The 60,948-nt window shown below is 49.1% G+C and overlaps 2 protein-coding genes across 2 annotated transcripts; both read right to left on the bottom strand.

The window, feature by feature from the left end:
* Positions 1-17,811: 17,811 nt before the first annotated feature.
* snrpg (small nuclear ribonucleoprotein polypeptide G) lies at positions 17,812-26,033 on the bottom strand. The gene is made up of 4 exons (XM_080217076.1): positions 25,891-26,033; positions 22,268-22,290; positions 20,665-20,789; positions 17,812-18,024 (listed from the first exon to the last, which is right to left on the bottom strand). Exons 1-4 carry the CDS (start codon positions 25,920-25,922, stop codon positions 17,974-17,976), a joined length of 231 nt encoding a protein of 76 aa, XP_080073202.1. The 5' UTR covers positions 25,923-26,033; the 3' UTR covers positions 17,812-17,973.
* Positions 26,034-31,236: 5,203 nt separating this feature from the next.
* LOC145361324 (prenylcysteine oxidase 1-like) lies at positions 31,237-39,926 on the bottom strand. The gene is made up of 6 exons (XM_080216983.1): positions 39,825-39,926; positions 38,447-38,653; positions 36,464-36,638; positions 35,555-35,766; positions 34,132-34,284; positions 31,237-32,165 (listed from the first exon to the last, which is right to left on the bottom strand). The coding sequence occupies exons 1-6, from the start codon at positions 39,904-39,906 to the stop codon at positions 31,498-31,500; spliced, it is 1,497 nt and encodes a 498-aa protein (XP_080073109.1). The 5' UTR covers positions 39,907-39,926; the 3' UTR covers positions 31,237-31,497.
* Between the last annotated feature and the right edge of the window lie 21,022 nt (positions 39,927-60,948).

The following is a 60,948-nucleotide window of genomic DNA, read 5'->3' as shown; positions in this document are numbered from 1 at the left end:
ACTCCAGACATTGGAACACGAAATCCAGACTGACTACTCCCAGTACATCACCCAGGCAGTGCCGCACACTCTTCCAATTGCAGTTCTTTTTTATTAGTGTCACAAGAGCTGACACAGTGACACAGTGTTTCACAGCGCCTGGGACGTTCGATTCCCGGCTTGGGTCACTGTCTGTGTGGTGTTTGCACATTCTCCCTATGTCTGCGTGGGTTTCCTCCAGGTGCTCCGGATTCCTCCCACAGTCCAAAGACTTGCAGCTAAGATGCATTGGCCATGCTAAAATTCTCCCTCAGACACCACAGTGTGTCAATGAGGGGAAGTTCACAGCAACTTCATTGCAGAGTTAATGCAAGCCTACTAAAGCTAAGTTTAAGTCCGTTTATTATTGTCACAAGTAGACTTACATTCACACTGCAATTAAGTTACTGGGAAAATCCCCTAGTTGCCACACTCTGGCACCTGTTCAGGTACACTGAGGGAGAATTTAGCACGGCTAATACACCTAACTGGCACGTCTTTCAAACTTATAAACCAAGACCCCATCTCCTCTGTCAGGTAAAAGCCCCCAGACCACAGTGTGGGGAGTGGGGACGGGGAGCAGGGAGGGAGGGCACTGTCAGTAGCTGTCATTGGTGAGAAGTGTTTTGGGGGTGTCCTTTGCTGAATTTGGATATATAACACACAGCAGAAGGCAGACACTCTCGTACTCTGACACTGATGGTGCATAGTGTAGCTGACATTGCAACACCAGTCTCGAATCACAGGGTTCATTCTCAGTAAGGACATGGCTGTATTTTATACCGAGGGCCCAGTATATAGAATAACAGATTCCCATTGAATCTCACCTATCACCTCGAATCCATTATCCCCCGACGGTACTCAGTAATAACAGAGCATCAATCTCTCTGAGGCAGCTGGATTTATCACACTGCACATTAATGCTGTTAACATTAGTTACGGATGGTCTAATCAAATGCACATCCATCTGTACATTATTCTCCAGGAGTGAATAATCCTTCAGAAAGCAGGCACTGAGGGGAATACGCTGCCATCAGTAACTCTTTCAGCACCATGATCGGACTGGGAAGATTCTGTCTGCTCTCACCGATCCAGTTTCCCCGTCTATGAGTTGTGGTTTTTGCCGGAACGAGGATTCAATAAGCTGTCGGCATTCCATCTCCAGAGTGGGAAACAGCGAGGTACGCTCTCGTGTGTCACACCATCCGGTGACTGGAGCTAAACATGGAGACAGTGCCCTGATGCTCCAAATCCAATCCTGGGGATTGATAATGGGACAAGAATGTCCACTCTAGACCCATGGTCTCCACTGTCAATCAACCAGCCGTTTATATCATTCTGCACTGTTCAATGCCAGTCACTGACATGTAATCACACACTGTTTATAAAACACACCACTTCAATAGGGAAGGAACTCTGTCACGCCAATCTTTAGACGAGAAAAACATCGAAACTAGGAGGAGGAGGAGGCCATTTGGCCCTTTGAGCCTGCTCCACCATTCATTACGATCATGGCTGATCATCCAACTCAATAGCCTATCATGCCTTCCATATCCTTTGATCCCATTCGCCCCAAGTGCTATGTCTGATTGCTTCCGGAAAACATTCAATGTTCCGGCCCCAGCTGCTTTCTGTGGTCGTGAATTCCACAGGCTCACCACTCTCTGGCAAAAGAAATACTTTCTGGTTGTATCACAGCTTGGTATAGCTCCTGCTCTGCCCAAGACCACGCAAACCAGCCTCCCATCCAGTGACTCTGTCTACACTTCCCACTGCCTTGGGAAAGCAGCCAGCAAAATCAAGGACCCCACACTCCCCAAACATACTCTCTTCTGCCTTCTTCTGTCAGGAACAGACAAAGCATACTTTTCATAGAGAAGGAAAAGAGAGAGTGCAGATTGTAATGTTACAGTCACAGCTCGGGTGCAGAGAAAGATCAACTGAATGCGAGGTAGGTCCATTCAAAAGTCTGACAGCAGCAGGGAAGAAGCTGTTCTTGAATCAGTTGGTACGTGATCTCAGACTTTTGTATCTTTTTCCTGATGGAAGAAGGTAGAAGAGAGAATGTCCGGGGTGCGTGGGGTCCTTAATTATGCCGAGGCAGCGGGAAGTGTAGACAGAGTCAATGGATGGGAGGCTGGTTTGTGTGATGGATTGGGCTACATTCACGACCTTTTGTAGTTCCTTGCGGTCTTGGGCAGAGCAGGAGCCCATACCAAGCTGTGATACAACCAGTAAGAATGCTTTCTATGGTGCATCTGTAAAAGTTGGTGAGAGTCATGCAGCAAGATCTGGACGACGTCCAGACTTGGGCTGACAAGTGGCAAGTGATATTTTGACAGTAACTTCATTGCACAGTTAAATGTAAGCCTATTTGTGACACTAGCTTAAACTTTAAACTTAAACTGAACATCTGTGCCACACAATGCCAGGCAGTGACCATCTCCAACAAGAGAGAATCTAATCACAGCTCCCCGACATTCAATTGCATGACTATCACTGAATCCCCCCCAACAGTCAACACCCTTGATGTTACCAGTGACCAGAAACTGAATTGAAATAGTCAGATAGATACTGTGGCTACAAGATCAGATCAGAGGCTGGGAACCCTGTGACGAGTAACTCATCTCCTGACTCCCCAAAGCCTGTACACAATCTACAAGACACAAGTCAGGAGTGTGATGGAATACTCCCCATTTGCCTGGATGGGTGCAGCTCCAACAACACTCAAGAAGCTCAACACCATCCAGGACAAAACAGCCCCACTTGATTGGCACCACATCCACAAACAGCCACTCCCTCCAACACGAACCCAGAGTGGAAGCCTTATGTACTATCTACAAGATGCACTGCAGCAATTCACCAAAGATCCTTCGACAGCACCTTACAAACACACGACCACTTCCATCCAGAAGGACAAGGGCAGCAGATAAATGGGAACACCACCACCTGCAAGTTCCCCTCCAAGACACTCACCATCCTGACTTGGAAATATATCGGCGTTCGTTTGCAGTTGCTGGGTCAAAATCCTGGAATTTCCTCCCTCACGGTATCCTGGGTCAACCCCCAGGGCATGGACTGCAGCGATTCAAAGAGACAGCTCACCCCCACCTTCAGTGAGGGAGGGCTAATGAATGCTGGCCTCACCAGCGATGCCTACCTCCTGTAAAATTAATTTTAAAAAACCACCGGTCGCAAGGCAGGGCCCAGTTTCGTACTGTGGGTGCATGGCACCCAGTAATTTGGTTAACACTGTCTAAACATCACTGTTTAAGGCTCTCACACCAACAGTCAAACCCCAATGCCAGTAAAATTCATTCAATCGCAAGGCATTCCCTTGAATTATGATTCTCCTGCATCTTTTAACTTGTTCACTCTCTACCACCAGCTGTGAACAATACGTGAAAGATGGACTCTCACTGGTAGTGACTTCAGCAACTCAGGGCCCGGGACTCTGACAAAATGCTCCTCGATAATAGATTTCATTAAATACATGAGAATATATGAGAATTTAATGAGACTCCATTATCTGCTCAGTTATGTTCCATCAGCTAGAACTGCTTCCTAATCTATCAGCTGTACAGTGGGTGAAAATATTCTTGCAAATTGTTTCTTAGCTGTGAAGAACTCTTTAAACCTGTCCGTTGCTTGACACAAACCATGGTCCTGCAGTCCCAGAGCAGCATGGTGACACAGTGGTTCGCACAGCGCCAGGGACCCGGGTTCGATTCCAGCCTCGGGTCACTGTCTGTGTGGAGTCTGCACATTCTCCCTGTGTTTACATGGGTTTTCTCCAGGTGCTCCAGTTTCCTCCCATACTCCCAAAGGTATGTGAGTTAGGTTGAATGGCCGTGTTAAGTTAACCCCAGTGTCAGGGGGATGAGCAAGGTAAATATGTGGGGTAATGGGGATAGGGAGGAGACTCAGTGGGCCAAATGGCCTCCTTCTGTAGGGATTCTATGGATTCTCTCGCTGTTGGTGAATTTACTCATTAGCCATGGCCAGTTCCCAGGACATGGATAAATGCTGTCTTCAGAGAGATGGGCAATTGACACAAAGGTGTGTCAATGTCCAGGAACTCAATCAACAATTTACAAATGGAGCAAGGAACTGTCATTAAGAAGCTGTGTTTGATATCTATGCTGCAAACTCCCATTGCCAGCGGACAGACTGCACACACACTCAAGGCAGACATAAGAACATAAGAAGAACGTCAGAAATAGGAGCAGGTGTGGGCCATCTAGCCCTTCGAGCCTGCCCCACCATTCAATAAGGTCATGGCTGATCTGAAGTGGATCAGTTCCACTTTCCTGCTTTCTCCCCATACCCCTTAATTCCCTTAGACATGTAGAACTCACGGTGCATACGAGCAAAAATCAGCAATTTCAGCCCTTTGTGTCTGCTCCATCATTCCAACAGATCAAAGCTGATCTCTCCCTGATCTCAAATCCACCTCCCCACCTGTTTCCCTCTTTCTATGAGAAATATATCTATCTCCCTCCTGAAACTATTCAATGATTCAGACTCCACTGTGATCTGGGGCAGCGAGTTCCACAAATTCACCACCTTCTGCGAGAAGTAGCCCCTCCTCATATCAGCTTTAAATCTACCGCCTCTCAACCTATACCTGTGACTCTTGTTTGAGATTGCCCCATAAGAGGAAACACTTGATCGAAATTTACTTTATCAATCCCTTTTAAAATTTTATATTCCTCAATCAGATCCCCTCTCACCCTTCGAAACTCCAGCAAGTGCAAGGCCAAACTGTTTAATCTCTCCTCATACGTCAACCCTTTCATCCCATGAATCAATCTGGTGAACTTCTTTTGAACTGCCTCCAATGTCACACCATCCTTCCTCAAATCAGGAGACCAAAACTGGACACAGTATTCCACATGTGGTCTCACCAACAGCCGAGACAATTAAAGCCTATACAGCCTATACAATTACAACAACATTTCTCTACTTTTATACTCCAGTCCCTTTGCAATAAATGCCACCATTCCATTTGTTCAGTTGACCATAAGACACAGGAGCAGAATTAGGCCACTCGGTCCATCGTGTCTGCTCTGCCATTCAACCGTGGCTGATATTTTTCTCATCCCCATTCTCCTGCCTTTTCCCCATAACCCCTGATCCCCTTAATAATCAAGAATCTATCCATCTCTGTCTTAAAGACACTCAATGAGCCGGCCTCCACAGCCTTCTGCGGCAAAGAGTTCCACAGATTCACCGGCAAAGAGTTCCACAGATTCACCACTCTCTGGCTGAAGGAATTCCTCCTCATCTCTGTTTTAAAGGATGGTCCCTTCAGCCTGAGGTTGTGCCTCTGGTTCTATTTAAGACAGAGACAGACAGGTTCTTGATGAATAAGGGGATCAGGGCTTATGGGGAAAAGGCAGGAGAATGGGGATGAGAAAAATATCAGCCATGATTGAATGGCAGAGCAGGCTCGATGGGCCGAGTGGCCTAATTCTGCTCCTCTGTCTTATGGTCTGCACTTTTTTAAGACAGAGCACTGTGCTCATAAACAATTCGGAGATCTGCTCCTTTGCTACACTGCCAGAGCGTGATGGAAAGGCACATTAGTCTCTTAGTGTCCTCACTGTCACAGGAATTGGAACGAGCTGCCCAGTTTGTAGCCGGGGGCAGCAGAGGAGGGGATTAATGATGTGCCTACTTACAGACAACTGTCACTTGGCAGAGTTGGTGTTTGGATAGAAACCGAACAAACTCCAGGCACAGCCTTGTGTCCATGTTCCTGTAAATAGAAAGATTAAAATCAGAAGGACTGAAATCGCGGCATCATTGTAATACGCCTTCAGTGCAGGCTGGCGATAAGACAACCCCCAAATCAATTTGAGGACACACACCAACTTTTGATCACCATGTGACACCAGCCACAGAAAGACAAATCAGAGGCTAACATTCAGCAGCCCCTGACATTGGCTGTGGAGTGGACTGTCTCAAACTGGGAACTGTCAGAGCCTGTCCCAGTTTTCACAGAGATAATTCAGGGACCAGAAAGACTTTGCACACCAGGATCAGACAAGGCACCAGTCTGAACTTCAGCCCTCACAACTCAGATCAAATTATCAACCTATTGGGTGGCACAGTGGTTAGCACTGCTGCCTCTCAGTGCCAGGGACCCAGGTTCGATTCCCGGCCTTGGGTCACTGTTTATGTGGAGTCTGCACACTCTCCCCGTGTCTGTGTGGGTTTCCTCTGGGTGCTGTGGTTTCCTCCCACAGTCTGAAAGATGTGCTGATGAGGACGCATTGACCCGAACAGGAGCTTGGCGACTAGGGGAATTTCACCGTAACTTCATTGCAGTGTTAATGTAAGCCTGACTTGTGACTAATAAATAAACTTTACCTTGTTAGACTATTGTGCATATTTCTGAAAGAAGAATTGTGTTATGGTTCAGGTTAGGAATTTCAAGTTGTTTTATGGAGCCCATCTGGATCATAAGTTTTACCTCTTGAATTTGGCTCAGGTGGGCATGAAAATTTCACTGCAGGTCTGATTCAAATGACCCACTAGGGAGCTTTTATTAAAGAAAAGTTTATTTAAGAATATAACTAACATGTGTCATAAGAAAATTAGCAAGAACTTGTATCAATTACAAACAAGAAACAAAACAACGACCATGACCCTCAACAATGTTTTTGAAATGTGTTCCAATCAAACAAAAAAAACCCTTGCCATAGACAAAACTCTTCAAGCAAGTTCAATACAGTCAACACATAAGGCCAATGAAAGACCCCAAGTGGCCAATTCCTAACTGGGTAAGAAGTCGCACAACACCAGGTTAAAGTCCAACAGGTTTATTTATAAGCAAATGCCACTAGCTTTCGGAACTGGCTGTACCTTCGTCAGGTCCCACCCACCTGACAAAGGAACAGCATTCCGAAAGCTTGTGGTGTTTGCTATAAATAAACCTGTTGGATTTTAACCTGGTGTTGTGTGACTTCTTACTGTGTCTACCCCAGTCCAACGCCGGCATCTCCACATCGTGATTACGAACTGGCACAGCTTGACCAGGTCAGAGTTCAAGCAGACCAATGACCTGGCACGATAGGACCTGATCCTATCGGAGGCAAGGTGCCCCAGACAGCTACCGCTTCCAATTTGAGGACATTCCCCTGAATGTTTTAAACCCTGAATGTTATCAAAGAGGTGACACTAGGGATCGCTCACCCTGGTTACAAGGCCAATGTGAAAGCGAGTTGAAGTTAAAGTGTCTTTATTAGCCACAAGTCAGCTTACATTGACACTGTAATGAAATTACTGCAAAAATCCCCAGGTTGCCACACTCCGGTACCTGTCCGGGAACACTGAAGTTCCACTGATTGACACGAGGAATCAAGCTTTCTGAAAGCAAAAAAGCTGCCTTTTGTGGCGATGCCTCATCTTTCATTCCCTCCCCCTGCAGTATAAATATCCCCCACTTTCTATGCCTTTCAGTTTTGACAAAGGGTCACCTGGACTTGAAATGTCAGCTCTTTTCTCTCCTTACCGATGCTGCCAGACCCGCTGAGATTTTCCAGCGTTTTCTCGTTTGGTTTCAGATTCCAGCATCCGCAGTCATGTTGCTTTTATTTAATCAAGCGTTGTACGGGGGAGGCCTGTCGGGGTTTAGGAAAAGGAAAAGAAACTCCCTTCAGAATATTGACTGTTCAACAGCAAACCTCACACTGAAAACAAGGTTTTCAGGAACAGGGGAAAATCCTAAAAACCCTCCAAGGTTGCTCAAGGCTTTGTCTGTATTTCACAAAAGATCACAGTTGCTGCGGTAATTGAATCCATGGTCTCTGAACAAAGAGGTGATGTCCTTATTGCTGGACAAGGAAACCCATCTGCAAATCTCTTATTAACACAACATGGGGCCAAGCAGCAGCTGATCCATAAACTCAGTGTTAGCTCCAGCATGGGAATCAGGTTACTGCTGGAATGGCACCTTTGCAGCCTCTTGCCGAAGTACCTCCAGCTCAGTGTGTGGAGGTGCCGAGCAGCAGCGGACAGGTTTTCCCAGTCAGGAATCTGTCCCTTCAGCGAGTGTGAGCAATGTGACGAGTGATCCCTTATCAAGCTCAGCCCAACTCCTCAACTCAGATGCGCCAGAGAGACCAAAGCTTCCCGCTAAAATATTCGGCCGCAACCTCTCATGAGTTGGATTACCAAATCAGGGGCAGGAGGAGGCCACTCGTAAACCTCAAGCCTGTTCAGTCATTCAATAGGATCATGGGTGATCTGTGTCCTGTCCACCCCAGACAATCTTTCACCCTCTTGCTCACCAAGAATCTATCCAATCAGCCTTCAAAACATTCAAAGCCTCTGCTTCCACTGCCCTCTGAGGAAAAGACTACCAGAGACTCACCACCCTCTGAGAACAAAACTAAATGCGGAAGGTCCTGGGAGGCGGGGAGGGTACAGTCAGGGGTGGGGAGGAGTAAGGTCGGGAGGGGCACAGTCAGTGGGGGGCGACACGGGCACAGTCAGTGGGGGGGACATGGGCACAGTCAGTGGGGGGGACACGGGCACAGTCAGTGGGGGGGACACGGTCGGTGGGAGGGGGGGACACGGTCGGTTGCGGAGGGGGGGACACGGTCGGTGGGGGGGGTGGGTACGGACGGGGGGGGGGTGGGTACAGACGGGGGAGGGGGTGGGTACGGACGGGGGGGTGGGTACGGACGGGGGGGTGGGTACGGACGGGGGGGTGGGTACGGACGAGGGGGGTGGGTACGGAGGGGGGGGTGGGTACGGACGGGGGGGTGGGTACGGAGGGGGGGTGGGTACGGAGGGGGGGGTGGGTACGGGGGGGGTATGTTCGGGGGGGGTACGGAGGGGGTGGGTACAGACAGAGGGGGTATGGTCGGGGGGGGTACGCGATACGGTCGGGGGGGGGTGGTACGGTCGAGGAGTAAGGATTTGGTGGGGCTGCGACTGGGTGGGATCTGACAAGGATTGGATGTTGGGATGGGGTCTGTTTGGTGAGCTCTGGTCCAGTGTCAGGGTGAGTCGGTGCCACAGTTACCTAGGAACTACAAGTGGCTGCGATGTTTCTAACATTGCATTATCTGGGGAACTACTGCAGGAACCCAGTCCGAACTATCTGAACTCTGTGATTTAAATCACAGTTTGGAATGGTCCCCTGTTCAGGGTAATTACCCAGAGGAAGTTTCCCAGGAAGTTGCCATACAGTTCTTACCTGGGAACCTGCCGGAGGTGTTTGTGTGTGTGTGTGTGTGTTCCCCAAGGTATGGGAAGGGGGAGTTCCTCAGGGCATCTGTGGAGGCGGGGGAGGGTGCGGTGCACAGATTTATTACCCTGAGAGTCAATGACAGGATGTGGAACTACCAGCGTTGGACTGGGGTAAACACAGTAAGCGGCCTCACAACACTAGGTTATAGTCCAACAGGTTTATCTGGTAGCACGAGCTTTCAGAGTGTTGCCCCTTCACCTGATGAACGAGTGACGCTCCGAAAGCTCGTGCTGCCAAATAAACCTTTAACCTGGTGTTCTGAGACTTCTTACTGGGTCAATGACAGCTCAGGGAGTTTAGCTGCAGTTCCCTGGACTGTCACGGTCTGACACTGACACCTAGTGGGATATTTTATAACAGTCTGCTACTTCCAGATTCTCTCCAGTCTGCTCACACTTGACTGAGAAAAGGCAGCTCGCTCCCTGAGGGATCGCTCCCTACCAGTGCTAAGATCTCTCATTGTGTGACTTGCTGAGTTCCCCTGTCAGTAATCAGCCTACTCCACCCTATATATTCACCCTCAACCTCAGTAATATTTTGTCACATTATTAGCGGAGATCAGGTTTCAGTCCAGCCTGAGATAACACCTACCCATATCTGTGGGACCTTCTCCCAGCCTGCTGCTCAGTCCAGGGCCTGCAAGCTCAGTCCAGATTTCTGACAGGGCTCCATCTCAATCGATCCATTCTTACCTGTGATGTCCTTTTTCACACCTCTTCCATGCAAATTCCTTTCTCGTTCACCCATCTCCAGACTCTGAGTTTGCTGGCCTCACTGGCTAAGGGCCAGCAGCCGAAGAGGGAATTGAAAGCAAATGGAAGGGAGATTGGTCACAGCTTGTGGCTGAGGTTACGAAGGGTAAACTCTGGGGTTCTCCCACTGCCCTGTGCCCACAGTCTAGACATTCCTCTCTCTCTGATTATTCAAACTGATCTATTCCTCCAATTGCAGTGTGCTGGGAGAACTTCAATTAAGTGTTCCCAGCCTTTAACGAGGCTGACTTTGCAAAGCAGTCTTGTTGCTGGCTGCCCTATCATTCTATGAACTGCAGCTGTCTTTGTTATTTGTTGAGTAGCTGTGGCCCCGCTCTTCCCTCACTGTGGTTCATGATGTTCATGCCCCTTGTGGTGTCTGGTCAGCTACTCTCTCACCTCACTGTGATCTGGAAATGTTGCTCCAATCTCCAGCTGTGTTCAGGCCAACAAGCCAGTTTCCGACCTGCAACTACACCACTTCATAACACAGTCCTCACTCACTCATCCCGATTGGACCCTGAAATCCCAGCAAAGATCTCTCGGACGTCCCGCTCCGTGCACCTGGAAGCACCCACCATCACCAAACACAAACCACAAGCCAGGTGACTGTGCAGCCTGAATGGATGGCCCGATCAGCGAGACACAGGGGTGTGTGTGTGAAAGTGGATCACAGCCTTGCTGGAATGGGTCAGGTTGGAAAGGGTTAATGGCTATCTTCATTGGACAATGATGTTAATAATGATGTTAATAATGATGTCAACAATGATCTCAGGGTCTGGTGACTAAGAGAGTAAGGCACAGAATAAATAGGGTTTGCTAAGTGACTTTGAATAGTTGGTAATAGTCTTTATACAAATAGTTTCAAGAAAGCCAACTATCTCAAGCTGCTTATAGAGCCAGCAAAAGCTGACCAAAAACACAGACGCCAACATCAGAATGAGGAACAGGGGAAGGCCCCTTCGGCTGTTCCAACATTCAGTAAGATCTGATTGTAACCACCCATCAACCCCCTTTTCATTCCCTTGCTTAACAAGAATCGATCTGACTCACCCTTAAAAATCCTCAAAGTCTCTGCTTCCACTGCCTCTGAGGAAGAGAGTTCCAGCGACTCACCACCCTCTGAGCACGTAATTCTCCTCATCTTAGTTTTAAATGGGTGACCCCTCTATTTCTAGATTCTCCCAAAAAAGGAAACATCCTAAATTCAGGTGGATACAAGCCTAGCCTGTCCAACCTTCTCTCAGAAGACATCCTGTCCCTTCCTGGTATTAGCCTGGTAAACCTTCCCTCAACTGCTGCTAATGCATTTATATATTTCCTGAAAGTGACCAATACTGTACACAATATTCCAGATGTGATTTCATCAATGTCCTGGAGAACCATAAGACGTAGGAGCAGAATTAGACCACTCAGCCCATCGAGTTCACTCCGCCATTGATATTTTTCTCATCCCCTTTCTCCTGCCTTTTCTCCATAACTCCAATCCCCTTATTAATCGAGAATCTATCGATGACCTGGCCTCCACAGCTTTCTGCTGCAAAGATTCATCACTCTCTGGCTGAAGAAATTCTTCCCCATCTCTGTTTTAAAAGATTATCCCTTTAGCCTGAGGTTGTGCCTTCTGGTTCTAGTTTTTCCTACTCGTGGAAACATCCTCTCCATGTCCACTCTATCCAGGCCTCACAGTGTCCTGTAAGTTTCAATAAGATCCCTCTCATCCTTCTAAACTCCAACGAGTACAGACCCAGAGGCCTCAACCGTTCCTCAGATGATAAGCTCTTCGTTCCAGGGATCATTCTTGTGAACCTCCTCTGCACCCTTTCTAAGGCCAGAACAGCCTTCTTAGATTTGGGGCCCAAAACTATACAACTGAAGTGTAATCTCCTTACTTCAGTATTTAATTCTTCTCACAATGAACAATAACATCCTATCAGCTTTCCTGATGACTTACTGTACCAACAATTAGCTGATTTAACTGACTTGGTGAGTTTATGGAACTGCAGCAGGGTGACTCATCCGTTTTGCTCTACTATCAGAAGGTGGGAACTGATAGAATCATATCATAGAATCCCTACAGTGAAGAAGGAGGCCATTCAGCCCATCAAGTCTACACCCACCACAATCCCACCCAGTCCCTATTCCTGTAGCCCCATGCATTTACCCAAGCCAATCGCCCTGACACAAAGGGGGACAACTTAGCACAGCCAATCCACCTAACCTGCACATCTGTCAGACTGAGAGGGGAAACTGGAGAAAACACAGACACGGAGAGAATGTGCAGACCCCACACAATGACCGATCCTGGGATTCAAACCTGCATCCCTGTCAGCAGTGCTAACCATTGTGCCACCCATAATTACTCATTACTTCATGTAGCAGTCCTATTCTCAGCCTTCCACCATGTAATCTTGATCTGAAGTTGAGGTCAGCAAAGTGTATCTCCACAATCCCTCTTGATCAGACCACTGGGCATCAATCTCTCTGTCCCCCCTTACCCATTTGATCAAGTTTACGGTTACCTGGTCTGTGCACTCTTCCCAGCATTTTGCTTTTGACTCAGATTTTCAGCATCTGCGATATTTTGCTTTCCAATCTCCTCAGGCCAGGACTTTGATACTTGGGCTTTGAGACGTTCAGTCATCATCTTGCAGAGGATAGCTTTGTTCCATTGACTCCTCAGCTAAACACATGCACCAAACCTCTGAACCCACGATCCCTGTTGTAGTGAATAGGCCCATTATTGCAAAAAACACACCATTATAAGCAGTGTTCAATCATAATCCCGCAGATATTGGGTGGCGGACTGTTATTGTCACTGGACTAGCAATCCAGAGAGCCAGGATCATGCACAGGGGACCCGGGTTCGAATTCCACCCTGGCGAAATCTGAATTCAGCGAAGAGTGGCGAATTAAAAGTCGTGGTCCACTCGGATTACTTTGGGTGCGGCCTACACGTAACTCGAGACCCACAGCAATGCTCTCCCAGTAAACCACTCAATTACAGGGTAATAAAGTCTGGCCCACAACCCAGCAATGAATAAAATAACAATCTACCTGCTGGTTGTCTTCCTTTATGGTACACAACTGCTCATTGCAAGAGTGGCCATCAAACAGTCAGTGAGACAGGAGAGATAAAATTCTCAATGCCTGAAGGAGAATGCAGGGCAGAAGCTGGTGAGGTGAACTGTCCCACCAGAAACACGGACCGGTGTGAATAAATTGGAGTTCGACAAGGGCATCAGGAAGTGAATAACTCTGCCATGACACACTGGTAAGATGTGGAGATGCTGGCATTAGACTCAGGTAAAAGCAGTAAGTCTCACAACACCAGGTTAAACTACTTTCTGTGTTTACCCCAGTGCAACACTGGCATTTCTACATCATGACTACCGTCAACACCACAAACTGCCGGATCTAAGTGGAAAGCATCTCCAAGAAGATTGCGCATATCGACAGACAAAGATGCACGTTAACCTGGTGTTGTGAGACTTAGATCTGTGAGAACCATCTCACTTACTCACATGTATTGTTTCATGGCGAACAGAGCTCTCTGCTTCCTTTCTACAGCACCAACAAGCCAGAAATAACTTCAACAGAACTGAGCTGCAGCACTTCCAACTGGCATATTCGTGGGAAAACATGTCAACAAAAAGTGCTGCAACACTCAGCATCAGCACGAGGGAGAGGAGGGAGGGAGGGTGTGGAGAGAGAAAGAGCGCAGAGAGGGGTGATGAAAGGCAATGTGAGTGAGCTGTTAGGGACCTGCTTCCAGACTGAGCCATGGTGTTGGGACTTGGCTCACATTTCTATCCTTGCCTGACAACAATGTTACAGTGAAACCCAACACACGCCGGAGGAACAGCTCCTCAGGCACTTCCCCACCCACATGTTTAACCATTTCACACCATCAATTCTGTCCTCCATTTGGTTTTCTTCACCCCCATGCCAGTCTGACTCTTGATCATTTCAGACAGCACTAGCCTTAATTCTGCTGCTCACACTTTTACACTGTTAGCACTCCCATTCATCTTTGCTTTCATGACACTTTGGTCATCGCCTCTCCCTCTTGTTCAGAGCACAAGCCCAAACTCTTTCCTTTCAGATTTGAAAGGAGTAAGAACACAATGTGAACACTTTCTCTCAGGAGCTGCCAGAACTGCTGAATTTATTCCAATGTGTGCAGAAAACAGCACTGATGAAACTGCAAAGGAGACTACAACACACACACACAAACAGCAAGTGCCTTTCGCGGTACGAGGGAGCGTAATGTTTACCTTCCATGTCCCAAGATGGTTTAATTTAAACAAACAGGAACAAAAGTGATGAACAGCCCCCTCCCCATTCAGAGCAACTTGTACTCATGGAGCTCATTCTGGGTAAATTGCAGTTGCCAGCATTAATCTGCTCTTGAAGCTTCAGCGTGCTACCTCCTCGAACCTTCAGGAGCAGACAGAAATTGCCCTGCCAAGTCCCCCAAAGTAAAAAGTCTCACAACACCAGGTTAAAATCCAACAGGTTTATTTGGTCACAAAAGCCACTCGCTTTTGGAGCACTGCCCTGACTCACCTGAAGGGGCAGTGCTCCAAAAGCTTGTGGCTTCTGCTCACAAATAAACCTGTTGGACTTGAACCTGGTGTTGTGAGACTCCTTCCTGTGTTTACCCCAGTCCAGCACCAGCATCTCCACATCAAGTCCTCCAAACTCAGGGTCAGGCTTTCAAGAGGGCCAAGAGTCAAAAACAATAAACACATCCGTCACACATCATCATCACCACGCATCACCACCATCATCTGGCAACCACGCTCATGTTACAAACTATTTCAAACAGTTGCTGATTCATGTCACAAGCAGAGTCATGGACGTTTACGGCATGGAAACAAGCCCTTCAGCCCAACTTGTCCACACCACCCCCTTTTTTTTAAACCCCTAAGCTAATCCCAATTGCCCGCATTTGGCCTAGATCCATTTATACCATCTTACCCATGTAACTCTCTGAGTGCTTTTTGATAAGACAAAATTGTACCCACCTCTACTACTACCTCTGGCAGCTTGTTTCAGGCACTCACCACCGTTTGTGTGAAAGAATTGCCCCTCTGGACGCTTTTGTACTTCTCCCCTCTCACTTTCAATCTGCACCCTCTAATTTTAGACTCCCCAATCTTTGGGAAAAGATATTGACTATCGAGCTGATCTGTGCCCCTCATTATTTTATAGACCGTTCTAAGATTACCCCTCAGCCTTCTACACTTCAGAGAAAAAAGACCCAGTCTATCCAGCCTCTCATTACTCAAAATCAACAAGTCCTGGTAACATCCAAGTAAATCTTTTCTGGACTCTTTCTAGTTTTGTAATATCCTTTCAAAATAGGATGACCAGAACTGTACACAGTACTCCGAGTGTGGCCCTACCGATGTCTTGTACAAATTCAACAAGATGTCCCGACTCCTGTATTCAATGTTCTGACCGATGAAACCAAGTCGGCTTACATTAACACCACAATGAAGATACTATGAAAATTCCTTAGTTGCCACACACTGGCGCCTGTTCAGGAACAGAGAGTGAATTTAACATGGCCAATGCATCTAACCAACACATCTTTCAGGCTGTGGGAGGAAACTGGAGTAACTGGAGGAAACCCATGCAGACACAGGGAGAACATGCAGACTCCACAGTGACCCAAGCTGGCAATTGAATCTGGGTCCCTGGCACTGTGAAGCAGCAGTGACAACCACTATGCCATTGTGTCACATTTAACCCTTAGTATCAGGGGGATTAGCAGGGTGAATATGTGAAGTTACAGGGGTAGACTTGGTCTTGTTTAGCCTACAGAACGAGGGCATCATAGTTTGAAGATATGGGGTAAACCTTTCGGGACTCAAAAGTTCTTCACCCAGAGGGTGGAGAATGTGTGGAATTCATGACCACAAAAAGTAGTTGAGGCCAAAACATTGTCTGATTTCAAGAAATTAGATATAGCTCTTGGAACTACAGAGATCAAGGGTCAGTCAGCACAGCTTTGAGAGTGCAAAATCATGTCTCACAAATTTGATTGAGTTTTTTGAAGGGGTAACAAAGAAGGTAGATGAGGGGAGTGCAGTTGATGTTGTCTACATGGACATTAACAAGGCCTTTGACACGGTACCGCATTGTAGGTTGTTGCAAAAGGTTAAATCTCACAGAATCCAGAATGAGGTAGCGAGATGAATACAAAATTGGCTTCTGAGGGCGGTTTGTCCAATTGGAGGTCTGTGACCAGAGGTGTGCCTCAGCCATCAGTGCTGGTCCACTGTTATTTGTCATTTATATTTATGATTTTGATGAGAATACAGGAGGCATGATTAATAAGTCTGCAGATAACACCAGGATTGGTGGCATATTGGAAAGTAAGAATAGTTAACTCTGATTGCAATGGGATCTTGATCAATTGGACCAGTGGGCTGACGAATGGCAGATGGAATTTCAATTACACAAATGCGAGATGATGCATTTTGGTAGTTTGAGCCAGGGCAGGACTTGCTCCGTTAATGCTGAGAGCACTAGGGAAAGTTACAGAACAAAGAGATCTAGGGATACACGTTCATAGCTCATTGGAAGTGGAGTCATAGGTGGACAGAGTGGTGAAGCAGGCAATCAGCATGCTTGGCTTCGTCAGTCAGAACATGGAATACAGGAGTTAGAATGTCTTATTGAAGTCGTACAAAACATTGTTAAGGCCACACTTGGAATACTGTATTCAGTTCTGGTCACCTTCTTGTAGAAAGGATATTACTAAACAAGAAAGAGTGCATTTACCAGGATGCTACCGGGACTTGATCATTTGATTTGTGAGAGGCTGGATAGACCGGGACATTTTCTCTGGAGCACAGGAGGCTGAGGGGTCATGTTATAGAAGTCTATAAAATAATGAGGGGCACAGATGAGCTAGATAGTCAATATCTTTTCTCAAAGATAGGGGAATCTAAAACTAGAGGGCATAGGTTTAATGAGAGGGGGAGGGGTACAAAAGCATCCAGAACGGCAATTTTTTCATAGAGGGCGGTGAGTGTCTGGAACAAGCTGCCAGAGGTCGTAGTAGAGGCGAGTATAATTTTGTCTATTAAAAAGCATTCCGACAGTTACATGGGTAAGATGGGTATAGAGGGATATGGGCCAAATGTGGGCAATTGGGATTAGCTTAGGTGGTTAAAAAAGGAGAGGCAGCATGGACAAGTTGAGCCGAAGGGCCTGTTTCCATGCTGTAAACCTCGATGATTCTGTATGGAGTTTGTGTGTGGCGGGGGGGGGGGGGGGGGGGGGGGGGGGGGGTGGAGAAGAAACCAGGAAATTGAATTTGATGATCAGCTATGATCAAAATGGCACAAAGGACCTACTCCAACTTTGAGTTTCTATGTTATCTTTTCCATTCAAGCTTTAAAAATATGAAATGGTAAGAAGTCTCAACTCCAGGTTAACGTCTGACAGGTTTATTTGGAATCACGAGCTTTTGGACTCCCCGAAGGAGTCATGCTCCAAAAGCTCATGATTCCAAATAAACCTGTTGAACTTTAACCCGGTGTCATCAAACTTCTTGCTGTGTCCACCCCAGTCCAACAGCAGCATCTACACAAATAGGCAGACAATTCTTAGCAGCTTGCATTTTGACCTCGTCATTTGGGGAGAAGTTTGTGATTGTCTCCTGTTTCAGAAGGCAAAGCAGATTGTATTCCTGGTAGTTCTCAGATAACTTGGTGCTCATCTGCAATGAACTTGTACCAAAGAATGAATGCAAAGACATTTCATACAAAATCATATTTAATAACCACACGGCCCCCAGAGTACAAATAACGTATTCACAGAAATAATAGCTTGCACCTGATGAATAAACTGACTAATTCCCATGTTTAACCATCTGCGTTCTTTAACCATGTCACGTTCTCAGGTCCAGAGATGTCTTCACTATACTCGCTCCAACGCTTCTAGCATAATGATGCTATTCCCTCTGATAACCTGATGGATTGAAATTTTTGAAAGGAAGTTAAAACGCCCAAAGCAAACTAAAGACAAATAGAAACTGTCACCCCCACAGGGTCAACACTTCTGTACAACGTGAGTCAATCACAAGTTAATATAGCTCAGCTTCAATGTTTAAAATAACAAGTCACTTTTCAGTGGCTGCTTTGGGAACAGTAAGTCGTCTCACAACGCCAGGTGAAAGTCCAACAAGGTTACTTGATAGCACAAGGTTTTGGAGTGCTCCATCAACTGATGAAGCAGCAGCGCTCAGAAAGCTCGTGCTACCAAATAACCGAGTTGGACTTTAACCTGATGCTGTGAGACTACTTAGTGTGCCCATTCCAGTCCAACGCCGGCAACTCCACATCATACTTTGGGAATGTCAGTGGAATGCAGTTTATAATAAAGTGTAAACAACTGCTTGGGAAATAATTGGAAGCAGTTTCTGTTGAGAGCTTCCTGCATTCTGGAAATGTGTGAGATCTATTCAGGGATAGATAGGAAATTGATGGATGAATAAAGATACAGTTGTTTGTGACATTAGATTGTGGATTCCCCCCCTCCCAATTATGATGGTGTAAAAAAACATTTGAAGCTTCATGTTGTGGGGGCAGCACGGTGGCACAGTGGTTAGCGCTGCTGCCTTAGAGTGGCAGGGACGTTGGTTTGATTCCCGGCTTCAGTCATCATCTGTGTGGAGTTTGCACATTATCCCCATGTCTGCGTGAGTTTCCTCTGGGTGCTCCAGTTTCCTCCCACAGTCCAAAACACGTACTGGTAAGGGTGCATTGACCCAAACAGGTGCCAGAGTGTGGCAACAACGGGAATTTCACAGTCACTTCATTGCAGTGTTAATGTGAGCCTTACTTGTGACTAATAAATAAATACTTCAATTCTGCTCATAAAAATGCTTTATTTCTGCAATGTGTACTGGACAAGTCTGGGATTGGCTGGTGGCGCCAGTACAGGAAAACACAAGATTGTGCTCCAAGCATGGCAGGATTAGAGGGGTGTTTGACTAACAGGAAGAAGTCAAATTGGCGTGGTTACAACATCTTCTTTTCTTTCTCGAATGGAGGGATTTGGCTATTGCCGTATCACCTGACAATAAATAGTGATCATGATGCACAGAAACAGCTGGATGCAGACAGGAACAACCTCTGCTGATCAAGAACCCATTAAAACTCTGTGGCGCAGACACGGCCAAAGATTCACCAAGATATACAGCTCACGGTGAGGTACAAATGGACTATACATCACACAACTCTGCAATATTGAGCGGAGATTGCGTTTCAGGTGGCAGTGGTTAGCTCTGCTGCCTCATAGCCCCAAGCACCAGGATTCGATTCCCGGCTTGGGACACTATCTCTGTGGAGTCTGCACATTCTCCCCCTTGTCTGCGTGGGTTTTCCCCAGGTGCACCAGTTTCCTCCCACAGTCCAAAGATGTGCAGGTTAGGTTGATCGGACATGTTAAATTGCCCGAATGTCCAGGGACGTGTTGGTTTGAGGGATTAGTGGGGTAAATATTTGGGGTTGCAGGGATAGGGCCTGAGCATGATTGCTGCCAGTGCAGACTTGATGGGCTGAATGGCTTCGCGCACCGTAGGATTTGTATGATTCTATCAAGTAGGAGAATGTTGTAAAGTATGCTCCAAATTTGCATTCGCAGGAAGTTAGAGACTTCTGGGAAATGAGATGCTGCACTTCAAAATAAGTAACAAGACGAGGGAATATTTAATGAATGGCAGGACACGAGAAGCTCAGAAGAACAAATGGATCTTGGGATACTTATTCACAGATCCCTGAAGGTGGCAGAGTTGGGGAATTAGATAGTTCAGAAGGCGTATGGGACACTTGCTTTCTCAGGTGTGATTTGGAGTATTAAAGCAAGAAGGTAATGTTAGAGTTTACAGAGCATTGGTGAGGCTACAGCTGGAGTACTGTGTGCAGTTCTGGTCGCCTCACTGTAGGAAGGATGTGATTGCATTTGAGGGGATACAGTGAAGGTTCACCAGGATGTTTCCTGGGATGGAGCATTTGAGCTGGAAGGAAAGGGTGGATAGGCTTGGATTGTTTTCTTCAGAGCAGAGAAGACTGAAGGGGGACATGATTTAAGATCATAAGGGGTATGGACAGGATGAATAGAAAACAGCTGCTCCCTTTGGTTGAGGGGTCAGTCACGAAGGGGCAGAGTTTTAGGGCAAGGGGTGGGAGCTTCGGAGGGGATTTCAGAAAATACTTTTTCACTCAGAGGATGGTGGGATTCTGGAACGCTCTGCCTGGGCAGGTAATGGAGGCCGAAAACCTGACAACCTTTAAAGAATATGTGGATCAACACTTGAAGTATCGTAACATTCAAGGATATGGGACAAAGCAGTAAAATGAGATTAGCCGGACTTCAGTTGGTATTGTTGGAGCAGTTGTGATGGGCTGAAGGGCCTGTTCTGCACTGTATGACTCAATGGCACCAAGTGTCACACCCAATGTTACTGAGCTGCTTTCCACTGGAAGTTCAAACTGCCCATGGGATCTGCTCCTTGGAGGTTTAATTCCACCTTCATCCCTTTCTGAAGACGTGTCATGTACTTGCTGAGGGAGGATTCCAAATGGGAAGATGTTGAGCGATACTTACCACCATGCCGATGTTGTTCTGCTGGCCCCCTGCTGCCATCTCAACAGATTCATCCACTACAAGGTTCATGAAGGGATCAAAGCCACGCAGTATGCCTTGCACGTGTCTCCCTCCATTCAGTTTCACTGAATGAAAAAACAAAGACTCAGCAGATCAACACTGACAACGTCCCATCCTCTACTGAAGCTGCGCCACCCTCCACAAGACTCTGAAACAAGCTGGGCCCCCAGCAACAATTCCTTCGGTTCCACATGCTGCAGTTGATGAATACTGAGCTAGCCACACTGTTCACCCAACTCATGACTGGTTATTGTTGGCACACTTATCCACCAGGGATAAGGATGGACAAAATATTCAACAGAAGCACTTCCAAAACCAAGATTCCTCCAGGCTTTATTGCAGAAGATAAAGGAAGGCAATTTTAGTTCTTAATTCATTTCTGCCCAGTAGCCATTACTATCTCGTTCCCAACCTTACGCAAGACCAGCCTAAAGCAGCTGCCAAAATGGACCTTTTCGAACAAGTGTCAGAAGCAGCACAATGGTTAGCACCACTGTCTCACAGCGCCAAGGACCCGGGTTCAATTCCTGGCTTGGGTCACTGTCTGCGCGGAGTCTGCATGTTCTCCCCATGTCTGCGTGGGTTTCCTCCCACAGTCTGAAAGACGTGTTCGTGAGGTAGATTAACCCAAACAGGTGCCGGAGTACAACAACAAGGGGAATTTCACATTAACTTCATTGCAGTGTTAACGTAAGCCTGACTTGTGATTAATAAACAAACTTTAACTTTCAATTCCCTTTTGGGCAATGTGAGGCCATTTAGCCCATCAAGCTGCACTGCCACCAATCCCACCCAGGCTCTTTCGCCATAACCCGCATATTTCCCCTGCAAATCCCCTGATACCAAGTGGCAATTTAGCATGGCCAATCAACCGAACCGACACAACTTTGGGGTGTGGGAGGAAACTCTGTGCTGCCTGCTGCCGATAATTCTACAAATTACTTGTTGCCAATAACAGGTTTATCACATTGTGTGCCAATTTATGCAGGGATGGGGAAATTCTCAAGGTGTGGTATCATAAGATAATGTTGATATTTACTCTAGATAATAGAATAAAGCAAGGGAACATTGATGATGCCACATTGCTTATGGAGTTGTTGACCAATTTGATCAGTTCAGATTTAATATTAAAAAGACAACAATTTCATCGCTGCCAAGTCACAATGACATGAAAGATGCTTTCCTGCTGACTGTTTTATTACCACCTTCACCTCAACTGTTTCACTCAATGATAATTGTTTCAAATGATTGGGCAGATTCAAACTGGCCTCCTCTGTTCACCAGCCCACCACAAGCATTGGATACAGGAGCTGCTCAGACAGTTTATCAACTGTGTAAAGTTTCACTCTTTCTGAAGTTGCAGTGTGCGCGCACAGGAACACACACGCCCATCTGCCCAACCTTGACCGTCACTGCAATGAGAGAGAATGAACCCTGTTGAGATGAAGTAACCCACTGTGGTTCCAGTTCTGAATATTACAACCCCTAACCCCAAACAAGGTCACTGCTATCCCTTTGTGTGAAACAGCAAGGTCAAACTCACGTGACAGCTTCTTGTCCATGAACCTGAGGAAGGAAAGAAACAGTAATTAGAGAGATGTTGGAAAACACTGAACTGATGGAGCATGTTAATACTGACAGGCACCTGGTCAAACAGAACTTAGAGTAACATGGGTGGTGGTGGTGGTGGTGGTGGTGGGGGGGGGGGGGTGTCCTCAGAGTTTCAGTTTGTCGTTGTGTTATTTCAAAGAAGAAAGTAGAAACAGTTCTTGGGGCTAAAGGGATGGGGGGCAGGAATCAGGATACTGAATTTGATTGAAATGCATGGCGCAGCACGCTCAAAGGGTCGAATGGCCTACCCCTGTCTTTTCCTTTTTTTAAATTGTTGTCACAAGTAAGCTTACACTAACACTGCAATGAAGTTACTGTGAAAAATCCCACAGGCGCCACAGTCCAGCGCCTGCTCAGGTACGCTAATGGACAATTTTACATGGCCAACGTGCCCAACAGGCACATTTTTTTTGGACTGTGGGAGATAACCAGAGCAAATCCACAAAGACAACAAAGAACAGTACAGCACAAGTACAGGCCCTTCAGCCCACCAAGCCTACGCCAATCGCATCTTCCTATCGAGATCAACTGCCAGTGTCCTGTTATTCCCCATTGTTCAGGTGTGTGTCCAGATAAATCTCAACTGTCCCCCGCACATCTCCACTGAATCTTTCCCCTCTTGCCTTGAACTTATGCCCCCTTCTAATTGTCATTTCTGCCCTGGGAAAAAGCTTCCAACTGTCGCCCTATCCATATCCCTTATAATTTTATAACCTTTATCAGGTTACCCCTCAGCCTCTGTCTTTCCAGGGAGAAAGATCCAAGTTTCTCCAACCTCCGCTCATAGCTAATATCCTCCGCACCAGGCAACATCCTGGTAAATCTTTTCTGTACTTGCTCCAATGCCTCCGCATCCTCCTGGCGACCAGAATTGGACACAGTGTTCCAAATATGTCCAAACCAATATTTTATATGACAAACATAATTTGCCAACTTTTATCCTTGATGCCCTAGCCAATGAAGGCAAGCTTGCCATATGCTTTCTTCACTGTCTTTTCCACCTGCGCTGCCACATTTAAGAATCTGTGGACCTGCACTCCAGATCTGTCTGGGTGTCGATGCTCCTGAAGATTTAGCTATTTATTTTGTAGCCGAATTAAAGCTACCAAAATGCATCACCTCACATTTGTCCGGATTAAATTCCACCTGCCATTTCTCCACCCAATTTTCCAGCCGATCTATATCCTGCTGTATTCTCTGGCAATCTTCAGCACTATCCACAACTCCATCAATCTTGGCATCATCTGCAAACCTGCTAATCAGACCAGCTATGTCTTCGTCCAAGTCATTTATATATATTACAAACAGCAGAGATGCCAGCACTGATCCCTGCAAAACACCACCGGTTACAGACCTCTACTCAGAAAAACACCCTTCCATAGCTACCCTGTGTTCCACAGCGAGCCAGTTCTGAATCCATCGAGCTCGTTCATCCTCGATCGTGTCATTTCAGCTTTTGCACAAGCCTGTCATGAAGGACCTTGTCAAATGCTTTACGAAAGCCCATGCAGACAACATCCACAGGCCGTACCTCGTCAATCATTTTTCTCACCTCATGATATGATGCCCCTCGTGCAAAACCATCTTGTTTGTCGCGAATAAAACCATTCAGTTCCAAATATGTATAGATCCTATTCCGAAGAATCATCTCCAACAATTTCACTACCACTGACGTTCAGCTCACTGGGCTACCGTTACCCAGGTTATCCTTGCTACCTTTAATTAACAGGACAACACTGGCTCTCCTCCAATCCTCTGGGACCTCATCTGTGGCCAACAAATTTCAGTAAGATGCCCCTACGCTCGAGTCTACAACCGTTCCTCATACAAGCTCTTAATTCCAGGGATCATTCTTGTGAACCTCCTCTGGACCCTTTCCAAGGTCAGCATATCCTTCCTTACATTCAGGGCCCAAAACTGCTCACAATACTCCAAATGGGATCTGACCAGAGTCTTATACAGGCTCAGAAGTGCATCCCTGCTCTTGTATTCTAGCCCTCTCGATACGAATGCTAACATTGCATTTGCCTTCTTAACTGCCAATTGAACCTGCACATTAACCTTAAGAGAATCTTGAAAAATGACTCCCAAGTCCCTTTGTGTTTCTGATTTCCTAAATTTCCCCATTTAGAAAATAGTCTACGCCTCCATTCCTCCTTCCAAAGTGCAAAACCTCACTTTTCCACATTGTATTCCAACTGCCACTTCTTTGCCCACTCTCCGAACCTGTCTCAGTCCTGCAGCCTCTCCTGCTTCCTTTTCGCAGACACGTCTGTCCTGCTCTCTGATCAACTGCTCCTTAAAAAGACTTGCACATGCCAAATGTGGATTCACCTTCAAACAGCCTCTGTCAAATAGCAGCCTCCAAATCCTGCCCAATCTCGTTGTAGTGAGCCTTCCCCCAATTTAACACCTTGAGGCTAGGACAACAGTCATCCTTTTCCATCAGTATGTGAAAGCTGACTGAATTGTGGTCACTATTTGCCATACTCTTTCTAGTTCTATTACAACTTGATGAGGCTCCTTCTCTAACCAAGACCGCAAGGACCTACAAAAGGTCGTGAATGTAGCCCAATCCATCATACAAACCAGCCTCCTATCCACTGACTCTGTCTACACTTCCTACAGCCTTAGCAAAGCAGCCAGCAGAATTAAAAACCCCATATACCTTGGACATACTCTCTTCCATCTCCTTCACTCGAGAAAAAGATACAAGTCTGAGGTCACATACCAACCAACTCAACAGCAGGTTCTTCCCTGCTGCCTACAAACTTTTGAATGGACTTACCTTGCATTCAGTTGACCTTTCTCTACACCCAAGCTATGACTGTAACACTACATTCTGCACTCACTCTTTTCCTTCTCTGAGAACAGTATGTTTTGTCTGTATAAGCACACAAGAAACAATACTTCTCACTGTACGTTAATACACATGACAATAATAAATCAAATCCCTTTTCACAAGCACATGCCTGTCTTGCACTCTGATCAACTGCTCCTTGAAAAGACTCCCACATGCCAGCTGTGGATTTACCCTCAAACAACCTCTTCCAAACAGCAGCCTCCAAATGCTGCCTACTCTAGTTCCAGTCAGCCTTTAACCCTGGAACACCACTTCTCTTTGATCCCTCAGCGTGTGAAAGCTTACTGAGTTGTGGTCACTATTTGCCACGTACTCCCACCCACGCTACAATTTCGAGGCAGTGGCCGGGCTCATTCCCTGGCACCAGGTCCAGCACAGCAGCCACCACCACCCCCCCGCCAAGCCCCGACCGGCCACACACTGTTCCTGGACACGTTTCACAAATGCCTCAACCGGGGGGGGGGGGGGGGGTTGGGGCCTCTCCCCACGCTCCAAGTCCAGGCCTAACAGCGCTGCTGAAACCTGCGGCTCGATTAACGGCCCATCCCCGGGCTCCAGGCTGCGGCCTAGCGGCGCTGCTGAAGCCTGCGGCTCGATTAGCGGCCCATCCGCGGGCTCCAGGCTGCGGCCTAGCGGCGCTGCTGAAGCCTGCGCCTCGATTAGCGGCCTGCCCCCACGGGTCCCACACTCACTTTTTGAGCTCGGGCGGGTGTGCTTTGCTCATGTTTGCGGGCTGGGCTCGGGGTGCGGCTGGAAGCGGGACTTGGGCGCTGACTCTCTCCCGGGGGCTCTTTTTCTCTGGAACTTTCTCCCGCCGCTGCCGCTCTGTCCCGCGTCGCCCTGCCACTGACGTCACCGCACGCCTCGGCGCAAACTGATGACGCCAGCACCGGCCCCGCCCCAATACAGCCTCAGCAGCAATGCACTGGGTTTGCAATAGGATTGCAATGCTGTGGCTTTACAATAGATTTGGAATAAGTTTGCAATAGGGTTTACAATGCTGTGGTTTGTAATAAGTTTACAATTCTTTGATTTCCAGTAGGTTTACAATGTTGCATTTGCAAAAGGTTTACAATGTGTGGTTTGTAATAGATTTACAGTGCTGCAGCTTGTAATAGATTTACAGTGCATCACCTTGTAATAGATTTACAGTGCTGCGGCTTGTAATAGATTTACAGTGCTGCGGTTTGTAATAGATTTACAATGCTGCGGTTTGTAATAGATTTACAGTGCTGCAGCTTGTAATAGATTTACAATGCTGCGGCTTGTAATAAATCTACAATGCTGCGGTTTGTAATAGATTTACAATGCTATGGTTTGCTAGACTTCAGATTTCTCTTTCCAGAACATCTTCATTCTGTCCTTACCTCACCTCTCCCAAAAACCCTTCCTTCTGCTTTTCCCAGTCTCAAGGTTTGACCCTTTTCGTCTCCATGGCCTCCCAGCTCAACTCTGCTCAGAGATTGGCCACAAAGGCCATGTGAGATACCTGTCCACCACAGGGCAGTGTGTTGGCCGCTACAATATTCACAGTTCCTTTGGCTGTTTGGCAGTGCCTTTGTCGTGGGGTTACCTTCCTCACTGACTGATCCAGGGACCTCCATGAGTACCCACAGAATTACAGTCTCCATACAAGCAGAGAATCCCTACAGTGCAGAAGGAGGCTGTCCGGCCTATCAAATCTGCACTGTCTGAAAGAGCATCTAATGAGGGCCCTTTCCACCCTCCCATTCTATCCCTGTAACCATTTGGACTGTGGGAGGAAACCGGAGCACCTGCAGGAAACCCACACAGACACGAGGAGAACGTGCAGACTCCACACAGACAGTGACCCAAGCCAGGAATCGAACATGGGTCCCTGGTGCTCTGAGGCGGCAGTGCTAACCACTGTGCTACTGTATTCCACTTCCCATTTGTAATAAGAGATGGTCTTGGCCAAAAAAGAACACAGATCTGTTTGATTGTTGGAAAAACTGGATGGACTTCCCTCGCCTGGGCCTACAGATGGACCACGCTGCAGTGAAATATGACCCCCCCCCTCCATGAGCAGCCCCCGGGTTGTCAGGAATGGACCATTGGCCGTTTGGCCAGGAAAGATTCTAATTCATTTGGGGGTCTTTCACTGGCCTTGCTCCCACCCTTCCTGTTCCATGATCACAACACTGCAGTGAAGTGGCCAGTTTACATCGAACCGAGCAGCAGGAGAGGCTATTCTGCTCTTTGAGCCTGCTCTGCCATTCATCATGATCATGGCTGATCATCAAATTCAATATCCTGATCCCTCTCCCCGCTAATATCCTTTGATCCCTTTAGCCCCAAGAGCTATATCTAATTCTTGAAATCACACAACATTTTGGCCTCAACTACATTCTGTGGGAGTGAAATCCACACATTCACCACCCTCTGGGTGAAGAACTTTCTCCTCACCTCAGTCCTAAAAGGTTTATCCCCTTGTCCTCAAACTATGACGCCTAGTTCTGGACTCCCCCACCATTGGGAACATTCTTTCTGAATCTACTCTGTCTAACCCTGTATAAGTTTCTATGAGATCCCCTCTCACTCTTCTAAACTCCAGTTTAATCTCAATCTTTCCTGTACAAAGCTATCAGCCACCCTCGGTCTGCCGGCTCCACTGTCCCCTGAAACACGTCATGTGGTTTCCCGCTCCCAATCTCTCCCGTCCTCAGTCACCGACTCTCAGTACCTGGAAGGTGAAAGGTCAATGCCAGACTGAGCTGGCATGGTTCGGATTGAAAGGATAAGTCAAGGAGAAAGAGAAAACAACCGATTTAATCTGACATTGTGCAGATAAGCCGACCAAACGGTATTCCATTGCACTGAGCGACCTTTACTTCCTCCATCTGCAAACATTCGATTCACTGCTCCAAACTTAGCTTCAAATCATGAAATCATGCATTCCTTGGAAGAGTTGTTTGATTTGATTTGATTTATTGTTGTCACATGCATTAGCGGACAGTGAAAAGTATTGTATTACGGCACAGGAACAGGCCCTTCGGCCCTCCAAGCCTGCATCGATCATGCTGTCCAACTTAACTAAAACCCCCTACCTTTCCAGGGATAGTGTCCCTCTATTCCCATCCTATTCATGCATTTGTCCAGACGCCCCTAAAAAGTCAGTATCATACCTGCTAATAGTTCAACTGTTCATCAAGAAGGAAAGGAGAGGGTGCAGAGCGTAGTGTTACAGTCATAGCTAGGGTGCAGAGAAAGATCAACTTAATCCACGTCTGATGGCAACAGGGAACAAGCTGTCCTCGAGTCGGTTGGGACGTGACCTCAGACTTTGGTATCTTTTCCCTGAAGGAAGGCAGAAGAGAGAATGTCCGGGGTGCGTGGGATCCTAAATTATGCTGGCTGCTTTGCCGAGGCAGTGGGAAGTGGGAAGACAGAGTCAATGGATGGGAGGCTGGTTTGTGTGATGGATTGGGCTACATTCATGATTCTTTGTCATTCCTTGCAGTTTTGGGCAGAGCAGGAGCCCATACCAAGCTGTGATACAACCAGAAAGAATGCTTTCTATACTTCTGTAAAAGTTGGTGAGAGTCGCAGCTGACATGCCAAATTTCCTTAGTCTTCTGAGAAAGTAGAGGCATTGGTGGGGCTTTCTTAACTATAGTGTCGGCATGGGGGGGACCAGGAAAGGTTGTTGGTGATCTGCACACCTGAAAACGTGAAGCTCTTGACCCTTTCTACTTTGTCCCCATTGATATCGACAGGGGCATGTTCTCTGCAATGCATCCTGAAGTTGATGACGATCTCCTTTGTTTTGTTGACATTGCATTGTGGTGGAGATGGAGGGTTTCAAACACTGGTTCAGCCTCAGCTGCAGTATTGTCTCTGGTTCTGGGAGCTGCACCTCAGGAAAGCTGTGAAGGCAGTGGGCAGGAAGGATTGACAAGGATGGTTCCAGGGATGAGGAACTTCAGTTATTGGGAGAGATTGGAGAGGCTGCGTCTGCCCTCTTTCGAGAAGCAAAGGTTGAGAGGAGATTTGATCGAGATGTTCAAAACCACGGGTGGTCTGAACAGAGCCGCGAGGGGAGAAATTGTTCCCATCGGGGAGAGGATTCTTAATTGCACAGTGAGTGGTTTGGGGTCTGGAGTGCGCCATTTGAGAGGCAGCTTCAATCCAGGCTTTCCAAAAGGAATGAGATGACCAGCGGACGGAGGAAGAATTTGTCGGGCTGTAGTACAGCGGGACTCAGAGAATTGCTGGCGGAGAGCTAGTATAGATGGTACAGGCAGAATGGCCTCTTCCTGTGCTGTCATCGTTCTGCGACAGGATAAACTCATTGTAATATAATATAATACAATAGGATAAACTAAACCGAGAGCTTCTCACTCTGAGGTCGGGGCTGGACAGGCCGATGATGGGGAATGTGGGGAGGCTGGGGGTGGGGGCGGCGAGAGCTGACAGCAAAGTTGAGAGTCAGCCACATTGCTGTGGCTCCAGAGTCACATAGAGGCCAGACCGGGTAAGGATGGCAGGCTTCCTTCCCTAAATCTGACCCAGATGACTTTTTCTGACAATCGACAACGGTTTCATGGTCATCAGTAGCTTTTTAATTCCGGATGTTTTTTGTTGAATTCAAATTCCACCAACTGCCGTGTGCGGGATTCGAACCCAGGTCCCCAGAACATTACCTGAGCTTCTGGATTAATAATCGAGCGATAATACCACTCGGCCATCGCCTCCCCAATTCAGGAGAAACTGCTTTACCCACCTGGAATGGGGAGAATGTGGGACTCGCTCGGACAGGGAGTGGGGGAGAATGTGGGACTTGCTCCCACGGGGGGAGGTGGGGAGAATGTGGGACTCGCTCCCACGGGGAGTGGGGAGAATGTGGGACTCGCTCCCACGGGGAGTGGGGAAAATGTGGGACTTGCTCCCACGGGGAGTGGGGAGAATGTGGGACTCGCTCCCACGGGGAGTGGGGAGAATGTGGGACTTGCTCCCACGGGGAGTGGGGAGAATGTGGGGCTCACTCCCACGGGGAGTGGGGGAACAATGTGGGACTCGCTCCCATGGGGAGTGGGGGAGAATGTGGGACTCGCTCGGACGGGGAGTGGGGGGGAATGTGGGACTTGCTCCCACGGGGAGTGGGGAGAATGTGGGACTCGCTCCCACGGGGAGTGGGGAGAATGTGGGGCTCGCTCCCACGGGGAGTGGGGGAACAATGTGGGACTCGCTCCCACGGGGAGTGGGGGAACAATGTGGGACTCGCTCCCACGGGGAGTGGGGAGAATGTGGGACTCGCTCCCACAGGGAGTGGGGAGAATGTGGGACTCGCTCCCACGGGGAGTGGGGAGAATGTGGGACTCGCTCCCACGGGGAGTGGGGAGAATGTGGGGCTCGCTCCCACGGGGAGTGGGGAGAATGTGGGACTCACTCCCATGGGGAGTGGGAGAGAATGTGGGACTCGCTCCCACGGGGAGTGGGGAGAATGTGGGACTCGCTCCCACGGGGAGTGGGGGAACAATGTGGGACTCGCTCCCACGGGGAGTGGGGGAACAATGTGGGACTCGCTCCCACAGGGAGTGGGGAGAATGTGGGACTCGCTCGGACGGGGAGTGGGGAGAATGTGGGACTCACTCCCACGGGGAGTGGGGGAGAATGTGGGACTTGCTCCCACGGGGAGTGGGGAGAATGTGGGACTCGCTCCCACGGGGAGTGGGGAGAATGTGGGACTTGCTCCCACAGGGAGTGGGGAGAATGTGGGACTTGCTCCCACGGGGAGTGGGGGAACAATGTGGGACTCGCTCCCACGGGGAGTGGGGAGAATGTGGGACTTGTTCCCACAGGGAGTGAGGGGAGAATGTGGAACTCGTTCCCATGGGGAATGGGGGGACAATGTGGGGCTCGCTCCCATGGGGAGTGGGGAGAATGTGGGACTCGTTCCCACAGGGAGTGAGGGGAGAATGTGGGACTCGCTCCCATGGGGAGTGGGAGAATGTGGGACTCGTTCCCACAGGGAGTGAGGGGAGAATGTGGGACTCGCTCCCATGGGGAGTGGGAGAATGTGGGACTCGCTCCCACAGGGAGTGGCTGAGGTGGCTGGTGTCAGTCAGGAGAAAGCAATCGAAGGATTGGGGGAGATGAAGAAGGGGAGGGAGGAGGAGGCCTGTGTGGAAGAGATACACCAGCATGGAGCTGTTGGGCCGAATGGCCTGTGTCTGTACTATAAACTGAGTTGAATTCAGTGTAATTTTGTTGAGGGCAGGTTTGAGTTGAGGGATTACCCAGGAACAGTGAAAGTAAACAGCTCTGCAGAGCCTATTTCAGAGCTCCACCTTCTGTGCCTGTGACAGGATGTCCTGGTCAACCTTCTCCAGCTGCTGGTACCAGCGGTGATGGGCAAGGAGAGCAACGTTTTTGGCAGAGATGGCCATCAGCTCCATGGTGCTGGCTGCCCACTCCATGGCACTGAGGTGGTAAAGGTGTTGGTGGAGGACGAAGGGCGGGATCTTGTTGCTGGGGCTGGGGCTGTGGCGGGGGTGCCCCGCAAGCCAGCGGGCCTGGCGCACGGCCTGGGGGGAGGGGAAGAGGCGGCTCAGTTCCCCCGGGGCCAGAGGCTCCGGGGACAGCAGCTTCCAGACGCGGGAGCAGTTGGCAGCCGGCTGGTCATCTGGTGTTGGTCTGACGGGCACCGCGACACTGGCAGCCAAGATGAGGTTGTCAGAGAGTGCGGTGGTGCTAACAAGAGTGGGACGGAAAGGCTCGGAGCGTTGCTGCCCAAAGTAGGACGCGTTTAAACATCCTGCCACCAGTGTGACCACCTCCTGTTGGTATGGGCCAGCCTGGAGGCTGATTGGCTGCCCGGTGTGGTGGAAGTGGATTGGTGATTGGCCAGGGTAGCTGGGAGCAGCCAGAATGACAATGTCATAGGCACTGTATCCAGAGTCTGAACCCTCCGTGTAATTCACTTCGTACAGAGTCACATCACGACCTGCAAATAAAACACAGCATCTCGACATGAGAACACACACAGACACGTCCGGTTCCGCCTCATCTACAAACTGTGTCTCCAATCCAGTCAGACAACCCCAAAGTGCTCCACAGAACAGCGGCACACTGTAACAACAAACTATTCCAGCACACACTGGGACAGAGGGCTGGGACCCTGGTCAGATTGGTACGAGATAAGAACTGCTGGAATAGAGAGAGAAAGAGAGACAGAGAGAGCACGAGAGAGAGAGACAGTGAGAGACAGAGAGAGACTGAGAGACAGAGAGAGGGACGGAGAGAGAGACAGAGAGAGGGAGGGAGAGAAAGACAGAGAGAGACAGAGAGAGAGAGAGTCTGAGAGAGCGAGAGAGACAGAGAGAAAGAATGAAAGAGAAAGGACACAGAAGCAGAGAGAGAAACACAGAGACAGATAGAGACAGACAGACATAGAGAGTGAGACAAACAGAGAGACAGACAGCAAGAGAGAGACAGAGAAACAGAAAGAGAAACAGAGAGGGAGAGACAGCGAAGGAGAGAGAGACAGAAACAGAGAGGGAGAGAGAGAGAGAGAGCAAGGTCGGAGGGGAAGGAGAGAGAGACAGGGATGGAGAGACAGGCAGAGAGAGAGGCACAGACAGAGAGAGAGTTTGGGTTTAGTGAGGGAATATCAGAATGGAGGGTCCAGGCAGCTGGAGACACATCCACCAGGATGTTACCCTCAGTTCCAGCACTTACTGTGAGTACAGGCACCTTCTATGATGTCGCAAACACAGCAGTGAAGCTGTGCATAGTCAGATCTCAGACACAATATTGATCCCACTGAGGGGATTGATATTGGCCAGGAGAGCAGGGACAAATCCTTCACTCTGCTTCAAGGAGTGCAGAGATGTATGGGATATATCGGTCTTCATCTGAAAGTTGGCACTTCTGACAGTGTGGCACTCCCTCAGTACTGACCCTCTGACAGTGCGGCACTCCCTCAGTACTGACCCTCTGACAGTGCGGCACTCCCTCAGCACTGACCCTCTGACAGTGCGGCACTCCCTCAGCACTGACCCTCTGACAGTGCGGCACTCCCTCAGTACTGACCCTCTGACAGTGTGGCACTCCCTCAGTACTGACCCTCTGACAGTGCGGCACTCCCTCAGTACTGACCCTCTGACAGTGCGGCACTCCCTCAGTGCTGACCCTCTGACAGTGCGGCACTCCCTCAGTACTGACCCTCTGACAGTGCGGCACTCCCTCAGTGCTGACCCTCTGACAGTGCGGCACTCCCTCAGTACTGACCCTCTGACAGTGCGGCCCTCCCTCAGCACTGACCCTCTGACAGTGCGGCACTCCCTCAGCACTGACCCTCTGACAGTGCGGCACTCGATCAGCACTGACCCTCTGAGAGTGCGGCACTCGATCAGCACTGACCCTCTGACAGTGCGGCACTCCCTCAGCACTGACCCTCTGACAATGCGGCACTCCCTCAGCACTGACCCTCTGACAGTGCGGCACTCCCTCAGCACTGACCCTCTGACAGTGCGGCACTCCCTCAGCACTGACCCTCTGAGAGTGCGGCACTCCCTCAGCACTGACCCTCTGACAGTGCGGCACTCCCTCAGCACTGACCCTCTGACAGTGCGGCACTCCCTCAGCACTGACCCTCTGACAGTGCGGCGCTCCCTCAGCACTGACCCTCTGACAGTGCGGCACTCCCTCAGCACTGACCCTCTGACAGTGCGGCACTCCCTCAGCACTGACCCTCTGACAGTGCGGCGCTCCCTCAGTACTGACCCTCTGACAGTGCGGCACTCCCTCAGCACTGACCCTCTGACAGTGCGGCACTCCCTCAGCACTGACCCTCTGACAGTGTGGCGCTCCCTCAGCACTGACCCTCTGACAGTGCGGCACTCCCTCAGCACTGACCCTCTGACAGTGTGGCGCTCCCTCAGCACGGACCCTCAGTCTTCGAGACTCACCAGTGCGTTGAGGCCTCTTCCTGGTGTATATGGCGGTGACTTTTCCTTTGATGAGGTTAACTTTAGCGGAGTACAGCAAACCAGAACAAACCAGTTTGTTCCCTCCCTCGACTGTCCAAAGGTCGGGGTCAGCCCCCAGAAGCGATATCAGACCTGTAGTGGAGAGAGGGACATCACTGGCATCTCCTGTGGTGTTTGAAGGTGCCACGAGCTGCTTTGGTGATGGGGGAGAGGGTGGGGGTGCTGGGGGAGGGGAGTGGGTGGTGGTGGAGGTGGAGGGGGTTGGTCATTCTGGTATATTGGATTGGAGTTAGTCACCAACAGCCAGTATTCAGCACTGAGGGGATAATTCACCCCCCCCCCTCCATGTCAGGATGTCTCAGGGTAATGTCCCTCAAGTGCAGATGCAGCTGCGATGTCAAAAACGCGGTGGTCAGTTTGTGCACAGCAAGATCACACAAACAGCAGGAGCAGATTATCTGGTGTCCCAGGACGATGACTTGAGGGACACAATTTGGCCAAATAAGCAAGGAACGCTCCCACCCCTGCTCTCCCTCAAATTGTGTCACACAACACTCACATCCTCTGGTGAAAGTGGGGGGAGATCTCAGTTAAAGAATGGATTGGATGTTCTGGTCTCTGGCCTGGGATTGGAACCAATCACCCTGTGACTCAGAGTGGGGGAGACAGACACGGCTCCTTTCTCCATCAATGGGGACGAAATAGAAAGGGTCAAAGGCGTCATGTTTTTCAGTGTCCAGATCACCAACCTGTCCTGGTCCCCCCATAGTTAAAAAAGCCCATCCACGCCTCTACTTTCTCAGGAGACTAAGGAAAATTGGCATGTCAGCTCCGACTCTCACCAACTTTTACAGATGCACCATAGAAAGCATTCCTTCTGGTTGTATCACAGCTTGGTATGGGCTCCTGCTCTGCCCAAGACCACAAGAAACTGCAAAAAGTCATGGGTGTAGCCCAATCCATCACACAAACCAGCCTCCCATCCATTGACTCTGTCTACACTTCCCACTGCCTCGGCAAAGCAGCCAGCATCATTAAGGACCCCACGCACCCCGGACATTCTCTCTTCCACCTTCTTTCTTCAGGAAAAAGATACAAAAGTCTGAGGTCACGCACCAACCGACTCAAGAACAGCTTCTTCCCTGCTGCTGTCAGACTTTTGAATGGACTTACCTTGCATTTCGTTGATCTTTCTCTACACCCTATCTATGACTGTAACACTGCATTCTGCACTCTCTCCTTTCCTTCTCTCTGAACGGTATGCTTTGTCTGTACAGCACGCAAGAACCAATACTTTCCACTGTATAGTAATACATGTGGCATGAGCCCAGGACCTTACCGAGCCATAACCCTGCCGTTGCCAGCAATACCAATGATGTCAGTGATGCCGAGGTTCACGTACCCACAAAAGCGTTGATGTTCGCACTCTGGCCAGAACTGAGCCTCAGGATGGGGGTGACCACCTCATTCAGGAACCGTTGGCCAATGCCAGCCTTCTGTAACGCTTCACCGATGGAATGTCTGCTCATCTGCACCAACCCATCCCCTCCAACAGCGTGCAAGAGTTTCTCCATACTTGTGAAAGAGTAACCGCCAGACTGGAACTGATACACCCTGTATAGAGGAAGCACACACCTTTCAGCAGAGACTCCAATCTACACCCTGTATAGAGGAAGCACACACCTTTCAGTAGAGACTCCAATCCTGAAACAACATCACAGCAGGACGGAGAATCAGAGAATCCGACAGTGCAGACGGAGGCTATTCAGCTCACCGAGTCTGACCCACCCAGGCCCTATTCCTGTAACCCCTTCTATTTACTCTGCTAATCCCCTTGACACTAAAGGGTAATTTAGCACGGCCAATCCACCTAACCCTGTGTATCTTTAGACAAGATTGAACAAAGCTGGACAAGAAAATCGAGACACTTCCCAATATTAAAGGTGCAATATAAATGTGAGTTATTGTGGCCGCAATCTTCGAAACAAGAGGAGAATAAGCCAGAATTTGCCACAGTTATGAGGATGGGGGGAGGGAGAGGGAGGGAAAGAAAGAGTGGGGGAGAGAAAGAAAGAGGGGGAGGGGGAGAGAGGGGGAGTGGGAGAGAGGGGGAAGGGGGAAGGGGGGAGGGGGAGAGAGGGAGGGATTGTTACGGGGGAGAGGGGATTGGGAAGGGATAAAGGGCAGAGATGGGGGAGAGGGTGAGCGAGAGAGGGGGTGGCGAAGGGGGAAAGGCAGAGGGTGGCGGGGGGAGGGACACAGAGGGACATTCGACGTCAGTGGAAAGGGAGCCCCTGTCAAGGTTACTTACCTCATAAAGCTGTGGTGGTAATTCTCCACCCACATCTTCATGCGGAGGTAGTCCAACCCATATCGCCACACCAACTTAATGATGTTGATAATAAACCAGTTGCTCTCCTCAAACACTAACTCCTCCCCATCAAACACTGCCTGGACATGACGGGGCTGCACGAGTTCCTTCAGACCTGAAACCAAGAAATCACGCACACTTATCACACAATAATCGGGCCATTCGGCCCAAAAGTCTCTGCTAGCCTTGATGATGCCGCTTCCCCTGTCTTTTCATCTCCCCAAGATCACGCTGTTCTTCTATTCCTTTTTCCCTCGTGTGTTTATCCAAAAATCCATCTATCCACCCTCCCGCTCCCCGTGGGAGTGAGTCCCCCATTCTACCCCCCCCACTCCCCGTGGGAGCGAGTCCCACATTCTCCCCACCTCCCTGTGGGAGCGAGTCCCACATTCTCCCCCACTCCCCGTGGGAGCGAGTCCCACATTCTCCCCCACTCCCCATGGGAGCGAGTCCCACATTCTCCCCCACTCCCCATGGGAGCGAGTCCCACATTCTCCCCCACTCCCCGTGGGAGTGAGTCCCACATTCTCCCCCACTCCCCATGGGAGCGAGTCCCACATTCTCCCCCACTCCCCGTGGGAGTGAGTCCCACATTCTCCCCCACTCCCCGTGGGAGCGAGTCCGACATTCTCCCCCCACTTGCAGCATGACCCTGAGTGGCAGGTTACGTCAGGAGATGGGTGACAGGAAAATGTAGACGAGATGGTCAAGTGGGCAGGGAAATGGCAGCTGGAATTTAACCCTGAAAAGTGTGAGGTGATGCAATTTGGAAGGAGTAATTTGACAGGGGAGTATACTATCAAAGATCTGACACTGGGAAGCTCTGAAGAACAAAGGGACCTTGGCGTGTTTGTCCATTGATCTCTGAAGGAGGAAAGGCAGGTTAATCGGGTGGTGAAAAAGGTATAAGGCACACTGGCCTTTATCGATCAGGGTATAGATTACAAAAGCAGAGAGGGCATGATGGAGTTGTGTAGGACTTTGGTGAGGCCACAGCTGGAGGACTGTGTACAGTTCTGGTCGCCACATTCTAGGAAGGACATTAACACACTGGAGGGGGTGCAGAGGAGATTCACCAGGATGCTGCCTGGGATGGAACATTTAGGTTAGCAAGAGAGGTTGGGTGGGCTTGGGTTGTTTTCTCTGGAGCAGAGAAGACTGAGGGGGGAACCTGACTGAGGTGTACAAGATTGTGAGGGGCACGGACAGAGTGGATAGGGAGCAGCTGTTCCCCTGAGTTGAAGGATCAGTTCTGAGGGGACACAAGTTAAAAGTGAGGGGTGGGAGGTTTGGGGGGGAATTTGAAGGAAAACACTTTTACTCAGAGGGTGGTGAGGGTCTGGAATGCGCTGCCTGGGAGGGTGGTGGAGGTGGGTTGCCTCACATCCTTTAAAAAGTACCTGGATGGGCGGCATGGTGGCTCAGTGGTTAGCACTGCTGCCTCACGGCGTCAGGGATCCGGGTTCGATTCCCGGCTTGGGTCACTGTCTGTGTGGGATTTACACGTTCTCCCTGTGCCTGTACGGATTTCCTCCCACACTCCGAAGATGTGCAGGTTAAGTGGATTGGCCGAGTGAAATTGCCCCTAGTGTCAGGGGGATTAGCTGGGGTGAATGCGTGGGTTAAGGAAAAAGGGCCTTGGTGGGATTGTGGCTGGTACAGACTCGATGGGCTGAACGGCCTCCTTCTGCACTGTCGGGATTCTATGCATGAGTACTTGGCACGCCATAACATCTCAGGCTATGGGCCAAGTGCTGACACGTGGGATGAGGTGGGCAGGACAGGGCCTTTCGTGTGTCGGTGCAGACTCGATGGGCTGAATGGCCTCTTCTGCACTGTAGGATTCTGTGATTATAAGATATTGTAATGGTGACAAAACACAAACATTTGGATCAGTTTGGAGGAAATTCAATGAAATCTCACCCAGCATCTGTGCGAATCCTTTCATGTGCAGGTTCAGCGGATGGATGGTCATTCCTCCCGTCTCATAGTCTTGTCCATCGATGTTGGCAGTGGCCAGGCGGCCCCCCACTGTCTCACTCTCGTACACATCGATCCGGACGCCTCTTCCAAACTGCTGCCTCAGGAAGTAGGCCGCAGAGCTTCCACCAATCCCTGCCCCGATCACGGCTATGGAGAAGGAGGGAGAGAGAAACATCCACCTTTCAGTCACTCAGACTGCTGGGGTTGGCAGGGAATTGTCCCAGTTCCAACACGGACACTCCTGCTTTCAGCCTTAGTCCATCCAGCAAAGGATGAACAGCCAACACAGCTGTCCGGAATTGGGACTAACTTAGTGGTAAAAACTGGGCGGAATGAACAAGTTGGGCTGGAGGGCCTGTTTCCACACTGTAAACCTCTATGACTCGATCTATCAATCGGCAAATTTATCCTTCGACAGGTTGCAAAGCACAAACCCACCTGAATACACTCTGAAAAACCCGGGATTATATCAAGTCTCCCATTGTCCAGCAGTGTAACAGAAAGGATGGGAGTTACTGTTTCAGTGGAAAAGGGCACTGTGCACCAGCCCCGCAGGCAAACTGGGCTTTCAGAAACTGGAGTCCTCGCAACGCTCATCGGAATTGAGGCACAGTGGTGCTTTCAGCCAAGCACAGCGACAGATGTTGGAATGACCACAGTCAACTTTCAGAAGAAGGTTCTGGGATTCCCTGGGGAAAGAAACCACCCAAAGTCGGCCAGTGACAATGATCGGGTGAACCACCAGAAAGGCGCAGCACGGCCAACAAGTTCACACCGTCCAGGACAAAGCAGCCTCCTCTTTGACTGGTACCCCTTCCACAAACATTCACTTCCTCCAGCACCAACGCACATTCCCAGCCGTGTGTACCATCTACAAGATGCACTCCATCAACTCACCAAGGTTCCCTCGGCAGCACCTTCTCCACCTGTGACCCGCTACCACCGAGAACTGGCTTATCCAAACCTGTCCAATTTACGCACTGGATACTGCCAAGGCAATGGGCCCTTGGAATATTCCGGAAACAGTGCTCCCGAGCGAGCCACCCGCCTCCAGCCAAGCTGTCCCAGTGCAGCTCCGACAGAGGCATCTCCCTGGGCAGGTGGAAAATTCCTGTACACAGGAAGCTGGACAAATCCAACCCCAGCAATGGAACCCCTTTTCCTCTGTGTGCCAGAGGCTTTGTGAGCTGTGGGGAGCTCCCAGTGCCCTGCACCTTGACCCAGAGGGAGGCTGGGCCTTGCTGGCTCCTCTGGCAGTGGGAGGGTGGGGGAAGGTTGGCGTTGGGTTGGAGATTCGGAAATACAGCCTGTCCAGTACCTATGCTGTGTGGAGGTGCTCCGTCTGGAGTAATGGCTGTGCTCAGCCACACCGTGTGGAAGAACAGGTTTAGCTTCAGCATGTTCACCTCCCAGTGTCTTCATTGTAATTAAAACCCTGCCACTCCCTGGACTCAGCGTCAACCCTCTTAAAGGGACAGGCCACCCGGGAGATACAGGCCAACGTCCACTTCCATTCGTCCTGCTTGTTTAACCAGCAGTTTCAGTTTCTGTCATGGTGTCATTTCCAGAAGCCAGAGGGATGAGGATTCCTGAGCAGTGGAATTGTTGGGAGTTTGGAACTTGTTGGGTGCTAGGACCCTGTAGCACCCCCTCTGTGCTGCACCTTTTCTCAATGACTGGCACTGTCAGTGTTCAGAATCACTGTAGCACACACACACACACACACCCGCAGACACTCTCTCACACACAAAGACACACTCACACACATACCTCTGCAAACACTAACACACACACACACACACCCCCGCAGACACTCTCTCACACACAAAGACACACTCACACACATATCTCTGCAAACACTAACACACACACCCCTCCAGACACACTCTCACACACACACAGACACACCCACAAACACTCTCACACACACAGACACACTCACACACACCTACACAAACACCTTCCCTCTCTCACACACACACACACTCTGTCTCTCTTTCTCTCTCTCTCACACACACCCTCGCACGTACGTACACACATATACACACTGACACACATAGACACCCACAAACACCCTCCCTCACACACACATGCACTCTCTCACACATACACCCACATCCTCACACATACATAGACACCCACACACTGACACACATGGACACTCACCCACAAACACCCTCTCTCTCTCACACCCACCCACACACATGCGAGGCAGTGGTGTAGTCGTATTGTCACTGGACTAGCAATCCAGAGACTCAGGGTCATGTTCTGGGGAGCAGGATTTGAATCCCACCACACAGATGATGGAACCTGAATTCAATAAAAGTTTGGATTTAAAAGTCCAATGACGATCTATGTAAAAACCCATCTGGTTCACTCATATCCTTTAGGGAGGGAAATCTGCCATCCTCACCTGGTCTGGCCTACACGTGGCTCCAGAGCCACAGCAACGTGACTGACAATTCCAGATTTTATTTAATTCAAATTCCACCATCTGCCGTGGCGGGATTGGAACCCGGGCCCCAAGCCCAGTGACAATACCACTGCACCAATATCTCCCCTTCAAATTCCTCCTTGTGATTAAATAAATCTCATCCCATTTCCTTTCTGTCACATGCCCTTTGGAACAGTCTGTGGACAGGAGGGTGGCCTGGCTAGTGTTTCCTTCCTGATCGTACACAACTCCTTACACACACACACACACACACACACAAACACACACACACACACAAACACAACCTGCTATACACACACACACACACACACACAGACACAACTCCTTACACACACACACACACAAACACAACCTGCTATACACACACACACACACACACACACACACACACACAACTCCTTACACACACACACACACACAAACACAACCTGCTATACACACACACACACACACACACACACAGACACAACTCCTTACACACACACACACACACAAACACAACCTGCTATACACACACACACACACACACAGACACAACTCCTTACACACACACACAAACACAACCTGCTATACACACACACACACACACACACACACACAGACACAACTCCTTACACACACACACACACACAAACACAACCTGCTATACACACACACACACAGACACAACTCCTTACACACACACACACAAACACAACCTGCTATACACACACACACACACACACAGACACAACTCCTTACACACACACACACAAACACAACCTGCTATACACACACACACACACACACACACACAGACACAACTCCTTACACACACACACACACAAACACAACCTGCTATACACACACACACACACACAGACACAACTCCTTACACACACACACACAAACACAACCTGCTATACACACACACACACAGACACAACTCCTTACACACACACACACAAACACAACCTGCTATACACACACACACACACACACACACACAAACACAACCTGCTATACACACACACACAGACACAACTCCTTACACACACAAACACAACCTGCTATATACACACACACACACAGACACAACTCCTTACACACACACACACACACAAACACAACCTGCTATATACACACACACACACACACACACACAGACACAACTCCTTACACACACAAACACAACCTGCTATACACACACACACACACACAGACACAACTCCTTACACTCACACACACAAACACAACCTGCTATACACACACACACACACACAGACACAACTCCTTACACACACACACACAACTCCTTACACACACACACACACACGCACACACACACACAGACACAACTCCTTACACACACACACACACACACACACAGACACAACTCCTTACACACACACACACACACACAGACACAACTCCTTACACACACACACACACACAACTCCTTACACACACACACACACACACACGCACGCACGCACACACACACACACACACACACACACACTGAGACAATATCCTGACTGCTGGAAACCTCACAGCCGTCACCAGGTGGAGCTCCCACCATGATGAAAACACCCCACTGGCGGCGAACTGAGTCCAAACCCGTCCCCACTGGATGTTATACCCTGAACGACCTCTGCACTCACTGACAGATAAGACACAGATTGCAGAGGCAACCGCCTTATCAGTGGGGAAGGGAGAACAATTAGCATTCCCCGGAATATTTTGTACATTCCTTACTCTTGCCAGTTAACTTGCCAGGAACAGCGTTCTGGGTTAACCCTTTCTGTACTGCTGCTGCTGGTGGAGGAGCTGGGGAAGCCTGTCCATTTCAGAGCCATTGTCACACCTTTGGGAAAGTTTGTAAGGACGGGTTTGCTGTGCATTGCCCCAGTCAGGGCAGAACTAACTTTGCTTTCATATAAACAGCTCTTATAGGCTGGCTACTTCCACCAAATTGTCGGCACTTACAGTTTGACAGAACAAGACAGAACAATGATTAACCATATTTTCAGAAGTTCTGATTGGATTTATGATTGTCACATGCATTAACACACAGTGAAAATATTGTTTCTTGCGTGCTATACAGACAGAGCATACCGTTCATAGAGAAGGAAAGGAGAGAGTGCAGAATGTAGTGTTAGAGTCACAGCTAGGGTGGAGAGAAAGATCAACTTAATTCGATAGCACGGTGTCACAGTGATAGGCACTGCTGCCTCACAGCAACAGGGACCCGGCTTCAATTCCAGCCTCGGGTGACTGTCCGTGTGGAGTTTGCACATTCTCCCCGTGTCTGCGTGAGTTTTCTCCGGGTGCTCCAGTTTCCTCCCACACTCCAAAGATGTGCGGGTTCGGTGGATTGGCCGTGCTAAATTGCCCCTTTGTGTTCAACAATGTGCAGGTTAGAGGAATCAGTGGGGTAAGTATCAGGGGTTAATGGGATAGGGCCTGGGTGGGATTGTTCTCTGAGAGGTGATGTCGACTTGATGGGCCAAATGGCCTCCATCTGCACCGTAAGGATTCCATGAATGTAAGATAGGCTCATTCAAAAGCCTGATGGCAGCAGGGAAAGAAGTTGTTATTCAGTTGGTTGGTGTGTGTCCTCAGACATTTATATCTTTTTCCTGATGGAAGAAGGTGGAAAAGAGAATGTCCGGGATGCGTTGGGTCCTGAATTATGCTGGCTGTTTTTCTGAGGTAGCGGGAAGTGTAGACAGAGTTAATGGATGGGAGGCTGGTTTGCCTGATGGGTTGGGCTCCATTCACAGCCCTTTGTAGTTTCTTGCAGTCTTGGGTGGAGCAGGAGCCCATACCAAGCTGTGATACAACCAGAAAGAATGCTTTCCATGGTGCATCTGTGAAAGTTGATTGAGGATTAAGTGTTGGCCAGAACACAGGGGAACAGTCAGTCATTCTGAATCTGCTGTATCACCCAAAGAAATGGCACTGTCTCAGGACCGCAGCAGGAGGGCCACTTTGCCTCCTGAAATAGGACTGGAACCTCCAAGCTTGGGACTCAGAGGTGAGAGTCCCACCCACAAAGGCACGGCTGGCTTTGGGCTGTTTGATGTTTACCGTGTCCAAAACAAACATCCCTCCCAGCCTGCTGTGTGTGCTCTTACTCATCTGTGAAGCACAAGTGGGCTGAGAGAGCCTCAGGGAGGGAGAGTCATTGTGTGCACACAGGTAGAGACTGGCACCTATAAACTCTCTGCTGCACGCATCTGTGCATTGTGAGGAGGCATGCAGAGTCAGACTCCAGCTGTGGGCTGACTGGTCTGACAGACAGATGTGCAAACCAGAGTCTACTCCTTGGTACTCATTCTGGTGATGTGGGTGCCAATGATACTTGCTGCCCATCTGTCATTGTCCAGTAACAGACTTGTTGGGCATGGGTCAGAAGGCAGCTAAGAGTCACCCATATTGGCGTGGTATTGAGTCAGATATGGAGCGAGGCTGGCAAGGATGGCAGGTTACCCCCGTAAAAGGACGCGAGTGAACCAGATGGATTTGAGAATGGTTTGACAGCTGTTGCTTCTATTGAGATGACCTGTCTGAAATTCTCCAGTCACCACCTCAAGATTCGAGGGAATCTCTTCGAAACTTGTAAAATTCGAACAGGGTTAGACAGGGTAGATTCAGAAAGAATGGTGGGGGGAGTCCAAAACGAGGGGTCAGCGTTTGAGGATAAGGGACCTTTTAGGACAGAGGCGAAGAGAAATTTCTTCACCCAGAGGGTGGTGAGTGTGTGGAATTCACGATCACAGGAAGTAATTGAAGCGAAAAGTTTGTCTGATTTCAAGAAGAAGTTAGATATAGCTCTTGGGGCTCAAGGGATCGAGGGATATGGGGGGGAAAGGGGTTCAGGATATTGAGTTTGATGATCAGCCATGATCACAATGAATGGCGGAGCAGGCTCGAGGGGCCGAATGGCCTCCTCCTGCTTTGAGTTTCTCTGACCTCATCTTTTTGATCTTTCTCTACACCCTGGCTCTGACTGGAACACTACATTCTGCACTCCTATTTTTCTCTTTGTACAATACACTTTGTCTATACAGTGTGTAAGACACAATATTGTACCAATGCATGTGACAATCATAAATCAAATCAAAGCAAATCTCCCACGTATCATTAGTCCAGTAGAATGAACACTGAACAGTCCTACGATCGATGCCCGGCTGAGGTTCCCTAACCTGTTCACTTCCTGAACGGGACCCCAACTGTGCGGTGCCTGCGAGTGAGGAGTAATGGGTAAATAATGGAGGAGTAATGGGTAATGGGTGGGATGCTGTCTCAGAGAGTTGGTGCAGATTCAATGGGCCGAATGGCCTCCTTCTGCACTGGAGGGATTCGATGAGTTGTCCCGTAAACTCCAGTGGATCCAAGCTCAGCCTGTCCAACCTCTCCCCAGAAGACTCTTCATTGGCATGAGTTGAGTAAATCCTCCTTCAGCTGCTTCTGACACAGTTCCTGATATCTTTCCTGAGGTAACTGTGTCCAGTTCCAGTCACCCTATTACAGAAAGGATATTATTAAACTAGAAAGCGTGCAGAAAAGATTTACTAGGATATGACCGGAACTTGATGGTTTGAGTTATAAGGAGAGGCTGGATAGACTGGGACTTTTTCCTCTGGAGCGTAGGAGGCTGAGGGGTGACCTTATAGAGGTCTATAAAATAATGAGGGGCACAGATCAGCGAGATAGTCAATATCTTTTCCCAAAGGTAGGGGAGTGTAAAACTGGAGGGCACAGGTTTAAGGTGAGAGGGGAGAGATACAAAAGGGTCCAGAGGGGCAATTTTTTCACACAGAGGGTGGCGAGTGTCTGGAATGAGCTGCCAGAGGTAGTAGTCGAGGTGGGTACAATTTTGTCTTTTAAAAATCATTTAGATAGTTACATGGGTACGATGAGTATTGAGGGTTATGGGCCAAATGCGGGCAATTGGGATTAGCTTCGGGGTTTAAAAAAAAAGGGCAGCATGGACAAGTTGGGCCGAAGGGCCTGTTTCCATGCTGGAAACCTCTGTGACTCTGAAGTGAGACACCTGAAAAAGTTGAACTTGCCCTGGAGTAATCTGAGGCTGGAATGCAGTCTTGCGACAATGGGTGAGGGAGATTGGAAGATTGAGGATAAAGAATAGTTTCTTGGGGTTGGACAGAGAGAGGACATATCTCCTTTCCGATGCGCCCTGCCACTTTTCTTTTGGCTCACATCCTACCGTTGTTACCACCTGTGATGGCTTGTTGTCCTCTTGCCTCCTGGGCCTTTTTCCTTTTATATATTACGTGCTGTTGGTGTTGGTTTTTTTTCCCTTGTATGGGGCAGTATGTGGGGAGGGTGTGTGGCAGAAGAGGAGGTTGGGGGGAGTGGGGGGGGTGGTGAGAGAAGGAACAAAGGGAAACATGGTGCGCTCTGCTTCTGGTGGATGTTAGGTGGGGAGGTGGTTATTGAGGTGGTGTGTGTTAGGAGGAGGGTTAGGGGTTTACATGTTTCTAGGGGCTGGGATGGGTGTCCAAGTGTGTTAGAATCATAGAAACCTGACAGTCCAGAAAGAGGCCATTCAGCCCATCGAGTCTGCACCAACCACAATCCCAACCAGGGCCCTTCCCCCCATCTCCCTACATATTTACCCACTAATCCCTCTAACCTACACATCTCAGGACACAAAGGGCAAATTTTAGCATCGCCAATCAATTTAACCCGCACATCTTTGGACGATGGGAGGAAACCGGAGCACCCGGAGGAAACCCACGCAGACACGGGGAGAACATACAAACTCCGCTCAGACAGTGACCCAAGCCAGGAATCGAACCCAGGTCCCTGGAGCTGTGAAGCAGCAGTGCTCACTACCGTGCCACCCAAAGTTGGAGAGTTTTTTTTGTTGGGGGGGGGTGGTTTCTTGACTGGGTAAGTTTTGTATTTGTTGCTGAGTCAGATTCTGTTTTTTTCAGAGGGACCTCAGTGTAAATCTCACCGCAGTGTCACCATACCTCCAGCCACATGGACAAGGGAACAAGAGCATCGGACAGGAATATTGCCTACTCATTGTCTACAGAGGGGCAAACAGCACACACAGTGCCCATTCTACACGCATCCTGTGCCCTCGGGGAGGCTTTACTCAGCACACAGTGGATTTGGGAGAACTTTTCTCAACTCCTGGGAAAAGACTTCTGGCCTGACCCGCTTTCACTGAGAGACCAGCTCCTTGGAATGCGAGCGCTGGGGGGATTGAGCTATTCCAGAGAGCACCAAGTCTTTTATCACAGACTGGTAATGGGTCTGAAAAAATGCACCATCGTTTAGCGGATTTCCGTTCCATCTACCAGATCGTTCTCAGAGATAAGGCCCTCATTTTCACTTCCCAACAGCGATAAGTGTCGAGGGTGTTTCGTTCCAGGGCAGCAAGCTTTCTCTCAGTACGCGTGAACTGGGTGCCTGTTCTGGATGTACAGTCAGTACTGACATAGACATAGAATCCTACAGTGTAGGAGGAGGCCATTCGGCCCATTGAGTCTGCACTGACCACAATCCCACCAGGCCCTGTTCCCATTACCCCATGCATTTGCCCTGCTGATCCCCCTGACATTCAGGGGCAATTTAGCACGGCCAATCCACCTAATCCGCACACTTTTGAGTGGAAACCTAGCACCCGGAGGAAACCCACGCAGACACGAGGACAATGTGAAGACTCCTAGTCGCCACACTCTGGCGTCTGTTCAGGTCAATGCACCTAACCGGTACATCTTTTAAACTGTGGGAGGAAACCGGAGCACCCAGAGGAAACCCACACAAACGCGACGAGAATGTGCAGACTCCACACAGACAGTGACTCAAGCCAGGAATCGAACCCGGGTCCCTGGCGCTGTGAGGCAGCAGTGCTAACCACTGTGCCACGATGCCGCCCTACTTGGTATGTGACCTCAGACTTCTGTATCTTTTTCCTGATGGAAGAAGGTGGAAGAGATAATGTCCAGGGTGCGTCGGGTCCTTAATATTGCTGGCTCCTATGTTGAGGCAACGGGAAGAGTAGACAGAGTCAATGGATGAGAGGCTGGTTTGAGTGACAGACTGGGCTTCATTCACAACCCTTTGGAGTTCCTTGCAGTCTTTGTGTTTGAGTGTTTGGAACTGAGACTGGGCCTGCTGACCCAGAAGGCAGAGGCACACGGATAGAGCGCTGGTGCGGTCACATGATTCTGGAGCCTTCTCATTGGTTGGTTGGAGAAAGACTTCCTCCTTTGATGTGGTGTTTTGCTGCAGAGCAAGTGATTTGGCTAAATCCAGGCAGTGCAGCACGCAGGTAACAAGCCACTCAGACACGCTAACAGGCACCAGATGTTGCTTCTGAGTTAATTCCAACTGCAAGATGAAAGCAATGAAGGCGCGGGTGCCTGAAACGCCAAGTTAATTGGCCGAGATTGGATAAAGCAGCCTCGCTAATACATCACAGCACAATTATTCTCCAAAGGGTGATGTCAACTTGCCTCTCCGAAAGGGAGATCACCTTCACGTCCATCCATCACAATCCAAGTGGGAGAGCGTGAAGTTTAACAGCAACTTTTCTCAACACACGGGGACCTCTCAGTGTAAATGCCAACACCCAATCATCGCTTTCTGTTTTCATTCATGGGGTGTGGGCATCACTGGCTGGCCAGCATTTATTGCCCATCCCTCACTGCCTGAGGGCAGTTAAAAGTCATCAGAGAATCTCTCCAGTGCAGAACGAGGCCATTTGGCCCATCCAGCCTGCACCAGTCACCCATTCCCACAACACCACACACTTACCCATGCTAATCCTCCTGATATTAAGGGTCAATTCACCGTGATCAATCCTCCTAACCTGCACATCTTTCAGACTGTGGCAAGAAATTGGAGCATCCAGAGGAAACCCAATGCAGTCACGGGGAGAATGTGTAAACTCTACACAGATAGTGGCCCAAGCTGGGAATCGAACCCAGGTCCCCGGTACTGTGAGCCAGCAGTGCAAACCACTCTGCCACCATGCTGTCCATTGCTGTGGCTCTGGAGTCACCTGAAGGCCAGACCGGGTAAGGACAGCAGATTTCCTTCCCTAAAGGACATTAGTGACCCAGATGGGTTTTTTTCCAACACTGGTTTCATGGCCATCAGTCGATTCTTAATTCCAGATTTTTATTATTGAATTCAAATTCCACCATCTGTCGTGGTGGGATTCGAACCCCTGGTCCCCAGAACATTAGCTGAGACTTCTGCATCAATAGTGTGGCGCTAATACCACGAGGCCATTGCCTCCCCCTTGATCAGTTCTTGTGTTGTAAGTGCCAAGACAGGGCTTCAGGAAAGGGGGTGGGGAAGGGGCGATTGGAGTCAAACCCCTTCCGCCACCACCTTAATTGAATTGCTCAACAGGTTTGAGGGCTCCAGCCGTCTATTCGATGAGATGCTAAAATGAGGCCCCTTCAGAAGCACGGGAAAAGTGTGTGTGGGTCGGGGGGGTTGGGTGGAAAATATTTGCCCCTCCGCCAATACCACATCAAAAACATGAAAGAACCCTTTATCTCAGCACATCATCATCAGCTTACTTTCTGTGGGATCTTGCTTTGCACAGATTTAGAACATAGAACACAGAAAAACTACAGCACAAACAGGCCCTTCGGCCCACAAGTTGCGCCGAACATGTCCTTAACCTGCAAGGCTTATCTACAACCCTCTATCTTATGAAGTCCCATGCACTCATCCAGAAGTCTCTGAAAAGACCCTATCGAATTTGCCTCCACCACCACCACTGATGGCAGCCGATTCCACTCACCCACCACCCTCCGAGTGAAAAACTTACCCTTGACGTCTCCTCTGTACCTACTCCCCAGCACCCGAAACCTGTGTCCTCTTGTGGCAGCCATTTCAGCCCTGGGGGAAAAGCCTCTGAGAACCCACTCGATAGATTTGCTGTTGGGTTTCCTCCGCCTCACCAGCGATCGCACTTTGTCTGATTTCCAGAATCCACAGTCGTTTGCTTTTATCCGCAACGTGATTTAACACTATTACACATACTTTTTTTGATTTCTGTTCTGCCAGAGAGGTGTGTGCAGTCGTGATAAAAATGTGCCAATGAAGGTTGCCCGTCTGATGCAGCTCTCATAAGAACATAAGAACATAAGAAATAGGAGCAGGAGTAGGCCATCTGGCCCTTCGAGCCTGCCCCGCCATTCAATAAGATCATGGCTGATCTGTCGTGGCTCAGTTCCACTTTCCCGCCCTCTCCCCATAACCCTTAATCCCCTCTCTTATCAAGAACCCATCAACCCGCTTCTTAAAAATATTTAGCGAGGCAGCCTCCACCACTTCAACGGGCAGAGAATTCCAGAGATTCACCACCCTTTGAGTGAAGAAGTTCCTCCTCAACTCCGTTCTGAACCGCCCCCCCTTTATCTTGAGGCTGTGCCCCCTAGTCCTACTGTCTTTTTTGAGCGGGAAGAGTCTTTCCACCTCTATCCTATCCATCCCATTCATCATCTTATACGTCTCAATGAGATCTCCCCTCATTCTTCTAAACTCTAACGAGTACAAGCCTAGTTTATTCAGCCTCTCCTCATAGCTCAACCCCCTCAACTCCGGTATCAGCCTAGTAAACCTCCTCTGCACTCCCTCCAAGGCCAAAATATCCTTGCGCAGGTGCGGCGCCCAAAACTGCACACAGTACTCCAGCTGCGGCCTCACCAATGCCCTATACAGCTGCAGCAAGACCTCCCTACTTTTATATTCAATCCCCCTCGCTATGAAGGCCAGCATCCCATTCGCCTTCCTGACCACCTGCTGCACCTGCAAGCTGGGTTTTTGCGACTCATGCACAAGGACCCCGAGGTCCCTCTGCACCGTCGCCTGCTGCAGTTTTTCGCCACGTAAGTAATCGTCCTTCCTACCATTCTTCCTACCAAAGTGGACCACCTCACACTTGCCAACATTAAATTCCATTTGCCATTTCCTGGCCCATTCGCCCAGCCTATCTAGATCCTTCTGCAGACTCTCCACACCCTCCGCACAATATCGAATATCTGAAGATTATTCTGTGCAGCAATACAACACGATCATTTCGTTCCCCCTGCCCCTGGAGTCGAGGCTTCACAACAAGTCAGAGACTGGTTTCAATTGGTGCCCAGGCCTGCTGGGATTCCCAAGCCTGGCTCTCAGCCCCAAGAATCCCAATCTTCACCCATTTTCTTTCACCATTTGCAGACTGCATGGCAGCTAAGACAATGGGCCTGTCATCTTATCCTTCACCCCACTGCTGGTTTTCCAGGATCTGGGCCCGAGCTTTGGCATTCTCACTCCAATCCTCTCCACCTCTTTCGCCTCCTCTGAGATTCTCCTCCAAACCTACCTCTTCGACACAGCTTCTTGGTCACCTGTCCCTGTGCCTTTTTGCTTTGACGTGGTGGTGAGCACTGCTGCCTCACAGTGCCAGGAACCCGGATTCGATTCCAGCTTCGGGTCACTGTCTGTGTGCGGTCTGCACGTTCTCCCCGTGTCTGCGCGGGTTTCCTCCGGTTTCCTCCCACAGTCCGAGTTTGGTTGGTTGGCCATGCTCAATTGACCCTTAGTGCTGGGGGATTGGCTCGAGTAAATACGCGGGGTTGTGGGGTTGAGGGCCTGGGTGGGATTGTTGTTGTAATGCAGGCTCGATGGGCTGAATGGCCTCCTTCTGCACAGTAAGAAGTCTCACAACGCCAGGTTAATGTCCAACGAGTTTATTTGTTGGGCTTTAACCTGGTGTTGTGAGACTTCTTACTGTGTTTCCCCCAGTTCAACGCCGGCATCTCCACATCATGACTCTCCTTCTGCACCGCAGGGATGGTACTTAAAAAAAAACACATGCTTAATAATCTGTGTGTTCTAATGCTATATATTTGAATATTGTGATGTTCACGTACAATATTTGCTGATGTTTCTTAAACTGATAGTTTGGTTGTTGTCGCTGGCACTGAGGAGAGGCAGAGCAGGAAGGTGCAAAGAGGACGGGGAGAAAGAATCATTGTTTGACTTTGAGTGAATCAACTGGAAACTCTGGGTCTGACCCACTCTGCCGCTGATGCACATTTCAAACACCTTCCTGTATTCATTTGATTATTGTTGATGGAGAACATTCTCTGTCATTCAATCAATCGTCAAAGCTCACAGCGTGAGCTGACTGATCTGACCTTTATCTCTCCTCTCAGTAATAGGGGAAAAATTGCACGCGGGGTTCTGATGAAGTGTAAGGTAATTGGTCCAAATGAAACTTGTTATGAAGGAGTGCTCACTCAGAGTCTGCCCTCTGAATCAAGCCGCGACCTTTCCTTTTCCTCATTGTGCTGACTCAGAGTCTTCACTTCTGTATACACATCGAACTATAAATAAACTCAGCTCATAATTTTAACCTGTAAACATCTGAGAGCTGCACAGAGTCACACAACGAAGAGGCCCTTCAGCCCACTGAGTCTGTACCTCCCACCTGATCCCATCAGCCAGCCCATTAGCCCTGAATGTTATGATGTGCCAAGTGCTCATCCAGATATTTTTCTCAAGGATTAAAGCAAATTACTGCGGATGCTGGAATCTGAAACAGAAACGGAAAAATGCTGGAAACTCTCAGCATGTCTGACAGCCTCTGTGGAGAGAGAACAGAGCCAAAGGTTCGAGTCTCGATGACCCTTTGTCAGAGCTGAGAGCAAAGGGAATCAGCAGAGGTTAAAAGGATAAGAGGCAACCCAGCTCTATCACCCACCCGGGCAGCACATTCCAGACTCTCATCACCCGCAGGGTAGAGTCATGGAGGTTTACAGCATGGAAACAGGCCCTTCAGCCCAACCGGTCCATGCCACCCCTTTTTTTAAACCCCTGAGCTAATCCCCATTGCCCGCATTTGGCCCATATCCCTCTCTCCCCATCGCACCCACGTAACTGAATGCTTTTTAAAAGTCAAAATTGTACCCACCTCTACTACTACCCCTGGCAGCTTGTTCCAGACACTCACCACCCTCTGTGTGAAAAAACTGCCCCTCTGGACCCTTTTCTATCTCTCCCCTCTCACCTTAAACCTATGCCCTCTAGTTTTAGACTCCCCTACCTTTGGGAAAAGATATTGACTATCTAGCTGATCTACGCCCCTCATTATTTTATAGACCTCTATCAGGTCACCCCCTCAGCCTCCTACGCTCCAGAGAAAAATGTCCCAGTCTATCCAGCCTCTCCTTATAACTCAATCCATCAAGTCCCGGTAGCACCCTAGTCAATCTTTTCTGCACTCTTTCCAGTTTCATAATATCCTTTCTGTAATTGGGTGACCAGAAACTGTTCCGGTAAAAAAGATTTTTCCTCAGATCCCCCCCTAAATCTCCCATTCCTCACTTTTAACTTGCGTCTCCTGGTGACTGACCCTTCAACTTCGGGGGACAGCTGCTCTTTATCCACTCTGTCCATGTCTCCCATAATCTCGTACACCTCAATCGGTTCGCCCCTCAGTCTTCTCTGCCCCAATGAAATCAACTCAAACCTACCCAACCTCTCTTCATAACTGAAATTCTCCATCCCAGGCAGCATCCTGGTGAATCTCCTCTGCACCCCCTCCAGCGCAATCACACCCTTCCGGATGATTTTTATATCTTGGAGGAGAAAAATATGATGAGTGAAATGCAGCTAAAATTCTTTCTTTTTGTCAGAGTTCCAGGGAAACAATATCATTTTATTGTTTAAAGAAAGGTGTGGTGATTCCTGCTTTGTGGAGGGCTACTTCCACGGGGGGGTCACTGAAGTGGTGCGTGTGTGACCCATGGGGATTGAGGGTTACTCTGGTGGTGAGAATGGCAGGAGGTGGGGGGGAGCCACATGCCAGGGACAAGGAGCCATGGCGAGTCAGTGTACTCGTTAACCAGAGAGGAGGGATGCTTTGTATTCCTCGAACTCTTTCTAGACAGCCAAAGCCATCCAAAGTTCTTGATATGATTGGATTTATTATTGCCACATGTATTAACAAACAGTGAAAAGTATTGTTTCTTACGTGCTATACAGACAAAGCATACCATTCATAGAGAAGGAAAGGAGAGAGTGCAGAATGTAGTGTTACAGTCATAGCTCGGGTGTAGAGAAAGATCAACTTCATGCAAGGTAAGTCCATTCAAAAGTCTGACAGCAGCAGGGAAGAAGCTGTTCTTGAATTGGTTGGTACGTGACCTCAGACTTTTATATCTTTTTCCCTATGGAAGAAGGTGGAAGAGAGAATGTCCGGGGTGTGTGAGGTTCTTAATTATGCTGGCTGCTTTGCCAAGGCAGTGGGAAGTGTAGACAGAGTCAATGGATGGGAGGCTGGTTTGTGTGATGGATTGGGCTACATTTAAGACCTTTTGTATTTTCTTGCGGTCTTGGGCAGAGCAGAAGCCCAGACCAAGCTGTGATACAACCAGAAAGAATGCTTGCTATGGTGCATCTGTAAAAGTTGGTGAGAGTCAGAGCTGACATGCCAAATTTCCTTAGTCTCCTGAGAAAGTAGAGGCGTTGGTGGGCTTTCTTAACGAAAGTGTCAGCAGGACAGGTTGTTGGTGATCTGGACACCTAAAAACTTGAAGCTCTCGACCCTTTCTACTTCATCCCTATTGATGCAGACAGGGATATGTTCTCCTTTACGCTTCCTGAATTCAATGACTATCTCCTTCGTTTTGTTGACATTGAGGGAGAGATGATTGTTGATGCACCAGTTCACCAGATTCTCTATCTCATTCCTGTACTCTGTCTCATTATTTGAGATCCAACCCATTACGGTAGTGTCGTCAGCAAACTTGAAAGCTGAATTGGAGGGGAATTTGGCCGCACAGTCGTAGGTGTATAAGGAGTATAACTTTTCCACTGAAGTTGCATTTTCCGATGGTCCCTGGAACAGTACAGTTCCCCAGCGGATGTTGGAACATCCCGGGACGTGGCTGTATGGTCCTTACCTCGGAACGTCTGTGGGTAGTGCCATTGCTCTGTACAATCCTGGGGCGTTCCCAGATACAGTGAGGCTCGGCAGTTAACACCTGATGGAAATATATATATTGATATTTTTTCCATTAGCCTATGGGTCGAATTCTCCCAAAAAATTCTCAGTGTTGAATTCATGGGAAAACTGGAGTAATTCACGTTGGTTCGTCAGTGGGAGTTCACACTGGAATCTCCCACCCTCTGTGCAACGCAGAGGACACAAATATCATGAGATTGTGTGGAGCGGGTTCTATTCCCACCCAGGACACTGAAACCAGTGGGATTCTGCGTATGCGCAGTGACCCCGAACTGTCAGCCTCCCCTTCGCTGGCCAGCCCGGGACACCCTCAGTGCTGCCCCTCCGACCCCCACCCCGATTCATCTATCTTTGAGGGAATAATTGTCCCCCCCTCAACAACATGGTGTTCTCCCTGTGTCTGCATGGGTTTCCTCCCAGTACTCCGGTTTCCTCCCACATTCTGATGGTCAGGATGCATTGACCGAAACTGGTGCTGGAATGTGGCGACTATGAGAATTTCACAGTGACTTCATTGCAGTGTTAATGTAAACCTTACTTGTGACTAATAAATAAACTCTTTCTTTCTGTTCTCGCACTGAGAGTTAACTCCTTAAACCAAAGATCAATTCAGCCTCATCCCAATTTAACGAGATACCTTCCCAGGTTAATCTGCAGATTGAATGAAACCCCCAAAATGACCCAGCTCACCAGACCACCACACCCAAAACAGGGAACGAGAAAGATACAACTTGCATTTATATTGCGCCTGGTACATTCAGGATGTTTACAGCAATCATAGAATTATAGAATCCCTACAGTGCCGAAGGGAACCATTCGGCCCATCGAACCTGCACTGACAACAACCCCACCCAGATCCGATCCCCATAACACCACATATTTACCCTGCTAAACCCCCTGACACGAAGGGTCAATTTAGCATGGCCAATCAACCTAACCCGCATATCTTTGGACCGTGGGAGGAAACCGGAGGACCCGGAAGAAACCCACACCGACACGGGGAGAATGTGCAAACTTCACATAGACAGTGACCCAAGCCGGGAATCGAACCCGGGTCTCTGGTCCCTGTTTGCAAGACTCCAGTGCCTGTTCGGGTACACTGAGGGAGAATTTAGCATGGCGAATCCACCTGACCAACACGTCTTTTTGTCTGTGGGAGGAAACCGGAGCACCCGGAGGAAAACCCACGCCTACACGGGGAGGATGTGCAAACTCCGCACAGACAGTGACCCAAGAATCCGGGAATTGAACCCGGGTCCCTGGCGCTGTGAAGCAGCAGTGCTAACCACTGTGCCGTCGTGCCGTAGTGTCAGAACTTGGCTTCCATTGAGCCGTGGGACTGGCCCGAGGGGCCGAATGGGCTCCCCTTGCCTGGACATCCCCCGGCAGCCCAGCTCCCAGCGGGAAGCTCTGAATCGGGGCGTTAAATGTGGCCTCCGGGTCAATGCACCAAGCTGGGGAGCGGGATGTCAAACCAGCGGCCGGTGTAACTGAGGAAGGAGGCGTCCTGTCCATCGCTGAGAGATACAAATTTGTGTCCATGGTGTGGGAGTGATGTGAACAAAGAGAGCTGTCAGCATTACAGCTGCTTTTCAGCACCATGAATTGGGCAATTGGCTTTTCCGAAAATAAAACCCACTTTGAGATAAGTGCATCCCTTATCCACGGAGAAGCCTGCACTCATCAATTTTACACTCTTACAGCTCCAATCTAAACACGACACACGCAGCAGAAACATCATCACTGCACCAGTAAAAGCATCCTGTGGGGGACCGGGTCAAGGCTTGAAAGGTTCCAGGGGTCGAGTGCTTGTTGTTGGAGCTGGCAGCTGGAGAGAGTGCAAAGTGATGGCTCCCAAGTACCTGTGAGGGTTTCGGCACTGAAGCTTGCTATATAACAGCCTCTTCAGGCAGACTCACTGTGTGACTGCCTTTGGCCTCACTGTACTGCAACCTCAAAACCACCGACATGCTCGGGGAGTCCAGAACCAGGGGTCACAGCCTGAGGATTCAGGGTAGATCATTTAGGACGGAGATGAGGAGATAGTTCATTGACAGTACAGATGGGCACAATACCCTCTTGCCCCGCTAACCCCCTCTCACTAGGGTCAATTTAGCATGGCCAAACCACAGAACCCGCAGATCTTTGGACTGTGGGAGGAAAATGGAGCATTCACTGGGAGAGCATGCAAACTCCACACAGATGGTGACCCAAGCTGGGAATCGAACCCGGGTCTCTGGCACTGTGAGGCAGCAGTGCTAACCACTGGGCCACCGTACCACCCACTTCACCCAAAGAGTGATGAGTCTGTGGAATTCATTACCACAGGAAGGAGTTGATGCCAAAACGTTGAATGTATTCAAGAGGCAGCTGGATGTAGCACTTGTGGCAAATGGGATGAGAGATTATGGGGAGAAAGCAGGGTGAGGCTATTGAGTTGGATGATCAGTCGCGATCGTCATGAATGACAGAGCAGGCTCGAAGGGCTGAATGGCCTCCTCCTGCTCCTATCTTCTATGTTGCTTCTATTCTTCGAGTTAAAGTTTATTTATTTTGTCATAAGTAGGCTAACATTAACACTACAATGAAGTTGCTGTGAAAATCCCTTTGTTGCCACTTTCTAGCACCTATTCGGGTACACTGAGGGAGAATTTAACACAGGCCAGCACATCTTTCAGACTGTGGGAGGAAACTGGAGCACCCGGAGGAAACCCACGCAGACACGGGGAGAATGTGCAGACTCCACACAGACAATGATCTGAGACAGGAATTGAACCCGGGTCCCTGGTGCTGTGAGGCAGCAGTGCTAACCGCTGAGCCACCCTGCCACCCCAGAAGAACATACTGGCCTCTCAGGCGAACACACAAATTAGGAGCAGGAAGCCACTCAGCCCATCAAGCCTGCTCCACCATTCAATGGCTGTTTGACTGTAACCTTCCAATAACCTTTCACCCCTGTGCTCATCAAGAATCTATTTCATTCAGCCCTAAAAATATTCAAAGACTCTCCTTCCACTGCCTTCTGAGGAAGACTCACCACCCTCTGAGAAAGAATTTCTCCTCATCTTGTTGGAGTTTAGAAGGATGAGGGGGGATCTTATTGAGACATATAAGATGATGAAGGGGATGGATAGGGTAGAGGTGGAGGGGTTCTTCCCGCTTAGAAAGGACAGCAGGACTAGAGGGCACAGCCTCAAGATCAGAGGGGGGCAGTTTCGATCGGAGTTGAGGAGGAACTTTTTCACTCAAAGGGTGGTGAATCTCTGGAATTCTCTGCCCGTTGAAGTGGTGGAGGCTGCCTTGCTAAATATATTTAAGACGCGGGTAGATAGGTTTTTGGTAGGCAAGGGGATTAAGGGTTATGGGGAGAAAGCGGGAAAGTGGAACTGAGCCACTTCAGATCAGCCATGATCTTATCGAATGGCGGGGCAGGCTCGAGGAGCTAGATGGCCGACTCCTGCTCCTATTTCTTATGTTCTTACGTACCTCTGTCTTAAACTGGTAACCGCTTATTTTTAAGCGGTGGCCCCTGGTTCTAGATTCTCCCACAAAGGGGAACATCCTCTCCACATCCACCCTGTCAATATCTCTCAGGATCTTCAAGGTTTCAATCCATTTGCCTCTTACTCTTCTACACTCTGGTGGATACAAACCTAACCTTTCCAACTTTCTGAAAAGACAACCCGCCTGGTGTTAGCCTGGTAACCCTTCTCTGAACTGCTGCTAATGCATTTATATCTTTCCTCAAATAAAAGTGACCAATATAGTGCACAATATTCCCGATGTAGTCTTGTCCTTCGAATGACGAGGGGGGTTTCCAATTGAAACTTACAGGATACTGCGAGGCCTGGATAGAGTGGACGTGGACAGAATGTTTCCACTCATAGCAAAATCTGGAACCAGAGAGCACAACCTCAGGCCGAAAGGAACGATCCTTTAAAACAGAGATGAGGAGGAATTCCTTCAGCCGGAGAGTGGTGAATCTGTGGAACTCTTTGCCGCAGAAGGCTGTGGAGGCCAGGACATTCAGTGTCTTTAAGACAGAGATAGATAGGTTCTTGATTAATAAGGGGATCAGGGGTTATGGGAAAAGGCAGGAGAATGGGGATGAGAAAAATATCAGCCATGATTCAATGGCAGAGCAGACTCGATGGGCCGAGTGGCCTAATTCTACTTCTATGTCTTATGGTCTTCTGGTTATCAATGTCCTGGACAAATGAAGCATAACCTTTTGACTTTTGAAATTAATTCCCCTCACAATGAACAATAACATCAATTAGGTTGCTGACAACCTCCTATACCTGTAGCCTTTTGTGATTCATGCACTCGGACACCCAGATCCCGCTGCATCTCATACTTGTGCAATCTCGCACCATTTAGACAATAAGCTTCTTTTTCATTCTTCCTGCCAAAATGGGCAATTTCACATTTTCCTACATTGTTAAAGTTAAAGATTATTTCTTAGTCACGAGTAAGGCTTACATTAACACTGCAATGAAGTTACTGTGAAATTCCATTTGACTCCAATTCCAGATTTTTGCCCACTCACTTTACCAGTCTCTGTCACTTTGTAGCCTCTTTATGTCCTCTTCACAATTCATTCTCCTGCCCACCTTGGTGGCATCAGCAAATTTAGCAACCAGTCCTTCATTCCTTTATCCAAATCATTCAAATAATTGCTGTTGGGAATGGAAGTCTGGGACTCTGTTCTACACTAGGAAATTGACACTGTGCTAGTTTTCCATTTAAAGTTGAGATTAAGTACATTTTTGTCTGCCAAAGGTATTAAGATGTATGGAATTAAGTCAGAGGTCAGCCTCTCACTGAGTGGTAGAATGGCAAGGGGCTGAATGGCCTCTTCCTGTGCCGACTTTCCAAGCTGAACTCTTTCCGAAGTGGGAAATCTTGGATTAGACAGCGAGATTTCACAGAGGAGCTGTTTTATTTAAACCAGCCAGATGTAAAGACAGAACTGACACTTGTGTCACATCCCAGAGCAAGCGAAGGCAGCTCAAAACACACCAGTAAACATTGTGGTGATGATCCCAGCAACTCACCGAAAGACAGACAGAGTGTGGCTGAGAACGGGTGGAACTACGCTGGCCTGGGTTCCAAACAGACAGAGACACAGAGTTGACACCAGGATGTCCTCTTGACTGGTCACAGCTGACCAGAGGCTGACTGACGGGAGGCCAGTTTGAGGGGGAGAGCTGACGGGCAGTGATTTAACCTGAGTGGGGGGGGGGGGGTCACCACATCTCAGGAGTGGGGCAAGCGTGAGAAGGTTTTGTGAATGACCTCAGCTGGTACAGGAGCTGAACCCGCGCTGTCGGCATCGCTTTGGCTGTCCACCCAACTGAGCTCAACGAACCTTCGCCGGTCGCCACTGTTTCCAGTGCAAGGTGGTTCGGCAAAGATGTGTGTGAGAGCGGAGCGGGTGTTGGGGTCGGGGGGTGGGGGGGAAATTGAAGTGATCGACCTTATTGGTTGGCCGATGCGAGAAGTATTTTGGTGAAGAGTATGGCATCTTTTATTGGTTCCCGTAATTGTGTGGAACGCGTTGCTTAAACAGAGCGCGGTTCTGAAAGAGAAAACACTTCCAAATCAAAACATCTCAGGAGCCAACTCCCCCCTCCCCCGATTCCCAACTCCCCGCCACCCCCATCCCCACATCGACTTTATAAGCTACCCCTGCTGAGATCCTGTTCACTGTCTGAGTGGACAGGTTGTGGTGATGTGTCACTGGATTCAATCTCAACGCGGCCTGACACTGAGCAGGCGCCTGGAGGCAGGCAGTGCCAGGAGCTCTATTCCAGTTCAGACCGCTGTGTAACGCTCAACAGGTCTCAGAGCCTTGTCTCATCGCCTGAACGCAGCAAACTCCCTCAGCAAGATTGCAAAAACAAGTGGTGGTCAGAGTGGACTCACATCCCTCCTCCTGCAAACAAAAGGGATTTGATCAAGCCTCGTGAATCTTTTCAATTA

The sequence above is a fragment of the Carcharhinus amblyrhynchos genome, chromosome 34 (assembly GCF_965287045.1).
Source record: "Carcharhinus amblyrhynchos chromosome 34, sCarAmb.v2.hapA, whole genome shotgun sequence".
NCBI lineage: Eukaryota > Metazoa > Chordata > Chondrichthyes > Carcharhiniformes > Carcharhinidae > Carcharhinus > Carcharhinus amblyrhynchos.
Note: the sequence above shows the minus strand (reverse complement) of the source record. Positions and strands in the feature narration are given on the sequence as shown.

Bases quoted from the DNA above. Each gene is read 5' to 3' on its own strand.
- LOC145361324 (XM_080216983.1), bottom strand. From the start codon at position 39,906: ATGCTGAAGCTAAACCTGTTCTTCCACACGGTGTGGCTGAGCACAGCC. The intron at 35,767-36,463 runs GTAAGTAACCTT...TCCTCTATACAG, and splicing joins TACCACCACAGCTTTATGAG to GGTGTATCAGTTCCAGTCTG. The intron at 34,285-35,554 runs GTACGTGAACCT...TCTCCACTACAG, and splicing joins GAACATCAACGCTTTTGTGG to GTCTGATATCGCTTCTGGGG.
- snrpg (XM_080217076.1), bottom strand. From the start codon at position 25,922: ATGAGCAAAGCACACCCGCCCGAGCTCAAAAA. The intron at 22,291-25,890 runs GTGAGTGTGGGA...TTCCTTCCTCAG, and splicing joins CACCCGCCCGAGCTCAAAAA to GTTCATGGACAAGAAGCTGT. The intron at 18,025-20,664 runs GTAAGTATCGCT...TCAATCCATCAG, and splicing joins AGAACAACATCGGCATGGTG to GTTATCAGAGGGAATAGCAT.